Source organism: Pangasianodon hypophthalmus, chromosome 30, assembly GCF_027358585.1.
Source record: "Pangasianodon hypophthalmus isolate fPanHyp1 chromosome 30, fPanHyp1.pri, whole genome shotgun sequence".
In the NCBI taxonomy this organism is placed as follows: domain Eukaryota; kingdom Metazoa; phylum Chordata; class Actinopteri; order Siluriformes; family Pangasiidae; genus Pangasianodon; species Pangasianodon hypophthalmus.
The window spans coordinates 11,569,742-11,641,830 of record NC_069739.1 but is presented as its reverse complement, the minus strand read 5'-3'; the positions used below and the strand labels follow the sequence as shown (position 1 = coordinate 11,641,830).

The following is a 72,089-nucleotide window of genomic DNA, read 5'->3' as shown; positions in this document are numbered from 1 at the left end:
GTATAAAAAGGGAAGAAATTGCGGCATTTGATCATATATTTTACCGGGGTCTCTGAGACACCAAGGATAAAATGTGTGTCATTTTTTTGTAGAGGACTTATGAAACATTAATGACAAGTTGATATCCTATTTTTCCAACAGTTTTCATGTAATTTGGAAAAGTCAAAAAGGACTTTTTTTTCTCCTTTTTTTTGGACCATTTTCAGCCCACATTTTGGTGACATCCTTAATAAATACATTTACTAGATGTTGAATGATGTTAATATATACTATATACATGTTAAATGTTAAATATATACTATATACAATTTGGATTTTTTCACCGTCTCTGCCGCCTGACAGAATACTTCGCCTAATCATGGAGGACATTCCCCACCCTAGCCGCTGGCAGCAGCTCGAATAAACTGGTGCTCAAAGCAGCGTAACGGCAGGGCTTAAATTAGAATATTCTCACAGAAATTGCATGCTGTGATGATCAAACCTCACTAGACTCCCTCATCAACCTTTCCATCTGCCTTGACCACCTGTTGAAGAGCCAGAGGGGAAAATCCCAAATAACTCCCATCACAGAAGTCCAAGCAAGTCTGAGCCTATGCAGGTAGGACAAGCCAAGTTGAACGATGTGGAACAGGTAGCATCAGAAACAGAAACTGTGATTTTACTGCCCCAGTCCCCAACATCAACTAGCAATGTGCCCAGTCCATCCTAAGCCCAGGCCCTCACGGTCCACCTCTGAGCAAGTTGCCTTCTCGCTTCAACACAGTGAGTGTTCCTAAGATTATCTCCCACCAAAGTTTTTCCATACCAGTGCAGATAGGACTCAGAAAGTCTTTCTACTGTTTCAGACCTGATCAACTCCCGAGTGGCTGGTGACTTTGTTTACAGCTCCCTCATCTCGAGAATCTGCCTATCCAGCTACTCCACAACCCCCTGCACATCCAAGCCTTGGATGGTGGACCTATCAGAGAGGGGGTTGTCATTGCACAGTGTCCATGCTCCTCCAAATCAGCGCTCTCCATCAGGAGCAAATCTCTCTACTAGCAACCTCCACTGGTTACCTCTACTAGCAACCTCCACTGCCTTAACCACTGTCCCTTCCCTCCTTGCAGTGTCAAATTCAGTTGAGAGCCGTGAAGCCAGCTCTAACATGGAAACATCCCCAGAGTATCGGGCCCTCAAGGAAGTTTTCAGCAAAACCAAGGCTAACGGCCTTCCTCCTCACCGGCCGTATGGCTGCGCAATTGAGATCATGGCCGGCACCATGCCTCCTCATAACCGAATCTACCCCCTCTCAGCTAAGGAAAATCAAGCCATGGATGACTACATTATGGAAGCCCTGAAACAAGGGTACATTTGTCCCTCCACCTGCTGCATCTGCTGGGATCTTCTTTATCAAAAAGAAAGGAGGGGATCTCGGACCATGCATCGATTATTGTGGATTAAACCAAGTAACTGTCAAGTACCATTATCCTCTGCCCTGGTACCCACTGCCCTGGAACAACTCAGAGAGGCTAAATTCTTTACTAAGCTCAACCTGCGCAGTATCTAAAATATCATCCGTATCCATGAGGACGATGAGTGGTAAAACGGCCTCTAGCTCCATCTAGCCACTTCGAGTACTGCATCATGCCATATGGGTTTTCTTGCACTCCAGCTGTGTTCCAATGCCTCATCAACAATGTCCTCCGGGACATGCTAGGCAAGTGCGTCATTGCAATTGATGATATTCTCATTTACTCTCAATCCAAGGAAATACATGTAAACCAGAAAGGTTCTAACACACCTTCTTGAAAACAGATTCTTTATCAAAGGAAAGAAATGTGAGTTCCACCTGACCACTATCTCGTTCCTTGGCTATGCCATCAATATGAAGGAGTTCTCATGGACCAGGACAAGGTCCAAACTGTAACAAACTGTAACAAACTAGCCTATCCCCACCACGGTTACAAGAGCTACAGAGGGTCCTGGGGTTTGCCAATTTTTACCCAAGGTTTATCTTAGGGTTCAGCTCCATTGAGCCTTGCTCAAGAAAGGGCCAAAGAAGCTTCAGTGGAACCCTTCTGCTGACCAAGTATTCCAACACCTACAACACCGTTTACATCGACCCCCATCTTGAAGCACCCAGATCCATTCAGGCCCTTCGTAGTGGAAGTGGATGCTTCGAAGACATGTGTGGGGGCAGTGCTGTCACAGATGTTTGGCAAAAAAAACAAGCTTCATCTAGTGGCTTTCTTTTCTAAGAAATTATCCCTGGCTGAGCGGAAGACAACAGAGAACACCTTGGAGTGAAACTGGCCTTGGAGGAATCACTGCCATTATTGGAGGGGGCCAACAAGCATTCATGATATACTTGGACCACAAGAATCTAGAGTAGAACAAGATTGTTAAAAGGCTCTACTCAGATCAGGCAAGGTGGTCATTGTTCTTCTCACGATTTGAATTCACCTTCTCCTATAATCCAGGATTGAAGAACACCAAAGCAGACTCTCCACAGGACATATGGGCACCCGCAAGACCCATCAGCTTATTCAAGGCAAATACTGGTGGCCGCATATGCTCTCTGACATCCACAAGTTGATCTCTTCCTGTACTTCTTGTGCTTAAGCCAAGGTACCTAGGACCCTACCTGCAGGTAAACTCCTCCCACTGCCCATGCCAACGTCCATGGTCCAACATTACCATAGACTTTTTCACAGATCTTCCTCTATCCCTAGCTAACACAGTCTTTATGGTGGTCTTCAACCTGTTCTCAATGTCCCTCTGCCTAATCCCTCTACTCGGTCTCCTCTTGGCCTTTGAACCTCCAAGCTCATCTTCACTCACATATTCAGATACTTTGGCATTCCTGAGGACATAGTAAGTGACTGGGGAGTCCAGTTCACATCTTGAAAGTGGGAGAGCTTTATGGAGAAGTTGGGACTCTCTGTCAGCCTCACGTCAAGGTATCACCCCCAAGCCAACGGGCAGATCGAGAGGGTTAACCAAAAAGTGCGCTGTGGGACATACTGCAGCGATTGGTAAGGTTATAGCTGCAAATGTGAGCCCCTCATTGAGAGCGACACCAGCAAAAGCCTGTCCAGAGCACAAATGTTTAATTAGACATTACATTTATTATTTATTACATTACAACTGTTGCATGTGGCTGTACGTGCGTAAAGGCCCCAGATAGGGTAATCACCTAAACTATTTTAATAATGTAGTATTTTTATACACATTTGTATAGTCTATATTTAATTTATTTTTGTTTGGTTCTGTTTAAAGCAAAAAATATCTTCTTATTGTAATAATTATTGCAATTTCTTTGTTCTTTATTGCAACAATCATTTTAAATGGATTCCATAGTTATACTAGACAGTAAATTAATACATTTTATATGCATTTAGTTGTTGTTTTCAAATATTGTTTTATACTATGTTCTCTGGGACGAATCAGGACACATACATGGTGCTGCACTTGCTCTATCTACATCTTGGCATTTAATGCTGTCAAAGCCAAAATATAACACCATAGTTCGTAAATAATTAACTTGTAAATTAATAAGTGTACTGTTTCCTATTCAGCCATAAATAGTGTACAATGTAGAGCAATATCAAAATAAGATGACCAAAATAAAATAGAATGCAGCATATTCCAGACGTCCTGATCTTTTACAGACATCTTCCAGATGTATTTGTGCTTACTGGGTCTGATCAGCCAGAGAAAATGCATCTGATGCTGAAAGACCAAACACCAGTGTTGAAATTTCTCAAGTTTCTCAAGCAAAGAACAATTGAGAAATGAATTGCTAATTTACGATATTTATTGTAGTGAACAATTTACATGTTACAAAAGGCTGACGTTAATGCAGCAGTCAGATTGCATTTAACACTGTGAGGGTTGACTTCGTTCTTTTATCTGGCTCAATATTAATTACCATAGATGTCAGTTATTAGAAGTTCAAATAGTGCTATATGCTATGATACTATGCTTAAGTGCTGTGCCTACCGGTGGAAAGTTTTAGGCGTGTGCATGTGGAGATGGTTTCTGTTTCCACCGTAGCCCAATGATAGCCTTGACACTATTGTCCCTGTTGCAATTGTGTTGGTACAAGTTGTCTTAAGGAGGAAGCATTAGGTCAGTGTTCTGCTGATTTAAGTTTTCTGCTGATAAGAAGGAAGGAGAGACTTAGAGACAACAGTAGACTGGCGCCTATAAGGATAATAAGAGTGAGAACATGTAATAACAAAAAAGATGTAACCCCTTTGCCACTGCCAATAAAATAAGAGTTATTTGTCTTTTGTACCAATAAGTAATTAGAGTGTAAATTGTGTGATAAGAACTAACTGCTGAATTTAGAAGAATGGAAGATTTATGGATTTGCTTCCCCAGCTGTGAATAAAGAAGAACCTTAACTCAGAGATTGTTTCTTTGCCTCTCTTTTATTTTTTTGTCTAAGATTGCCATGACAAAACACAGCAGCAGTTAAAAGAAAATGAGAGACAAAGAATGGGTAATGCTTTCAAAATTGTGCAGTTACAAGGTTAAGAGGAGATGAGAGGACTTGTTAAACCAGCCTACTTACTAGCAGAAACTGAACCGGCTAATTCAGGCAGCTGAATTTAGCCATCTGGGGAAATATATGAAAAAAAAAATGGAGTGCCTATTTTTCAAACGGTTTAAAACAGACATACCAAACTATGGACCTATGGGTGTGTCAGAAATAAACCAAGCTTATGGAATAGATCGACAAGTCTGTGTCATGTTCACCATGGACAATTCCTCCCCCCCAGACCACGAGAGGGCACACTTACTCATATTTTTTTATTTCTTCCTTTGTTGTCTGCCCCACTTCCTTCCTTGTTTGTGCACACCTGTTTTTTGCTCCCCTAATTAGTTACCCTGTTTAAGTTCTGTGTTTTCCCTCCTTAGTTGCCAAGCATTATATGCTGTTGTATGGTAAATATGTTGTCATATTTGCAAAGTGAGTAGTTTTTGTTTTCATGTTGAATTTCCCTTGCCTTGCTCTGTCTTGCTGTGGTCTAGTCCTTTGTTTCAGTTGTTCTAGTTTTATGGTTCTTTTCCTGTCTTTGTTTGTTTATTAGTTGTTTAACCATTAAAGACACTCTACACTTGTACCCGACTCCCTGGAATTGTGACAGAATGCTCCTCAAGCAGCACCAGCAGCAGCTCAAAAAACTGTCTGCTTTGTGTTTCATTATGCCTCGAGGGTTGCTATACATAGCTGCCGCTGTCTTTAGGCTTTCCAAGCAAGAACATCCAAATCCTTCATTAGGGAGACCATGTGGTACCATTCACAGCAATCTCACTGCGAACTTTAGGCTATCCATGTGGGGCCATCCTTAGCAGCAGTGAGTGATTCTCCAGTGAAGGAGGCTCCAAGCAGAGCATCAGGATGGATCAGGCAGGTGTGGAGGGCAGGCATCTCATCAGACATCAGGAGTAACATGTATAGCTTCACAGGGGGGAGACAGAGCAAACACAGATTATTAGGTAAGATAACATTAGCATGAGGGCAGCCTGGGACATAAAGCAGTCAGACACTCCATTGTCAACACTCCATCTCAAATTGCATAATGCAAGGACAGGCATTCCAAAACAAAGTCCTACCCTTTGGCTTCTGTCTAGCACCACAGGTGCTCATGAGATGCACATAGGTGGCTCTGCCACCATAAATGGCCATAGGTAGAAGGACACTGTCATACCTGGACGACTGGCTTGCATGTGTAAGGTTCTTAACCTAACCTAAAACTATAATCACCTCATCAACCATGCCCATTTATTTCAGTTCAATTCAATTTTATTTGTATAGTGCATTTAATGGACATTGTCACAACACAGCTTTACAGAAATATACAAATGTCAGATATAAATTTAACCCAATGAGCAAGCCAGCGACAGTGGCAAGGAAATGCTCCCTGAGACGACATGAGGAAGAAATCTTGAGAAGTATCAGGCACAAAAGGGAACCCATCTTCATCTGGGTGACACCGGAAAGTGCAATTATAAAAATAATTATAAATAAATAAATCAATAAATAAATTCCCTTCTATAATTGTATACTGCATAGTCAAAAAAGTGCAATTGTTTAATCAGGAACTTACAAGCTTATGAGCAATTTGTGAATATGAGAATCAGAGTCATTTCAGAATTGATTATAGTGTTAATTTAAAGTCTATTTTGTTGAAGTTATCAACTGTTCAATGATGGAGGCTTGAGTACAAAACTATTCATAGCATTGCAGTCATAAAGCTCTCCAAGGAAGAACAATCACAGCCATGTTTATGGTTTCTATCTGGTACCATCCACATTAATCACATGGTGATCTTTAGGCTGTCCATGTGGGGCCATCCTTAGCAGCAGTGAGTCATTTTGAGGTGATGAGAACTCCTACCAGGGGCAAGGCATCAGGATGAATCAGGCAGGTCCAGACAGCAGAAGGGGTCAGGATCACTGATATCTCTGGTAGCATTTATCATCAAATAACTCCTATAAAACGCATTTATCGTAAGGAAATATATTGGGGGTGATATCAAGGTCAACCGAACTTAAAAATGCCAGATCACTACTCCCAAAAATAATTTGTGGATGTGTAACTTAAAATCTAAGTTTGGGTCCTATCCCGTTCACTAACATGGGAATGGGCGTGGTTAAAAACTGTACTGCAGTCAGCCACTAGTGGGCCTCAGAGACATTTTGGCTTCACTTTTGAATCCTGCTTATGATGTCCACCCATATATAGTCATTAGTTTGTGTGAGCTACTGTCATGAGTATGTCAGTGTACATTTCTGACTATTTTCTTTTTTGTTGTGTGACCAGAATCTCCAAAAAAAAAAAAAACGCACCCCTCTCAGCCAAGCTGAACAAACTCTTCACTAGTGTCCTTTATAAATGCCCCTCAGTGTGTAACTCACTTTGCTAGACGGGGTACAAGAACATGATGAGGAAATCTGCTCCAGACTCCACCATAGTAGGTGCCAAGCTAAATCTTTTTCCCAAACTGTCATGATGATGGCAATAATACAACAGACTGGAAAGAACTAAAAAACGAAGAAGAGCTCACTCTGCTAAGCCTCATTTGCTCTGTTCGTTTTGTCCATTGTGATCCGTCATCTAAAAACTTGACAAGAGACAATGAGACAGCAAATACCTGCCATGACTGTGTTTATTTGATTCCCACGTTAGTGTAAAATGAATATTATAGTGTACAAACATTTTGTCGAGCAGTTACAAGTTGCACAATCATGATATCTTTGTAGATTTTGATTTTAAATAAAGAGTACAGCTTATAGAAAGTGAGGTTTTGTGATTTCACTGGGTTTGTATGGAGTCTATGCTTCACTCACGCACATGGAGCATAAAACAAAGGAGTATGCATGATGTGATGCTACATGCCATCTATAGGGGGCATTAACACCAGCCCAGACCCGAAACCCTACTACTCCCTAAGATACTACAACCAGCAATTTAACACATCTGAGTATCTGGTCTCGGTCTTGACATGGACTCGGCCATGTGTGGCATTGATCTCATCTTGATCTTGCCCCGGTATCACGCTTGGTTTTGACTCGGACTTCATTGGCTATGGTCTTGGTCTTGATTCAGTCTTGGTTAAGGTGGTCTTGAACTCAACACTAGTACATACACTTAAATAGATTCTGTTAGCTGTTCTTTTCCCTAGAAACGTCACATTCTAATTTCAGAATAGGTTAAAAAAAATAAAACATTGTTATATTACAGTGCTTTGGGATCTCACAGAAAAGCTGATGCCCCCCCAAGTAACTTAGTCAGACAATGTGATAACTAACTATGGAGAAAACAATATAGGCTAATCGTCAGCGCAATTAGAATCTTTTACTCCAATCTAACAGACTGACCTAATTTTGCAAATTTTCTGCTCAAAATCATCAGCTTGTGTACTACAGTTTCCTCTGAAAGTATTGGAACAGCAAGGCCAGTTCTTTTGTTTTTGCTATACATTAAAGACATTTGAGTTTGAGATCAAAAGATGAATAAGAGACGAGAGATCAGAATTTCAGCTTTCATTTCCTGATATTTACATCTAGACGTGTTAAATAACTTAGAACATGGCGCCTTTGGTGGCGGACCACCCCACTCTAAGTTGAGCAAAAATATAGGAACAGATAGTCTTAAAGTAAATTAAAGTAAATAACACCAATATAATATAAACTAAATAACTAATATTTTGGTTGCATATCTCTTGCTTGCCATAGCTGCATGAAGCCGGTGACCCACTAACATCACAGAACTGTAGCATTCTTCTTTTGTGATGCTTTTCCAGGTTTGTAGCTTAATTCAATCGGTTTGTTTTGGGGAGTTTCTCCCTTCAGTCCCTTTTCAGTCGAGGGTACAGCTCACAGTAAGGTCACAGAAAGTCTGATATGGCGTGTTCCCCTGGAAGAAGTTGTTTAATCTTTCACTCCTTTTGTCATTACCTTACATTAACAATGTCACCTTACATTAACAATGCTGTTAGGATTATTATTATTATTATTATATAATATTAGGTGTTGGACTGTATAATGACAGTTTTGCAACAATAACACCTCACAATGGTACACCACCCATTTCCTTCCATAGTGAAGTCCCAGCAGGACTGCTTGCAGGTTCATGAGGCGAAGTGTCCTGCCTCAGCAGGAACTAAGAACTTAGTTACTGGAGTTACGAAGGACTGCTTTTTTTAAACAAGAAAAACAACCTTCCGTCAAACTGTCAGGATTTCAGGACATTAAAACTGTAATAAGTGGATTTAGTGTAAAGTGATATTTACATTAACACAGCAAAATGAAATTTCTGAAATTAAATTAATTGAATTCTCAGTTTAAATTATTTGAATTCTATAGTTTACATAATATAATAGGGTATACTGGGACATCAGGTAAATTACTACACTATAACTTAAATTTTACTTTTTTTTAAGGCCTTGCAGTGGGACTGTTTGATAGAATTAACATTTTATAAATCATTTGACATCATATGACAAAGTAATGAACATTAGACAAAAAAAATCACAGTATTAATTTAATATCAAAAAAATTGATAAATAACTATGTAGAAAACAATATAACCAAATCAGTAGCGTGATTAGAATTTTTTTACTCCAATTCAACAAACAAACTAATTTAATTTCCTTTTCTAAACCATGTGTAAACTTTAGAGTATTCAGTATTCAGTATTACACTGAAAAAAAGTTCATTGAATTTACTTAATTAAACTGTGTACATCAGTTCCACATGAATTAACTGAGTTGTGATAATACAGTATGTTTTCATACAGCCATCATGATTTAATTATGTATTTTCAAAAGCCCTGGAATAAAATCAAACCCATCGCTGTGACCAGAGCGCAGGATCAAAACGAGGACCCTGGCATTGTGAGGCAGTGACATTACCCACTGCCCGACTCTACCACACACAAGCTGACTGATTTTTATTACTACATTATTACATTTCTGCATGAATCGATCACACTCACTCTGCATAATTCAAACTAGTATAAATTAAATGTACTGTAAGCTATAAAATGATGTTATGCTGAGAAACTTAATATTTTTATGTAAACTATGCATAATATTTTCTCTTAAATCTGACTGACCACATTATCCTTTTCTACAGTGTAGATCCGTTACTTTCACATTTCCTCAAACAGATATTCCCAGAAGAAACTGAACTTTTATTAAAAAATAATCAACTCCTCAGTATTATATATTTAACAAAATCCTTTCAACTAGCAGTTATCTAAGCACTGATTTAAAAAAACTATCTCTATCCTCGTCAGCTGTCTAACTCTACACTGTGAAATATGTCCTTGTAATTTATGGTGAAATACTGTTAATAGAAACAGTGAAAAAAAACTGCAAATGGAAACATCAAAACATTGTAAGTAGTAAAACTAATCCAGTTATTTTTTCTGTAAGAATTTGTAAACCTAAACCAATTTTGCTGTATAAAATACTGTCCACCTTCGAAAGTGAAATACCATCATGTGTTAAACAAACTTTTATCTTCAATTGTACATGTCCAGACTTTACTTTACTTGTAAATCTGTGGACTTTTTTATGAATAAATACCATACAATATAAAAACAACTATATAAAGATTTCTTCAAAAAGAGAGATTTGTTAGTTAAATATATAGATATTTTTGTGTAGTTTTTTCACATGCCATAGTTTTAAAAGAAATTAAAACCTCAATTCTAATGTCTGTTGTACGAGTTTCTTTTTAATAGGGGTGTGTTAGTTAAATTTGGAAAATTGTTTACAATAGTAATAGTGTAAAAACCTGTGTTTTGAATATATATAATGCCACTATAGTAGTTTGTTGGTTTTTAATTGCCGTTTATTTATAGGCAATACTTTTACAGGTTTTGCAGCTGCCAGTATTTCACAATAAAATGGCTGTAGTTATGGAAAACCATTTTTTATACAGTACATCTCTGGCAACCACAGCTGGCTGAATTTTACCATAAAATACACAGAAAACTTCTGTGTAATGGACAGCAATATCACATATTTAACAGTAATATTATAAAAGCAAACACAAGGTTTGGCTGTTAATTTGACAGCAAAAATCTGATCTTCAGTGTACGGTAGTGTCTTTCTTTTGAGTGTTCGTTACTGTAAATAAACAACAGTCTTTTTTAATATAAAATATACAGGCAGGGAAATATTTGATTGCATTGCAATAAACATTCCTACCATATTTTATAGTAAAGTTCTGGAAATCACAGCTGCAATTTTATTTAACGTAAATTTAAAAGAATCTTGTAGGTTGTAGTTAGGCATCTGAGAACAACATGGTCCTAACTGTAATTTTTACATCCTGTCCTTAAATCAACCTGCCAGATCTGTGAGTTATGGTTCTTAATTCACTATTTGCTATTGCTTTTTGAACACTGTTTACCGCCAACCAGAAATGTCCTAGGAACAGCGACGCCATTTCCTGCGCTCATGAGTGTATGTATAGTGTGTATACCAGAATACTGTTAAGACAAATGTGAGGCCATCCGTCCACCATCTTAAGCTGGGCTGAAATTGGGTCATTCAGTGGGACATTGAAGCCAAACAGACCAGCAAATTAACATCTGAATGACTAAAGTAATAAAAAAAAATGCAAGGTTTTGGAAAGTCCGAGTCCAGACCTCAACCCCACTTACATGACGTGGCAGGATAATAAGAGAGCTGCGCACAAACAAATGCCCTCAAACATCAATGAACTGAAGCAATGTTGTAAAGAAGAGTGGGCCAGAATTTCACCAGGATGATGTGAGAGACTGATAAACTCCTACAGAAAATATTTACTGTAAGTTATTGTTTCTAAAGGTGGTTCTACATGTCACTGAATAATAGGGTGTACTTACTTTATCCCTCCTGGTTTCTGAATGTTGGTTTACTTTTGAAAAAAAAAAAAAAGACTACATATTGTAATCTGTTGTTTTTTGTTGTCACCTGGGGTTATGTGTTTGTGTATAGACGTTTGTGAGGACCACACAATTGTTATCTAGGTGCTGATAAATAAAGACATAGGAAAGAAGGTGGGTATACTTTTTTATTCCCATGAGTGTACATTAAATAACTTTTTTTTTCTTTATATTTTTCGTAGACATGTAGCCCACTCAAAATTAATGACCAATTCATTGGCCAACTCATTAAATAACATCCGGCTTAAACAGCAATCCTGCCTCACTCCATGTTCCTGAGGAAAGAATTTAATCCTTTTATTGCTATTTATTTCTGCATGTTATTTATGTACATGGATTTGATTTGATCATATGTTTTACTCCCTACACCACCTTGGAGAATTTAAAAAAAAACCTTTGTGCCAAACTTCCAAATACTTTTTTTTTCCACTATAAAATGTGTGAATATTTTGTTTTTATTTAGGTTAGCGTGCAGGCCAATTAGGATGTGTAGGGTGCAAATATGGTCACTGGTGTTGTGATGTGGTATGAATCCAATTTGACTTTTACTCAAGACACTGTGAATCTCAAATTAATGATGCTGCATAAAACCTTAAACCCAGGGTTACTGTTCACATACATGCCTTGGTAATTATTAGGGTCAAATTTATCTCCACTTTTAAAAATAGTTGTTATAAGACCATGAGTCTAGATGTTAGAGAAATAAATTCTGGTCTTTTATGATTAACCATGCCTACTTTGATCAAAAGGTGCAGGCTCTTCTCCTGTCAGTCTCTTCTGAAAAGGAGGAGAAATGCTGCTGAATTGGGTTAAGGTCTGGCGATAGACTTGGCCAGTCAAAAAAAAATGTACAGTAAAAACAAAAGAACTGGCCTTGCTGTTCCAATACTTTCAGAGGGGACTGTACAACATCCATAGTGTTCATATATTCTAAATATTTTTCAGTATTGTCCTTTGGATTCATCAGTGCTTTACAAACGTCTGACATTCCATCCCAAATCCAATTCCTCTGAACCATTACAGCATCAGGTTGGCCTTCTGCTCCAGCCAGAGCACTGCGGAAAAGAACCAGCAGCATCATCTGGATTGATTAATAACTTCCTTAATACTCATCCTTACTCTCTAGTATCCCTACATACTTTTACCATGGCTACACTAAGTGTCACTTCCACTGGAAATTCTCTGTAAGTAATTTGCCTCAACGCTGTACTTCCCCACTTCATTCATTTACACTCACTCAGAGCAGAGAGGGACGAGAGGGGAGAGAGAAAGAAAGGAGAGAAAGGAGGAGGGGGAGAGGAATCACGGAATCACTGCGATAGCAGAGAATGGAAGGAAAAAACAGACCAAAATGTTAAACACTTTTGTTTGCTTCAGTATAATATCTCCCAATAGGGGTATATATATATATATATATAATGTGTGTGTGCTCACGGTTAACATTTAGTAATTCACATATACATTATGTAACAGTGAATACGTTTACTTATATATATATATACATATAAAATGTGTGTGTGTGTGTGTGTGTGTTTGTTTGTGTGTATGTGTGCTCACGTTTAACATTTAGTAATTCACATATACTTTACATAACAGTGAATACTTTTACTTATATATATATATATATATATATATATATATATATATATATATATATATATATATACATATATATATAAAATGTGTGTGTATATGTGTGTGCTCACTTTTAGTATTTAGTAATTTTATATATATATATATATGTGTGTGTGTGTGTGTGTGTGTGTGTGTGTGTTCACTTATAGCATTTAGTAATTCACATATACATTATATAACAGTGAATACTTTTACTTATATATATATATGTGTGTGTGTGTGTGTGTGTGTGTGTGTGTGTGTGTGTGTGCTCACTTTTAGTATTTAGTAATTCACATATACTTTATATAACAGTGAATACTTTTACTTATATATGTGTGTGTGTGTGTGTGTGTGTGTGTGTGTGTGTGTTTTACTTTTACTCTGTCAGTTTTGTTCATTTCGTCCTTTTCCATGCCCATGAGTACACACTTTTTGTCTGTATTTCTCAGTAGAAGTTAAAAGAGTGAGTGTGTGTGTGTGTGTGTGTGTGTGTGTGAATGTGAGGTGGATATATGATCTCTGGATATATTGATATATTCAGTAACAGCTGCCACATACTGTAAGCTCTTCAGGGGCGGGGTGTCTTGGGGTCTCTGTTACAAGTTCTTTGCGTTCATGTTTATTTCTGGATTCACTTGTTCTGGAGTCACAGCAGCTCTCCAGACTCAGTCACTTCTGTATGTTGCAGCTGATAGTGAGATGAATGTAGTGTGATGTTGTGATGTTGTGTAGCTGCTGCATGGAGAGAAGAAGCGCGCGACGGACCGGGAGCAGCGCCAGCAAAAAACCGACTTCCCCCCAGTTCCTCAGACCTCACAGCTGCTATAAAGGCAGCACAAGAAACATCGAAGCTGGAGTAACAAGTCCTACTGTTGGTCAGAAACGGCAGGAAAAGAAAAAGAAAAAAAGCTCCAGGCTCTGTTTACCTACAGGACAGCACTGCTCCACTGCTCCACAGGGATGAAGGCTTTTCTAGGAGTGGTCATGGCGCTTGTACTTGTGAGAGCGCAGGGCACGAAGCCGAACCACGGCAACTGCGCGGAGCAGTACTGCATTACTGTACACACAGAGCTGGTGGATTTTAATTCAGCACAAAAGTCCTGTAAGGATAAAGGAGGCCATTTAATGACTGTACGAACAATAGCAGTAAGCAACGTCATTGCAGATCTGCTAACTGGACACACTGGAAACTTCTGGATTGGTTTAAGGTACATGAGTGAGTCCTGCGCAGGATCAAGCCTTGATCTGAAAGGATACACATGGATAACTGGAGATGAAGCAACCAATTTCACAAACTGGAAGAACCATGAAAGCATCTGCTCTCAGAGATGTGTGTCACTATCTAGAGATGATCCAGAATGGACCGAAAGACACTGTAATCATGTGATTGAAGGATATTTGTGTGAGTACAATAACACTAATAAGTGCCCGCGACTTACATCCGAGTCGTCATTTCTGTACGAAACTCCTTTTGGATTTGCCGGAGAGGATCTACAAGAAGTGCCCAATGCCAGCAATGCAACACACCAACATCTGGGAACAAAATACATCTGTTTTGATGGCTATTGGCGTAAAGCACCTTGGAATTGTGAAGTTTATAAAGGAGGTTGTGAGCACGACTGCCACAGGTGGAATGATACGTTTATTTGCACCTGCCTTCCAGGCTATAAGCTTGAAAGTAATGCGGTCCGCTGTAGCAAGGTACACAGTGACCCATGTCTGCAGGCAAATTGTTCTCAAGAATGTGTAGTGAAGGGAAATAATCATGTTTGTCAGTGTCATAATGGATATGAACTTGCGGAGGACGGAAAGACCTGCAAGGATATTGACAACTGTGATGATAAAAGTCTGTGTCCAGGAGAAAATTCCTACTGCGTCAACACTGCTGGTGGCTTCAAGTGCCACTGTAAGAACGGCTTTACGAAGGAAAAGGACACATGTGAAGATGATGACGAATGTTTTTTTGGACCGTGTGAACACACGTGCAATAACACCATAGGTAGTTATCAGTGTGAATGCTCCGAGGGATACAGAGTGTCCTCAGAGGACAGACACAAATGTACACTTTATTGTCCACAGTGGGAATGTCCGGCTGTAGCCTGTGACATTAACAAACCTTTTCAGTGCTCCTGCCCAGTGGGCTTCGTTCTAGAAGAACGGCAAAGTGATTATTTTTGCATTGATATAGACGAGTGTGAAGCATCAAGTTGTGACCAAAATTGCACAAATACTCCTGGGAGTTATATCTGTTCTTGTTATGAAGGATTTCATCTCAGTGGTAATACCAAATGTATTAAGACAGAAGGATTAAGCACAACAGAATCTGTTAGCATCTCTACACCTACAAGCAGGTCTCCCCCAATCGATACAGCGTCGTTCTTCTCAGCTGGAGGACTTCTTGGAATAATTGTGTCCCTTGTCGTGGTAATTCTGCTGATGGTCTGTGTCATTCATCACAGTATGAAGCGCTGTGGGAAAATTACTACAGACAAAGGCCGCAGCAAAGATGTGCATGCTTTGGAGCAAGTCACTACAGAAAAATATGTCAAAAAACGATCTATCACAAACGTTAATTACAGTTAAATTTAAAATGAGGAATTATATGCTTTATACGAATAAGTTTTATACGAATAAGTTTTATACAAATAAGTTTTATACGAATACTTATAGAGTTAGAGTTAGCCACAGTTAGGAATTTCAGAAATATACTAGGACTTTCTTAAATATTTTTTAAGACAAAAATAAATGGAAAAGGGAATCTGCAGAAATTAATAGACAAAGCCCTGAATGTAGTATCTGCTCAGTCATTAACACACACACACACACACACACACACACACACACACATGTACACACAGAAGCATTTAAAGACTCTAATTGTTTTGTTTATTTATTATAAGTAAGCTATGCAAATATTCAGCTGTGACTTGTGATGCAAACATTTATATTTTAAAATGCTTATACATATGAATATGGAATACACACAGAGCAAAGACTAGAGGGATAGTTATGTAATATTTATTTATAAATACAGACTTTTAAGGAAATACTCATTAAAAAATGTAATAAACTTTTGTTTTATATCCATCCTAAGCTAAAGCTGTTGGTTCATTCTTATGTTTGTGGGAGATTATTATTAAGGCATTTGCATTAACAGGGAAATAAAGATGCCATTTTGTTGAATAAAAGAAGATGCATGTTGAATTAAAGAAGAGCACGTGGAAGGTAAAAGAGAGCATAAAAACGATGAGAATCTAATTACCATTCTAAAATAGAGATAATGCCAATCAGTGACTTCTAGTCATTTTAATACTAATGTTGGAAGTAAATTGTGATAGTTGGCCTATTAATTAGATCTAAGCTCAGGCTTGTACCCTTTTTAATTTATAATTTAGTGTGGCCTCCACTCTACCCTCCCCTATCCACTTCACTGTTCATCCTCTCTTTTTGAGCCATCATATCTGCTCAGCTCTCTGACACACATTGCCCTTTACCTAAGGAAGGAACTCTCTTCTGTGAATACAGTCTCAACAACACTCTACTTGATTTATCAGATTTGTACGATCAGAATGTATACCTGAAACCCTGACCCATTCGATCAGCAAGCTCAGTTTCTGGTATGTAAACTGAAAATATTAAGTATGATGTCTTGTTAAATTATTGTTAATAAATTAACACAAGGAGAACATGACCTCAGAATTGAACCCTGAACCCAGGACCCTGGAGCCGTGAGGCAGCAACACTAATAACTTGGAGGCCCTACATTAATTGTGCAGGCAAGCGCTTTTAAAGCTGCAGTTCTTTTAAACCATTTGATATTAAAACATTTTGTGAATAGACTTTAATAATTTACCTACATTTGTAAAAGATCGTTCACATTTTCTACAAAAAAACAATACATTCATTACAGTCTTGAATCTAAATATTATACACAGTCCTCCCCTGTAAAGATGGAGAAAAAAGCTTAAATCATTCACAGTGAATGACTAAAGATTAGACAGAGTCTCACTAGTTATCAAAACCAGAGTGAGCCATTTACTGCATTAGATAAAATATAATAAAATATACAAGAGCACAGTCTAGTCATATATACTAGAGAGATTTATAGGTTATACAGTAAATGGTCAATGAGATATATATTTTGGAAATCCTATTTGAAGTACCATGTTCAAGAGGTGTTAATTAATTAAATTAAAGTTTCAGAAAAGAATCAGTGAGACGCACAAGTTGAAAACACTGATTCTCTCTTTCTCATGTGCACACAAACAGACACTCCTAACTCACTTAAGGTCAAAGGTCATCAGGATAATATGTTGCAGAATTCCCGCTTAGTGATATATCCTGTTCAGCAGTTGTCCTGCCACTGAAACAATTAGACAAGCACATTTAAAAAACACAAGCACACTGTTCAAGCAACCTCAGGAGTTGGATCCCTAAGTGTTTACGACACACACACACACACACACACACACACACACACACACACACACACACACACACACACACACACACACACACAGAAGAGTGCACACATGCACATTCCTGGGGTGGGATTCCCTATAAAACATTAGTGCTCCCAGAACTTGACATGCTGACAAGAAATTACAAGATCCATCTGTGACCTTTAAAGAACTTACAGCCAAGTCCGTAAGTATTTGGACAATGACACAATTTTTTGTAATTGTGCCTCTGTACACCACCACAATGGATTTGAAATTAAACAGTCAAAATGTTTTTGAAGTGTAGATGTTCAGCTTTAATTCTAGGGGTTTAACGAAAATATTGCATTAACCGTTTAGGAATTACAGGCATTTTTAATTTTTTATTTATTTATTTTTTTTGCAGAGTTCCCTCATTTTCAAAGGCTCAAAAATAATTGGACAAACTAACATAATCATAATCCACAGACATCACCAAATGCTGAGTTTCCTCCCTTCAGACACTTTGCCAGGCCTTTTTATTGCAGCTGCCTTCAGTTGCTGCTTGTTTGTGTGTCTTTCTGCCTTCAGTTTTGTCTTCAGTAAGTGAAAAGCATCTTAATTGGGTTGAAGTCATCAGACATTTAAGGACATTTAATTTCTTTTCCTTTAGAAGCTCCAGTGTTAGTGTTTTATTTGTAACATTAGTAAGGACACTGTTGGGTTTCTGTGTATAGAGTATTGTGACTCTGTGTTTAGCTGCTGGTGAGCAGGGCGAAGGGAAAGGCAAGGAGTCCCTCTCCACAGTAACACTGGTACACAAATAAAACAGACAGCACAACTAAAGCTGCCATAATAAATTTATAACATTTAAACCTAGTATTCTAGGTTAAAAAAAAGACATGCTTATGAAAAACTGCAAATCCTTAAAGCCCTGAGTGTCTATTTTCATATGAGCCATTATCCACTACTGTGGAGTGTGACAACAGAAATAAATTCAATGCTGAACATGGACAACCCCAAAACAGGCTCACATTCCATTTTCTGGCCTCTGGGAAAAAGAGTTAAGGACGAGAAAGTGGATGAGAAATACCTACTCTATTATGTTGAAGCTAGACAGGAAACAGGGATGCATATAGCTTTATAAATTTATATGTTGCATGATTTTCATAGAAATGAGTACAAGAGGACGGTTGCATCAGTGCTTTTTTCTAGAAGTTTTGCCTAATAAATTACATTATTACAAGTCTCATTCATTATACAGTTGATAAATTCACCTGGATATTATTTAATTAAACTCAAACTCTTCTGAAATCCACAAGGACCCTGATGTTTGTACTATTTTTAAAAATGCTGTAAATTTTACAGTAATTTACTGGCAACTTGGACTTTTGAGTCTTTTGAGTCTTTTGAGATTTTTGAGTCTGGTTCCTCTCAAGGTTTCTTCCTCATGCTGTCTCAGGGAGTTTTTCCTTGCAACCTCCACAAAGCGTAGTCGTTAAAAGATACAATGAATGTCAGGGGGGGGAAAAATAAAAAAAGAAAGAAAGAAAGAAAGAAAGAAAAAACAATAATAATAGAATTTAAAAAATAAAAATGAAAAATTGTTAATCCTCTTCTGCATTTTCAACTGACAGATCAATAGTATCAATATAGTTTAACAACAGTTTCCATGTTCTGTGAAAGCTTTTTAAAGACCCTTTTAAAGAGAAACGAATTTTTTCCAGCTTTAAGCATGATTTCCTATATTTTATAGAAGATGGATGTGGCCTTATAAACACGACTGAGAGCGCTTATTTCAGTTCTATTAAGTTAAAGAACACACAAGGAGAAATAATACATAATAATAACAATAAGTAAATTTTACACTTCCTTTTATTTTCAATTAACAAAACATGAATATAAGTATGTCCTTCAACAACATGGGGGAATAAAACATTTATAAATTACATTTGATTACATTTCATTAAGGACTAATAGGTGTTAAGGTGATCTCACACAAAATGACACATCTATAAAAATAAAAAAAAAAAAACATTGATTTTAAAAAGAGTCACTGTGTAAATTCAAAAAGAAAAATACTGTTTTTGTCCAATTTAGCTTTGTGAATGTGTTGATTTTTTAATTTGTGACATTTTATATTTCCGTTCTAGTATATTCTGTTGATTGATTAAATGAATAAATTATAACTGAGAAGCTAAATGCACAGGAATGACTATTTCTTCTTTTAGGGAAAAAAAATGGTAAAAATATTTACAGTAGCACAGCATAAATGAAGACTTTTGAGAAAATAGTAGTGAGCTGACAGTTGTGAAGGAAATCCACAAATAAGGTTTATTTCCATGACGTATTATCACAAATAGTGCTCTAGCAAAATCACATCTTTTGAGCACTATGCCTATGTAGCCTACATAGCAGTGAAAGGATTAATAATTTACTGATTAAATTGATGTATGCTATTGTTCATTTTATAATATTGCACTATGAAGAAATGTTATAAAGAAAGACATAGGAAAAGCATGTGCTGATCATTGTGATCAGTGTCAATCATTCACCATATGCCAATTATTAGGCAGGCTTTCTAGCCTTTTTTGCCTGTAACTCTAAACAGTCTTGACCATCTAAGCTGTTGAACCTGACCAGCTACAGTCTGAAAGTATTGGAACAGCAAAGCTAATTCTTTTGTTTTTGCTGTACACTGAACACATTTAGGTTTGGGATCAAAAGATGAATATGAGATGACAGATCAGTGTTTTAGATCAGCGTTAGTGTTTTGTGTACCAGAAGTTGTGTTATCTCTTGATGCCAAGAAGGCATTTGACAGAGTAGAGTGGAGATATCTCTTCCTTGTAATGGAAAAAATGTGGCTTCTGTGATGATTTTATTTCCTGGATCAAGTTACTATATGTTGCTCCAATGGCATGAGTGCAAACTTCCCTTTCCCACTTCATCCAGGCACCAGGCAAGGCTGCCCCCTCTCGCCCTTACTCTTTGCCATCGCAGTTGAGCCTTCGAGAGGACCTGGACTTTAAAGCTATTACTCGCTTAGCTTCGACTTACAAACTGTCCCTTTATGCAGACAATCTACTTCTCTATATCTCTAACCCAGATTCCTCCGTCCCTGTCATCATGAACCAATTTGGTAAAATCTCAGGGTACAAGCTCAATTTTCAGCAGTGAGCTGCTCCCCATGAATTCCTTGACTGACAACCTCCTACATTCACTTTTCCCCTTTAGATGGACAGTGAAAGGAGTCCACGTAGGACTCGTTAAGATGACCAGTCTCTCTAGGTTTCTATACCTTTTCCAGCAATAAAAAGCTTTTACGGATCTGGATAAACATATTTCTTCTTTCCTATGGGGGAACAGACCTATCCGACTCAGGAAGACAATTCTACAGCTCCCAAAAAACAAGGGATGTTTTGCTCTCCCAATTTTTTTTTTTACAGTATTACTGGGCATGCAATATACAAAAAAATTTTGTACTGGATGAATAATTCAGATTCTGAGTCTCCCTGCTGAGTTCATGCGGACCAATCATCAGCACTCTTCTCTCTACACTGTCATTTGTTCCCAGCTGCAATTGCTTACGAATATTAGCTCAAACCCGGTGGTCAGGCAATCAATTAAGATATGGACTTAATCTCCAGTCTTAAACAACCATCTTTATGCACCATCAGTCACAGACACAGCGTTTCAAATGTGGTTTAATAGAGGCGTAAAGACCAACTCTAACCCTAACCCTAGCTCAACTCCCATAATTTTGTCCAGAAACAGTTTCTTCATTTCCCCAGTCTCCCTCCCGAATCTCCAATAGACAGTTTCTTTAAGACTTGATCCTGATTTAAAACACTGCGTTTCTACTATCTATTAGCTGATTGATACTACAAACCTGGGTCTTCCTGCTCAGGTTAAAAACGCTTGGAAGGAGGACTTGGGCATCGAGCTGTGTGAAGAAAAATGGGGGCACATTCTTGAACTTGTTCACTCATCGTCAGTATGTGCAAGGCACGGCTTGTTTCAGTGCAAGATTTAACACTGAATTTATTATACTAATGCCAAACTTGCTAAGATACACTCCAGTGTTAGTGGCGCATCCAGTCGATGCAAACAGTCACTGACTGATCTCATGCATATGCTGTGGGCATGTCTGAAACTACTGGTTACTGGGCTAAAATATTTAAAACGTTGACGCCTTCAGTATAACCAGGAAAGCTGAAAGCTGAAATTGTGATCTATCGTCTCATATTCATCTTTTGATCTCAAACCCAAATGTTTTCAGTGTATAGCAAAAATAAATGAATTAGCCTTGCTGTTCCAATACTTTTGGAGGAAACTGTGAATCCAGCCTGAAATGCAATGGACTAAAATTTCATTGACGTGTAGCAGCTGATTTTTTGACAGCCCTGTCATATAGGTGTTTGAGTAAATTAAGAATCAGAATCAGAAATAGATTAAAGCAGAAAAAGATATAAAAAAAGAGAATAAAGTAGAACAGTATAAAAATAATACAGATCAATATAACCAATACACAGTATTGCATATGTCCAACACAATATCATGCAAAAAACAATATTGGATTCGATATCGTTTACAAATCTCAACATGTTTTTTGATAATTATTGTGGTTTAGGCTTTGATGAGTGATGACACCAATTTTCTGATGATGTGGCAAAAATCCTAGGAGTTGTTCCCAAAAGTAGGTCTACACTTGGTCTTCTTGGCGGTGCAAATTGGTCCAAAAGCCAAATTTTTAATGATTTAAGAAACAGATCATGAGGGAAAAAAGATGTTTCACTGTACAGCTTATGTTACAAGACTTCTGCTTGTTAATAAGTGTAAAAATACGAATAGCACCCCAGAAGCCAAGTCGAGTCACATTGCACTGATTAATAGTGAGTCCCTACAGAGATAAGACACTCAGGTTTCATAATGATATCTCAATGTTTATCCTGTCAAATATGGCTAAATGTTTCAAAAGGGATTTTTTATGGCTTGAATGAATGAATTAATCAGGCCAACAACACCTTATTTCATATGTGCAAGTTGGATTTGATCTGATTTAATCCTTAGAAACAGTTATTTAAACTTAACTCCTCCCCTATGGGTGACCATGCCCCAGTCTTTGCAGACATGCAGACAAAACTTTGCACTAAACATCCTTCAAGTTTTGTTCAAATCCATCCAAGCAGTCCAGAATTACAGCTGTTCGAGTAATTCAAGCTCCACCCCACTAGGATTGATTGGCATGTGGCAGCCATGTTGTTATTAAATCGCAGACTCCCACGAGTATTTTGACACCCTTTGTGTCCCAGAGGCCTAGATTACTTCACTTGTTCATCAGATATGGGCTAAAATGTAAACCATTTCATTTTTCTGAGTAGCAGCTGAAATACTGCATCTGCCTATAAAATTTCATGTCAAATGGCTTTACAGTTTTGGCTGCACAAAAAATAATAATGAGAAGAAAAAATTTTTTTACCAAAAGCAATAGGGTTCCTGCTCCCTCGGTGCTTGAACCCCTAAAAATAGCCACAAGCGGCAATCTGTGGGGGACAATCACCCTTTGAAAATAGTGCCTAGTTGCTAGTTCTTGCTAGTTGCACATTGCACAGAACACTAAAGCAACCATAGATGAATATACTGTTGAGGTTTAGTGCTAACACTATGAATTTCATGATGAAATCTGATTGGCTGATGGCCAGAAATCCATTTACAGATTATCACAACAATGCATTATACCAAATTTTAGCTCAATCATGCTTACAATTCCTGAGATACTTGAAGTCCATCCCCTATGCATGACCACAACCCAACCTTAGCTGTTAGCCCTGAACAAGCCTCATGTTTTCTGAAATCCATGTCATATGTCACGTGTTATAGCTGTTTACGTGAATGAAGCTCCGTCATGCAATGATTGAAAAGGTCCATTTTTAATGGTGTAAACCACAAACACCTTATTTTACAAGCGATACGCATAGTATGATATGCATAGCGAAGTCCATAGCATCCCCCAGTGGCCGATTTGCATGAGGTTGCATCACTTCTAATCAGATCCATAGAGGGACCTACTATTCAAGTTTCATGGCAATAGCTCAAAAATGAATTTTGAGTAAATCGTGCTGTGCCATGCAGTGACTGATTGGCATGCGGCGGCCATATTGTTTACAAATACGCTTGTTGTTAAGTGTAAAATTTTTTTTTTAAAAAATAGCACAATGCCCAATTTGAGTGAGTTTGCATCAGTTTCTAGCAGCTCCCAAGAGAAACCTACCATTCAAGTAGGTCAGTGTTAACCTTGTCAAATGCCTGCTGAAATCTGATTGTCTGATTGTCTGATGGCGGCCATGTTTTTTTTTTAAGTAACAGGTCATCATCAAGACTCATCTTACAGATTAGCACACCAAGGCTGTATATCTAATTTCAGATTCACTGCCTATGGATGATCTCAGGATCTTGTCCTGTACAGGACTTTCATGTTTGTTCCAATCCATTCAAGCAATCCTGAGTTACAACTCTATGAGTACATGATGCTCTGTCCCACTAGAATGGATTGATGGATGGATGCGGTGGCCATATTGTTTACAAACGGCCACAAGTTATTGATAATTATTGAGGATCAGAATCTGCTTAGTGATTTATCCTCAGTTTTTGTCATGACCGAGCAAAAATCCTTGAACTAGTTCTCAAAAGTGTATTTTGCATATTATGCTCAAAGTCTAAGAACTTGGAGCTAAATCACTCTTGAAGCTTTTTTGTTTGAAAGACCCCAAGGAATCAGTGGAAAATTCACTTTTCATTGTATGACTTACAGTTCACAAGATACGCTTCAGAACTATAAAACACTTTTTTCTATAGCACCACCATTAGGCTTATCTTTCTTGCCTGAGTAGCAGGAAGGGGTACGACCTACTGACCAAGTTTCATGTCTGTACCACCCACAGTCTAGTCTGCATGATCAGATTTAGCAGAGAAAAAGAAAACACTATTACAATAGAGTGATATTATGCTTGGCCCCTAATTAATATAGCTGAAAGCTTTGTTTAATCTTGAATCCTGGTCTGTAAGTCACCTAAAAATTTAGTGTAAATACGTCACACTGTAGCTGAGTGATGCCTTCATTTCCTGTTTGGTGAATTCGCCAAAGATTCCTTCATTTCCTGTTTGGTGAATTCGCCAAAGATTCCTTCATTTCCTGTTTGGTGAATTCGCCATCAAACTGTTTTGCACTTTTTTGGACAAACTGTCCCACATACAAACCTACTATCTATACCTATAATCATACATTAAAGCTATTAAAGCAAACTTTGGTAAATCATAACCAGCTTACATTTTACTCACTTTAGTCACATATGGACAGTGTCATTTATTTGACCAGAATGATAAAGTTTTATCCAGAGCATACGCTGAAAATGAAAATTGTGTACCCCTTCCTGATGATTCTGAAACAGACCTCTCTAAATACAGATAATTTAACGAACCATGCCTAATGCCTCCATCTGTAGTTACCCATGTCAGCACGTGGTCATATTTTTCTCTGCAGTAGCTTAAGCATTTTAGCCACTTTTAATATTTTTTGTATTTGTTCCAGTTGCAGAAGTGTTTGACTTGGTAGTCAAAGACACTGGCTCTCATTTATCAAGCCGTAAACCAGTCATGCAAGAATTTACACATGAAATTTGGTATTCATGAAAATCCAGTAAATTCAGGAAAACATTTGTATCCTACTTGTGCTCCTGAGTTTGTGCAAATTTATGCATAAAATGACTAATGTGTACCATGATTGATCAGCTTCAAATCATATAGGAGTTACTAAATTTATATATACAGATTATGCTTAAGTTTAAATCGCTTATTTATTTCAATTGCACACACAAATTAAATATTTTTTTAATCCCGTCGTCAGGTCATATCAACGCCATTAAAGAAATATTACATATTAAAAATAAAGACTCTGGTCATTCAATTAAGAAGAAACGCCGCTGTGTAAAAGGAGAGTGAGCTGGTCTGTGCAGACGGCAGCCGTAAGCCGAAGCGGTGCAAATGGCAGAAGTGATATCACAGGAAGAGTCAGCACATGTTGCACAAATGAGGGAACGGATATTTAGAGACAGGAATGATTTTTGTTTTTGGAGGATGAAACATGGCTTATTAACTCGCTTCTGTTTGCCAGGGCATCATGTTTTACTGCTAGGCGACACTTGAGATCCAGCACTAATTCAGACAGGAAAAAGATCTTGTGTCATCTCTGTGCATGTCCAGGTTTAGTCCGTGCTTGGATTTCTTGCTACTGGCATGTTTCAAAAAGAGATAAGTGACCAATCAGGTATGTCTCAATGTACTCCAGAGTGTGCTGCATGCCATCATCCGGCGTGGTTTCAAATACACCAGAGGGCATTCTTCCTCCAGCACTGAACGAAAACCTTAGGGACGCCGTGCTTACGACTCATCAGCGCCTCATCACGCGTTTGTAAAGCAAAGATTTCTGGCATGAATGGGAGAAATTCAGATATCCATTTAATTTACATAGCAAGCTTTATTTTTTTTTATTGCCATATTTGCTTTGATGATGACTTTGAATTAATTTCTGTTAGAGTTGCTGCAAAAATTTTCAGCTGCTGTGACTCTGCTGATTACGCTGCAAAATAATATATTTTTATTCTTGTAGAAGAGTCAAAAGTAGGTTACTTCCACTTCTGCCTCTGAGAAGTTCTTCTTTTTCAGCCGTTTAGTAGTCATTTTGCACTTTCTGCTCTGTGGGCTTTGCCTTTTATGGAGTTTTATGGGTGTCACTGATGGCAAATCAGAATACGCAAGTGAATAAGAAGAAAATCAGCCTTCTGAAACTTGTAACTCCAGTGGAAATGTGTAGCTCCGTTTGGCTTACACAAACATTTACACAGAACGTTACTAAACGATTGATAAATGAGGCCCAATGTGCCACAGCAGCCCAGAGGTGAAAAGTAAACAACTAATTAACAGCAAGAAATAATCTGGGGAGGAAAAAGACTTTTATTACACCAAATGCCAAATAAATCCCAAAGCTGCTGTATACATGCACTGCAGATTTATCAGCTAAGTTAAGATTAGTCATGAAAAGTATTTACACAATACACTCATACTGTGTCAATGGTTCTGTGAATTGGACACATTTGACGGTAGCTAATGTTAGCGCAGTATAGGCACAAAATAGCACACAAGGGTTTCAAAAAGAGCTGAAGTTCTCAAAAGGTCCAAGGGTCTGAAAAGGTTTCACAGGGTTGTATGGAATGGATGTATGATTCTGAACAAGAAACATTTTCTTCAAAGAAATAATCACAATCTTGGTCAGGTCTGATGCTGTCAAAATTATTGTCAGTAGTAAGAGCCAGAATCACACCACTCAGGTTATATCCTACAAATCCTGATACACTGATACAAGTACACACGCTGCACTCTGGTGGACTGCTGAAGCTGCCCTTTAACGCTAATCTAATCAATTTTATGGACTATTCATTCACCTTCAATAACTGCATTATTATATTTTGGATCACAGTGGATTCAGAGCCTATCCCGGGGGGCGTGGCAGGGACACACCCTGAATGAGACGCCAGTCTTACAGACTATTATGAGAGTTAATTTGATATATGGCCATACAAAAAGCTGTGTGTGCAACCCTGCCTTCTAAAGTGAGTGAGTCTGGACAAAATATATACAAAAACATGACCATGGATTTATATCTAATTAAAGGTCAAACTGACAACAGTGCGAAAAGATTGTTCGGATCTATCTTCCTGAGACAGCACAAGTTTGGAAAAATGTTATTCAGAACTAGACCATTCTAAACACATGCCCATCATCTATCCATATGGCCTGTGACACTTTCCTTTGCTTTTTTTCATCTCATCCAGGCTCCACGGTTCATGCTTGCCACTGGTGGCATGACAGGTGGCATGGGTACTTGCGGCTGACCTGGAGGGACAGGTGGAGGCGGATACCCGGCAGGTAAAGCCATGCCCGGGGGTGGCATGCGCGGTGGTGGAGGTGGTGGGTAGCTGTGGTTGTAGCCTGGTGGTGGGTAGGCTGGAGTGGGTGGAGGAAGATTGGGAGGAGGGTAAGATGCGGGTGGTGGTGGGCCTGGCGGAGGGGCACTGGGAGGCGGGTAAACATGTGGGTGGTAAGGCATCCCGTAAGAAGGTGGCAAATGAGGGTAGGATGGTGCATCTGTCTTCATCATAGACTGCAGGCTCTGATAGCCCTCACTGGACATGTAGGAGCTGGTTGTGGACATGCCCATTATGTAGCTAGAGGGTGGAGGAGGAGGCGGACGGTGAGGCAGAGGGGGCGGAGCTCCGTGGGGTGGAGGTGGAGCCTTTGGTAAGTCTGAATCAGCAGAGGCTGCTGGGTCTACTTCTGTGGGAGGGGCAGGGGCTGAGGGTGGGGGTTTGCGATCTAAAATCAGTGGGAAGGGGAGAGGGAGAGAGAGAGAGAGAGAGAGAGAGAGAGAGAGAGAATGTTTGTTTTAATGATAATATCAAAAAATCCTTACACACACACACACACACACACACACACACACACACGAGTCAAGACTTCCGTAACAGACTCTTACCAGGAGGCTGGTTAACGGGCAGCGGAGGCATTGGGCTCTCCAGTCTTGGTATTTTAGAACCAACTTGCTCTAGAGGAACAAACAGAGCCTTTAATATTTTCAAACACATACTGTATGTCTGCACATATCTACAGATTGCCCGTCCTTACCTGTGGCAACTTTTGGCTCTTCTTTTGGAGAAGGCTAAAAAATAAAAACACATTAAAACATTACAAATGTGCTGTATTGATGTTTATGTGGTAAATTTTAAAGTAGTTTTTTTCATCCAATATAAATGGCTTTCCATCTCTGCTTCACAAATAGTAAACTCTCAATAGGGATTAGGAATGTGATCTGATGCCATAGCAGGAAATCCGCCAAACTGTTTTGCTGACAAACATTTAAAGTAAAATATTACCCTATGATTAAGAAGGGAATGAAGAATATGTGAATATTTTAAGGGTAGATTTTTAAAGCTATTTATTTTTAAAGCTAAAAAAGTAATTTTTATAATGTATGAACTAAAACACAGCATTGTTATACTGTGGAATAAACCTTCTTTAACCTTCTTGTTGGCAACTGTGTTAGAATAAAAGGTAGGATTCTGCTCATTTTTAACTCAGGCATGACAACTTCTGCTGTTGACTCATGTCTGCTTAAATAAAGACCTGAGAACTCTTTCTCCTAAGTTTCGTCATTTCATCTTCAAAGAGCCCTTTCCCCAATCCAACACTATGGTATCCCATGTGATGGCTAGTTAGTTGATATGATATTCCAAGTGGTTAACTGGTGTTAATTGGTTGCTATAGTGTTCCAGGGAGTGGTTAAGGTTAATAAGTGTTAATGAGTGGAGCAATGCACTTTTAATCATCTGTAGAATATCTGAAATAACACTTCTAAGCATGAGCAACAAACCACTCCTTCACTCCTACCCCTATTCCATCACTACATGTTCAGTCTTCCCCTCCTCTTTCTACGTCACATTTTTCTCCTTTATTAACAGAAGAGATCCTACAGACGCTCTTGTCCTGCAATCCCAGCACCTGCCCACTGGATCCCATCCCTTCCACCATCTCACAAGACCTCTTCCCTTTCATCTCTTCCATCATTAATGATGCCATCTGGTCATTTACCACCCACATTCAAGTCAGCAAGGGTTATTCCCATGCAGAAGAAACCCACTCTGGATACCTCAGACATCAGCAACTACCAACTGTCTCTATATTTCTCCCAAAACAGCCTTCAAGAGCCTAACCAATCTGGCTTCAAAGCGGCACACTCCACAGAAACTGCTCTTGTGGCTGTTACTGAGAAGCTTCATACTACTAGATCAGCCAAACTGTCATCAGCTCTCATCCTCCTCAGACTTTCAGCAGCCTTCAACACACAAGTCAATTACTCTCTTCATGACACAGCATGGCAATTCTTACCTGGAGGAATAGTCATATCAGGTGACATACATACATACATACATACATCATCCATACAGACTCTCCACTGGTGTTCCACAAGTCTCAATGCTGAGTCCTCTTCTGTTCTCCCTCTATACCCACTCTTCTGATGAGGACATATCCTCACATGGGTTTTCATACCACTGCTATGCTGATGACACTCAACTCATCCTCTCCTAACCCCTAAGACACTCATGTTTCTGCTCAATTCTCAGCATGTCTGGCAGACATCTCTTCATGGATGGTAGCTCATCAGCTGAAACTAATTCTAGCAAAACTGAGCTGCTGTACATCCCTGGAGATGCACCCCATGTCAAGATCTCATGATCTCCATGTGAAGATCTCCCTCAACTCTGAGATCTCACCGTCTGTCACTGCACACAGCCTTGGGGTAACCATGGACAACCAACTGTCTACACAGCCACATCGCTAAACTGATTCGCTCATGCAGGTTTCTCGTGTACAACATTAGGATGATCTGGATGATATCCACAGAGGCCACTCAGATGCTCGTTCAGTCCCTTCTCATTTCGAGACTGGACTACTATAAGTCACTCCTGGCAGGTTTGCCGCTACGCACCATCTGACCTCTGCAAATACTCCACAACGCAGCTGCACAACTTGTTTTCAACCTCCCCAAGTTCTCCCACACTACTCATTGTTATGCTTCCTCCACTGGCTGAACACAGCAGATTTAAAACACTGATGCTTGCCTACAAAGCCAAAAATGATTAAACAAATGTGTGGAGATTTTAACCAGTGTTTCAGCACTATTATTTTTTTGCGTGGTGTCAAATGAAACGAGACAGCAGGCTGTTTTGACCACAACCTTTCATCCAAATCAAAAAAATCCTGTTGTTAAGCATTTAAAGCTGTGCACAGGGCACATAAAATGAGAATTTCCATTTCATGTACTTTTAGGCACTTTTGAACAAAAAAACGCCAATTTTCCAGGTATTCCACACCTTAAATTTCTAACGCTTTTAAGCACTTTAAGGATGTGTGTGAACCCTGTGGTATCCGTCTAGCAAAGACACCATCACCTGCAATCTAACAGATAAAAAGACCAAATGAGGCGCCTCACGTGTTGCCGTTTTAGTTGCCGTGGCGGGCTGGCCTGAGGAGAGTTCTTCTTGGATGGTGGCAGTGCTGCAGAGTTTCCTCCTGGTTGACTGAGCAGGCCTGTAGGAGAAGGCTGTGGCTTGTCTTTCTCCTGCATTTGGGGCTGCTGTGGAATGGGCTGCTTGCCCTGAGAGTACAAGTCCAGGATTTGGTGGCAGATGTCTGAGGGAAAAAAAAAAAAGCGATAACAAGATCAGGGAAGATCATGACCCTGCCTTTCGCAATGATAAGATCGATTTAGCTGATGTAAAATTAGAAGGTCTCAGGGGCAATAAGTGATGTAACAACCCTTTGTCTTTTAAGAATGCATCAGTAGTCTCAGACACGCCTCATAAAATTTTGTGAGAACATTTGCTGGTCAGTTTTTCTGAACATCTTGAAGACTCTGGCACAGTTCTTCTGGAAAATGTGTACTTGCCTTTGTTTTTGCAGGCAGCATTCAATTACTTTGGTCTGGAAAGTGGTCTGTTGTTACCTGATTTACTGACATACATTTACTGTAACATGTAATTTATATATTTACGTGTGTGTGTGTGTGTGTGTGTGTGTATATGTGTACATATGTGCGTATATATATATACACACACACACACACACACACACACACACACACACACACAAAGGTTGTAACCGAATACTAACACATTCTTCGGATTGAACAATGTGTCCTAAACAAATATGAATATAGATCCAAAAAACAGACAGAGTATTTTTGTTTTTATTTTTTAAAGCTTGCCAGCCTCAGAGACTAGGATCCTGCCAAATGAAATCACGCAAGCTTTCAATGTTGGACTAATAAAAAACAGCTTGCTGATGGTTGTAGAGAGGGTTGCCAGGATTCAGCAAAATTCCCACCTCAACTAAAACACCGCACAAAAAGACCTGAAACTAGTCCAAGACGCTCGGGAATAGGAAAAGGTGGACATACTCTTTATATTTCTCAGTCTTTTCAGTGGACAAGAGTTAGAGGTTTACTGATTTGCAGTATATATTTGCAATATGTGGAGGTTACGGTGGAACCTGGCAACCCTGCAGACAGAAGTTTAAAAAAAGAGCATGATGTATTCTGCACAGAGCTGCGCCTCTCTCTGCATAGCTCTCTTTAATTACTTTTAAAAATATTGTGAAACCTGTACAATCTTTGCAAGCATTTTTCATTTTTAATGTTTTTAATGAGATTGTTCTCCAACATTATTAAAAGAAATTGTCATAAAATTGGACAGGCATTATACTGGAATGCAGTTTAAAGGATCCCACTCTGACTCACAGCAGTCTGATAGTGTGTCCACTCAACATTTCTGAACTTTCAGGAATGTTACAAACCAAAAAACTGAAGTAAATCTGATAATTTGTTATATTTCATGGCCGTTGTTGTAGACGAACTAACAGTTTCTTGATTTGGGAAAGACGCTGTCCTGAAACCCAGTAACACAGCTTGCTTACTCAGTCACATTAGACAGAAGAGAGAAAGATTTCCAGAAAGTTCTGCAGGTTCAGGTTCAGGAGCTGAATAAAATTATGTTCTGTAAACTGTTATTTTGTTCCCGCAGCCCTGTTTGTTCACTGTTTTCCGGTGGCACTACACTTACTCTGGGCTGTCACTCACACGTCTGTGTGTTACCATAGCAACAAGCAAAAATCCAGATGTGGCTTGTTTGGGAACTATTTCCATCAAAAGAACAAAAATAAACAAAATATTTGCCCATATTTTGTCCGAAATGAGAGTTACGCAATATTAATTTCTTGTTTATAGAACTGTCGTATACAAGCAACATCACAGTCGCAATCGTGCTGTTGTACCGAATATTACCTTCGTCCTGGGCCAAGAACAGCAGTCTTGCTCATGCAATAATGCTTAAATATAATATTTATAGACTTTATATATAGAAATAGAGTTTTAAAAATTATGGAACAGCTCTGTGAATCATAAACCGTATACAAGACCACTTAGCCAGATTTCAGATTTTATACTGTCTATGATTTAACTGCACCAAGGCAGAACAATTGCTCCTGAATATTGTTTCCTCCCAACAGGACTACAAAAGCACAACTCTTGCCCAATAGAACTGAAGCTTAAATTATCTTGATTAATCAGACATACAGCAAGTTTATCCAAAACTATGCTGCCATAGCAACGCAGCTGGGCTTAATTTTGGCTTCTTTTGTGGAAACCAAATTGAAGGAAATTAGCTGCGGTTGTTGAAATAAGCCTGGCTTAGCATGCTTCATGGAATATACCTCTGGTGACCAGTTATAAAACAGTAAACACAATAGACACACGGGTCCTAATAACCAAAAATGTTGGGTTCAATGTAATTTTATTGTTCCTACCTTCCAACAGCTCCACAGGGACGTCTTGTACAAACTGCTCCCACCAACGGCGAGACGACTGTTTGGACGTCCACTCCTGGATATCAAACTTACACAGGCGACCAGCCAAGTACATGACTGCGACAGCTATGATCTCTGGCTCCCACTGGAGCGAAAGCATGGTGCAGAGGCTGAGGAGACAAACGTTACAGGTTAAAATTAGTACTTGCTAACATCTAATACCACGATATGTACCTGATTATAACTCTGCAGTGTTGTAAATCCTCAGAAGCAGGAATTGTGGAACATTGCCATTGCTTGCTCTGTGTTTGCATTTTTTTTTGGAAACACAAATTTATTTCGATGTTATCCACATGTGCTATTAAGCATTCACGAGTCTCTTTTGGTCAATTATTCCTGCAGTGTTATCAGTCCTTTTCCCCCTCACATCCTTCCTTACACTTCTTAATGGAAAATCTACCCTGAACAATACATGGCAGGAAATGGCATCCAATATATATTTTTTTATAATTAAATTCTGAGTTGATGTTTTGTTTTAAGCTTCTTTCATCAACATGTTGGTCTATTTTCACTTTTGGTTAAAGGTTTCCTACATTACTCACAATGCCAATACAATCACAATTCAAACATGTATTACTGTGGGCATAACAGGACAGAAACACACATTTTTCTCCCCTTTTTTCTTCTTTTTTTTTTTTCAATAAAATCTGTCGAATTGACATAACACTAAAGAGAGGAAACAGCATTAATGCTCACCTATCATTCACAAACGTCCAGGCCATCTGCACCAACTTCTGCACTTTATTTTTATCGCCTGAAAGATACAAAAGTGCATGGGACTCACAAACCGCAAAACACACCCGAAACTATTTTAAATGACATTTAAAAAAAACCAAAAACAAAACAGTGACCTCACCTTTCAGTTGTTTGGCATAACGCAGAAGAAACTGATATGGATGCTCCACTTGCAAATCAAACTTGATTGTCTGGAGCAATATTCTCTCCAACACCATAACTTCTTCCTGTTCATAAATATCAATAACCAAATTCATCACAAATATTATCCATAGAGCAGTTTGGAAGTATTTGGACATTTGACAATGTTTAAATAACGTCATTAAATCACAGGTTCTCAGGATAGTCTGACGGAAAGTAGAGACGTATTGAGATCTTTTAATACGCTGTTCTCCTGTTTTAGGAAACAGCTGAATGCTGAATTATTTCTTAACAACAGCTGTGTCTAGAGGTAAATCTAGATGTGAAACTCAAAACCCACACTGATGCTGCAAACAGGAATAAATGGTAAATGTCACAAATGAATACAAACTTAAGGACCAAATAAATATTAAAGATAAAAAGATCTTTAGAATAAAAATATCAGAATAAAGCCAAGGCTACTGAGAAAGGAGGAGTCAAAGTCAACTATTTGAAGTTAACTGTAAAGAAATAACGACACTTCTGTGAAATAGTAAAAGACCTGGGAGACCATGGAAGTCGATCGAGTCGAGAGTTCAGACCCCTTCTTTTCCCCACATTTTGTTACAGTACAGCCTTACTCTTAAAAATAAAAAGATATCAATATTTTTAGATCAATCTGGAATCTGTAACACACACTCCATATCAGGAAATCATTAACTTATGTGATTCAGAACTTCCATGATGGAGGTCACTGTGTTCGTTAGGACCTTAATAACTGCAGACCGATTTCTGTACCATTCCCCAGATCTGTGAAACATCTCAAAAATGATTAAAGGAAACGGGATCACTTTTAATTAGTAATAGTCGTTCATACTCAAAGCGTGTTCGGTCACAATTCTGTATGAATATAATCACACGTCACCCTGGATATGCCAAACTTCACCATGTCCTTAAGCAAAGAAAAAGAGTCACACTACCGGCAAGAGCTGGCAGATAATCAGGGGACTGAGATACAGTCTAAGACCAGATGCGGAAGCAGCAAAACCGCTTTGTGCCATGATGCAGTGTGTAGTGGCGTCTCAGTGGTTAAGGCTCTGGGTTACTGATCAGAAGGTTGTGAGTTCAAGCTCCAGCGCTGCCAAGCTGCCACTGTTGGGCCCTTGAGCAAGGCCCTTAACCCTCTCTGCTCCAGGGAGCTGTATCTGACCCTGACCCTGACCCTGCGCTCTGACTCCAACTTCCTAACAAGCTGGATATGCAAAGAAAAGAATTTCACTGTGCTGTAACATATCTGTGACAAATAAAGCCTTCTTCTTCTTCTTTATCTAAGCCACAGTTTCCGGAATGAGAGCGCTGCCCCGGAGGCACACACTGCTGGGATTTGACGTCTTTATGCTGCTCTCAAAGTTCACTCACATTCAGCTCTGACCCAGTTCACGCTTTTCAAAGTGCAACCAATAAAACAAGCTTCAGTCTTCTCAAAAAATGATGAGCAAAGACATAGAAAGAGTGCAGAATGGGCTGCAAGGTTTTCAATCGCATCTTGATGAACTCTTCAATCTCGCAGACCTTCACCTTCAAAACGCTGGTCATCTGTATGTGGATTTAATACAACAATAAACCCAACGGGGGAACAAGAGAATGAATTACTTCAGTATAATACTAGCAATTCATCTTTTGTCTTGATGAACAGATCAGGCATTTATTTATTGGTTGTTAAATTAGATGGCTAGTTAGTGACTTTGCTTCTAAAGTTCACCCGCATTTCAACCCGCACCTTATTTCACAGCGTCCTTCTGTTTCAAGCTCTCTCATCGTTTGGTCTGTCTACCACGATCTCCCCCGCATAACACTGAACCACAGAGGAAATGAAGTCGAGCCAAAATACTTTCACGCTGTTCACCTCTCATAAGTAACAGAGAGTAATTCAGTGGATTTTTCTCTCCCTCTGTATATTTTTCACTGCCATTTTTACCAGCTGCTCTGTTTTCTAGCTAGTGTGTCATCACTATGTGGCTAGGACCAAATGTTTTTTTGGGTTTTTTTTTACATTACAGCACAATAACCCTTTCCCCTTCAATCAGAGCACAGAGCTTCTATTTTATCTAGGATTAGAGTTAGATCTCGAGTTTGCATCAGGCTGGTGAAAGAGTCACAGAGTCAGTCCAAGTGCTAATGCTAGCTAAAAGACGAGTCTTATTGAAAATAGCAGATTATCCTCTTTTTTTAATACCTAGCATTCAGTAACTAACAGTTACACAGTCTCAGAACTAAGGGCAGAAGATGCAGAAGTAGTGTTTGGTACCTTTAATTCTGAGAGTGGTGCGAGTTACACATTAAAGTTTATTCTCGTAATCCTCCTGTAATACTGAAGAAACTATAACAGCAGCAGTTACACCCTCAGAGCTGCAAATATTTGGCCCGAGTCCCAAAATGCTCAGTATCATAGTAACAGCACATACTAATAGCATCATTACTGTTTAGATAATGTTATGTGCAGCATCTTTATTATTACGAACTATAAAAATGTAAAATCGCAAAACAAATCTGAAAGAACTGATGATAAAGAAGTTGGAGTGGGTGATTACAGATTCCATAAGATCCATCGGAGTATCATCCCAGCGCCGGGTCACGTCTACGGGTTAAGGACTGAAACTGATTGGCAACTAAACATGACAGGTTTATTTAAGACTCTTAATTTGCCTGTTAATCTGGTTCAGTCAGCATGGCTGTAAATACCCTTGTATTAAATCTGACATTATTACAGAACCATTTGAAATCTATTAGCTGGAATAAAAAGGCACGAACACTTCAGCTGGATGAATATCTAAATATTTACACACTGCATGTCATTCTCTTCACACTGCGGACCCTCTGCTCACCTTCGGATCATCCCCAAACTGGGCAAACTGCACGTCGTTAAGCAGGCTGCGAGCTGTTTTGATTATGTCTTTACACTTCTTTGGAGTCTCTTCAACCTTTCCAGCCAAAAACAGACAGCAGGCTCCTGTCACCTGAAACGTAAAAAAGCAACACTGATGTAGTCGCTTCACATTTCCTGAGCTCTCTACAGAATTCAGCACTACGGTATAGACATGCTGGGATTAAGCAGGTCACGAGTGACCACGGTTACCAAACTCCAGGAACTTTAATCTCTATGGCGACAGTAAATAATGACAGTATTGTACACATTTAGAAAATGAGCCTAAAATTTGACTATTTGAATAAATGTTCATTAGAAACCTGAGCTGAGGAGGTCAGGTGTTATTTTTACAGTTAAAATGTTAATTTTGTATGATCACAAAATGTGTGTTCTTTCTGTAACTAATTTCTGTTCTGTTTTATTGCTTGAATAAATAAACACACACACACCCCCACACACACACACACACCATTCAGTCACATCGCTGCTAATCTGGCCTCACTGATAAATAGGACTGCGTATTATCTGCTTTGAAGCCGAACCCGACGTCACTTTTGTGAATTGTGAACATGAGCTAGTGCTAATACCACACACACACACACACACACACACACACACACACTCACAGCTGCTTTAAGACAGCATTTCTCAGCTGATTCAGTCCGGATAAAGAAAACAACGCAGCAGTTGGGAAGTTCATAGCTGCAAATATTCACAAATGCAGAATTCAAAAACACGTCTACAGAGTGATACAGCAGAATGGGAAATTTAATAAATAAATAAATAAATAAATAAATAAATAAAATGCTTCAGCTCCTCAGTACTTTTATAATCTAAACCAGAAAAGAGAGTAAAATTAATAACCTGACAAACACAAAGAAAAGGTGTACTTACATATCTTGGAAATTGTTTAAAAGAATGAAACATGTAGAACCGGTGGAAGTATATAATCCCAGTAGCCAAGGTATCATAATGTCTAATAAAGGAGAAAACGTCAAGGAACAAAACATGCAACATTTCTAAATAAATAAATGAATAATTAAATAATGTACAAAGCACAGTTTACACAAACATACGCTAAAGATATTCAATCTCAGTTTTTCAGAATCTCAGATTTCACGTCACCATACGTCACTTCTGGAAAGTCAATAAAGGCGTCTACTTTGTTCACATAAGAGGAAATTTAAAAACGATCTCTTACACACAGATGTATTTCAGCTTTAATTCACTTTATCAGAATTCGAGTAGGTCACAGGTTTACATTACACCAAGTTTACTGTCTCTTTAAACAGTCTGGAAGATCTCAGAAGTTGATGTAATGACTTTTAAAAGCTTCTGATTGGCCGATTGTCATAATTAGGAGTTAAAAAGAGCCTACTTTTAGAGCCAGTGCCTTTTTGTCCACGATACCATCAGACAATCCAATGCTACCATCATACTGTGGGAGTGTTTTGTTGGAAAAGATACTTGCTGATTAAGAAACTTAATCCGAAAAACACCATCAAAGCTATGAAGCATGGTGGCGGAAGCATCGTGCTGTGGGAGTGTTTTGTTGGAAAAGGTACTGGTGCAGTTGAGGAAGGAGGATTATCTAGAAATACTGAAGGAACATCTCAAGACATCTTGTTAGCAACTGGGTCTTCCAGCAGAACAAACAAACCTCCAAAGTCGTAACAAAAGACAACACAGTGTAAGTACTGGAGTGACCATCACAAAGCCCTGACCTGAACCCCACAGAAACTGTGGACTGAACTGATAAAGTGCGTCTGAATGAGGAGGCACACAAACCTGCTGGAGATACACCGGTTCTGTCAGGAGGAAGGAGCAAAAAATTCAGCAAAGTACTGCGAGAAGCTCATGGAAGTTTACAAAACACACAGGGGATTCAAGATAAACGGGTTTAAAAGGAAATCACACCAAATACTAACAGCTTTAAACTTCTGACTGAATGAAAATCTGATTTAGTAAATAAAAGCTGAAATGCGTCTCTTTCTCAGCTATTCTTCTGAAATGAGCTTTAATGGAAATAAAGTAGGAAGTGTGTGAGAAACTGAGTGAGAACGTCTCTGTCCTGTGTGTTTGTACAGCTGTGAGTGGAGCAGCGACCGTGGAAGGATACAGCCCGAGTCGAGTTCCTACGTCAAAGATGAAGCGGGCTCCCTCTCGGCGGTACCCGGGCCTCCGTGGCCGGGTCCAGGCCCTCGGACTGGGACGGAGTGTGTGCCAGGTCCTTCTTGTCCCAGTACCAGCATGGCTTAATGTGGTCCAGATTGGTGACGTGAACAGCAGGAGTGGTGTTCTCCTTATTTTCCTTCATTTGCCAAAAGTGAATCTCAGTTGTGGATTACGCAGCAGCAGCAATCCCTACACCAGTGAAGACACACACACACACACACACACACACACACACACACACACACATTATTAATATGACAACCCCATGACGTCATCAACACACCTGAAAACATCCAGGTATGTAAACAGACACCTGATTAACACTCAGCTACGACATGATCTAAAACTCTAACTCATCTATCACGTGCTATGGTTTCGGAAGAGTCCAGTGCCTGACAGTGCAGCCGAACCGGAACCGGAACCGACCCCCGGAACTGTTAGCTTAGCTAGCTAACTCAACACACAGCTAAATGCTAAGCGTTAAATGTTAAGCTAATGGTCCTAATAAACAGATTTATTTATATTTCTCAAACTAATGACTTTATTCAGCTGTATAAACACGCAGCAGTAGGACAGACAGCAGAGCTGCAGTGTACCAGGCTAAAGCTAATGCTAAAGCTAACCGGCTACACACACTAGCACAGCTACCTGAAGAACTTTCCACATCTCCAACTGAACCGATCACCTAAACTGGACTTTAAGCTTTATATTAATAAGAAGGCATTTACCTGTAACAGAGTGTAAAGTGCTACTACATAAAATCTACATGAAGCAGCAGTTCGGTTGCTTTATTCAGACCGAATCCACACAACACCACGTTTTTCTTCTGCTTTGTAAAGGTGGCTTCGTGTGATGATCATTACTGCCACCTAATGGAAGGGCGGAGAGTCACATGCAGCGCTGGACCAGGACTCGGAGTCTCCAGCTCAGAGACTTTATCGCTAGATTTGGCGACTTTTTAAACCCCTTTAGCGACTTTAATAAAAGAAAAAAGAGCCGAGCGAGAAATCTAGCGACTTTCTGAACAGAAGTTAGTGATTGTCCTGAGCTCCATACTGCTCTCCAGCTCACATCACAGCTGCTGAGAGAGCAGGTACACCTGCAACCAATCACTGATCACCACTGATCCCAATGACCAATCACTGATCACCACTGTTCCCAATGACCAATCACTGATCACCACTGATCCCAATGACCAATCACTGATCACCACTGATCCCAATGACCAATCACTGATCACCACTGTTCCCAATGACCAATCACCGATCACCACTGTTCCCAATGACCAATCACTGATCACCACTGATCCCAATGACCAATCACTGATCACCACTGATCCCAATGACCAATCACCGATCACCACTGTTCCCAATGACCAATCACTGATCACCACTGTTCCCAATAACCAATCACTGATCACCACTGTTCCAAACAGTTTAGTTTGTGGTGCCATGACCAAAGTTGTCTTCTTTCTGTAAGAAATAAATTATTTAAGAAATAATAGAAATGATAATCTTTTAATTTCTATTCTGAAAGATATTCATTATACTCTAAATGAGACTCTTCCTTCTTCACGAACCCTAATTTGTAATTTGATATGCCAATGATCATGATGAAACAAATAATATGCAAATTAGTGTATGACATCATCTAGTGACCTCTAGTGACTTTTAGAGTGTGCTTTTGCAACACTGCTAGGAGCTGTGCGTCATCAGCACTGCGGTTTGGCTGCTCAGTGACATACTCTCTCTCTCCCTCTCTCTCTCTCTCTCTCTCCCTCCCCCTCTCTTTCCCCTCTCCATCCCTCTCCTCTCTCTCCCTCTTTCCCCTCTCTCTCTCCTTCTCTCTCTCCCCCTCTCTTTCCCCTCTTTCCCCTCTCCATTCCTCTCTCTCTCTCTCCCTCCCTCTCTCTCTTTCCCCTCTCTATCCCTCTCTCTCTCTCCTTCTCTCTCCCCCTCCCTCCCCCTCCTTCTCTCTCTCTCTCCCCCTCCCTCCCTCTCTCTCTCTCTCAGCTCTGTAAAGACTCTTACTGTTTAAGTTACCTGAAATATACTATATTATTCTTCGAGTATGAAATACTGTATACTCAGCACTGTTTTATTTAGGCTTCTAATAAATAACAAATGTAACAAGTTTGAAACTTTTCTCTGGTTTCCATTTAATAAGGACGCCTTTTTATTATTTAACAAACTTAACATTTTTAATGTCACTATCCCCTATTAATTACCACTAGTATTAAAACAAGATAAAACAAGCTTTATTTACTGTCACTGAATACGCACAGACCCAATTCAGTTCTCTTCTGGCAGAAATCTTTGGAGTACAAGAATCATCACTTCTGCATCATTTACCTGCTCTTTCAGGAACCAGAATCCTCAACAATGTGCTAAAACATTCATGCAAATAAAAGTTTATTCAGGCATCATACAATCAACCATGTAAACCTTAGATCAGACATATGCTACCTGGATTGTGCTCATGAAGCAGAACCAGGCATCTACTCCAACTATTGTCAGTGAAATGACATTCTTCTGTAAGTTTGTCAAACAGATCAAGCTAACACTGAAGAACCTCTTTTCTTCGTGTAAGTCATCACTGATTGGCTGCCTGCACTTGGTACTTGGATCAGCTTTCTTGTGCCACTCGCTCACCTTCAGAAAAGTGCAGGAATTTCAGCAACATGGACGTTTTCGGGGCCGTGAGAGAATATCCATCAAAGCACCCGTGTACTGCTTGCCGTCTGGTTTTAACATTATATCCGTCTATGTTCCAGACAAGGGGCCTCATTTATCAATCTTTCAGTAAAAGTGTTTGTAAATGTTTGCGGAAGACAAACTGAACTAAACATTTCACGTGAAAGCAGAATGAATCCCAGGGAAAGTAAATAAAAAGGGGGTAAAAGGAGAAGAGTGACACGACGTGAAGATAGTTAGAGCAAATACTACATCAGTATGACTGTTAGTGTGTGGAAGGTCTTGGCACACGTGTGTATAACACTAAAGGACATCCGGGTGTTAAACACTGCCTCTGGTTAAATAAACTGGAACAAACAAACAAACAAAAAAAAAATCTGTGGTTGTGTCACAGTTCCTTGGAATACGACGTTCTTTTTCATTTCGCCAAACACAAAATGACTTCTTTTCCAAAAACGAAAACAATCAACTGATAGCAGTTTCAGCAGGGCAAAGGACAGTCCAGCGGGTTTATCTTTTGCAATCCCTGTTTTTTACTTAAAATAATTGCATCATGTAAGTAACGACACACAGAACGGGGTGCTTGTGTAGAAGGTCAGAACTGTAGGTGGAAAACATCACTATCCTGCAGGTTGTTAGGGGAACTTTATAGTTAGATTTTTAGATTCAGATTTAAAACTTTATTTATAATTAAAAGTGAACAAAGTCTCCATTCAGAACAAATTCTTATTTCATATAAACAGTATGCTGAAAGAAATGAATGAATCATGAATCAAGCAGCTTTGGCATATTTTAGTGTCATGAATGTAATAACCTCAAAAAAAAAAAAAAAAAACATGCTATGACACACATGCGTTTTTAAATAGCCTACCTGTCCCAGATGTTGCATCTATGCTTTTCTGTTAATAAATTAAATGAGCTGATAAACACGTCTACATGACTCATATTTTACAATTTCCACGCTAAACCTCGTTGCCTGTATTTTAAGGTTCCTGCGTGTTAACTGTTATTTGAATGATGACTCGTGCTACTCTACTTGCTTTAATAATGAATGATATTATTATTCACTGCAATGTATTTTAAGATTAAAAACACGAAAACCAAGAATGCTGAGCAATACTGGAAATTACTTTTATTATCAAAAAATATAAACCAGCTGTTCCCACGATCTCCCTTTATTACAAAGCCCTTGCGTAGAGTAAATAGTGTGTTATCTTGGTACTCATCCCTTACATGCATGTTGCTAACCTCCAGTGGCTTCTAACAGGTAACTCACTACTTATTTTTATTTTTTTTCAAACTGGTATAAACTAAAGTGGTCATAAGAAGTACTATGCTCCTGACGTTGTGCGTGTGAAACTAACTACTACAACAATGAAAAAGTAAAGTGGCGATAAGGCTTCATCCAGCAGGACTCTCTAATCTCACAGATTCACTGTAGAGTTGATTCGTTTATTCGTTTGGCGCTGAAGATTTTTCAGCGACCGAGCACAGTGGCGAGAAGCGCCATCCGGATATACATCCCGTTCTCAGCCTGACGGAAGTAAGCGGCACGAGGATCTGTGTCCACTTCCACACTGCACGAAAAAAAAAAAAAAAAAAAAAAAAAGATGGTTAATGAGGTGGAGAGAAAAGGTCAAATGAAAGAAATGGGACATAACCTCATGATTAATTGTATATGCATGTATATATATATATATATATATATATATATATATATATATATATATATATATATATATATATAAATTATACATTCATTTTTTCCCCCAAACACAGTAAGTAGTGTGATGTTCTTCTACAGTTGAAAGGTTTTGTTATGGCCCTATTTGTGCTTAATGATATTTTTAAACTGAATAAACTTTTGATTATATCCGTCACCATTTTTGTTCTGGTCAACAACCATCTGTCTTTCTGTATTGAAAGTGTCGTGCTGTTTATTTCTCACGGTAACGGAAGAGAAAGGGATTTTACAGCTGTGCAGCCTAGCCTCATTTATATCGTGGACATACGGTTAAAAGCAACTACAGAGTTCCTGGGGATTTCGTTTGCATTTATTTTAAACATTCCTCAATAATTCTGGCACATATTTTATTCTTTTACTTGTTCAAGTAGCATACGAGTTTCTCATACATGTTTTAATATCCGTTTTTATTTTATTTTATATAATCTTTCCTCATTTTTCTGAAGGGCGTGGTAAATAAGCACCTAAAATAAACCAACACTTAAAAAAGGATTATGTGTTGTAGTGTGTGTATGTGAATATATATTACATGTGATATGATGGATCGTATATGATGAATGCGATGTGATGAATGTGATGCATGATGCACAGAAATACAACACAACACAACACAACATTCAGCATACCTAATCTCGTTAACTCTTGGAAGCGGATGCATGACGACCATTTTTCTCTTGGCTCCTGTCATTATGTGAGGGGTCAAGATAAACTTCCCGAAGCACTATAAAAGGGAAAAAAAAAAAGTTTCAAAATACATGCCCATACAATAAAAGAGCAAATGCACACAAGTGCATCAAGTGCGATGCCTTACTGCTTTGTACTCCTCCTCGGAGGCGAAACGCTCTTTCTGAATCCGTGTAATGTAAAGCACATCAGTATCAGGAAGAGCCTCTTCAATACTGCTGAACTCCTCCTGATGAAATCAGCACGTCAGCCACAAAACACACACACATCTAGTTCCATAATCCAAACGCTTTAGATGGTCAGACACACGCACCTGCTTTATGCCTTTGGACGCAACAAAGTCAACGATCTCGTGGGGCATGCTGAGGTTTTTTGGGGACACGTAGCGCAGCGTGATGCGATACTGAGTGAGCAGTCTGGCTAAAGAATGCACAGTCCTGCCGTGCTTCAGATCGCCCACCATAGTGATCTGTATTAAAAAAAAAAAAAATCAAGTGTTACACAAGTCTAAAACCTCTTACAGTGTGTTTCCAAAAGTAAAAAAAAAAACAGACATATTTACTGGTTTGTCAAGGAGACTCAGCTTGTGTACTTGCACTACTTTTATTATAACAAATCCATTGACTAAGTATTACAAGAAAAAACGGACTACCTAAGCCACTAGAGGTTTTTTTTTTTGGGAAAATATAAAGTGGAGGTTTTCCTGTAGACTTACAGTCATGCCATTGACGGTGCCAAGCTCTTCTCGGATGGTAAAGATATCTAGCAGGGCCTGAGTGGGATGCTCCCCAACGCCATCGCCAGCATTGATCACTGGCCTTCGACAATGCTTTGCAGCTTTCTGTAACGAAGAAAATCAAAAGCATACTTGTCCATTTAGTTCTGCTGTCCAGTCTCAACTCCAGAAAGTCTATTTAAAAAAAAAAAATCCTAAAGACATCCAGATAAACAATTCGAATGCGACAGGGACACTTCTTGTTACAAATCTGTATATGCTTGATCTACCCTTACAATAGACTTCAAACAGTTAAAGAAGCTATTAAAGGAAAACTAGTTCAGATATTTGACTTTACTCTGAACAATCAGTTTATCTGCTCTTTACAATCATAATACCATTTAAATCCTACAAACAGTCCACCACTAGTTCTTGAGATATTGTGCTTATGAGAATCTCAGATTAACGCAATAAAAAGTGTATAAAAAGTAAAGACAAGAAAGGATAAAAGGGTAATAATGCACCCCACCTCTACAGCTCCAGGCACCGGATGGCGCAGCACAATCACATCAGCGTAGCAGCTCATGGTCTGCACCGAGTCGGCCAGGGACTCGCCCTTCTGCGTGGACGAAGTGGATTCACTGAAGTGCACAACAGAGCCGCCGAGCCGCTGCATCGCAGCTGCAAAAGAGCTGCTGGTCCGAGTGCTCACCTCATAGAACATAGAGGCCATGACCTTACCCTGGCGAGAAAAAAACACAACATTATTGAGCCAGTAACTCGTAAAATGATGAACGTGCATGCCAAATGTTTTTTTATCTAACCGTCATTTCTGCATTTAGTCATTTTTCCTTCTGGGAGTTTATTAAATCCAAACGAAAGAATCTGTCTCACCATAGTAAGTGACCAAAAACTCAATTCCAAACAGTGTTACTTTATATTCTCCAGACTTGCAAAACAGTGCATCATGCAATATCCTTAAAAAAAGAACAAAGTGCTTAAAAAAGCAAATCCACAGAGCTTAGGTCAGGGGACTGGAATGACCGTGTTTGATTCTGTGGTCAGTGAATTGTGTGTGTGTGTGTGTGTGTAACCCAGCTTTAGTCTGTAAGACACTAAGAATGTTACTGAGTAAGAGGTCTTAATATCTAAACATTAAAGACAATATTCCTGGTATGAATCATCAAAAGATCTAAGCTACTAAAGAAGCCTGGTGATGTGACTATCGCTTAGGAAATAAAATGCAACACCTTCTCCACCAACAGTGGTGCGCGTTTATGAGTTACAGTACTCATCTGCAATACGTGGATCTGATGCATGAACCTGGCAACCTGCTCATAGAGTAAAGGTCAAGATACACTACGTGTCTTTTGTTTCATCAATGGCCCGACCTCAACACCATATTTCTACGATATTTCTGTGCAAACACTAAAAATGCTTTTATTTATGGATCCTCTGTTCCATAAAGCCTAATGCGAGTGCACGCTGTGCACACAGAGCTCTCCGCAAAATAATAACCGAATTCATTTTAAACATATAAACTTCACTGCACACGTTTTTTGCTGTTCCTAAATGATCGCTTTCCATAATTAGTGGAAGAAAATCTTCCCAGAAATTCAGTCATTATAATGATGCGCCGCTTAAAGGGTCTCAGAAGCAATCCAAGAGAGAAGAAGATTCTGATCGAGTGTCCAGTGAACTTTTCTGACCTTCATAGAATATAACAAACCCAAAAAAACTAAAACAAATCTTAAATGTCAGATGCTGGAGTAGCCCTGATGATGCACATAACTACATGTCAGGCTCCAGTAGCTCGCTCTTGTGAAGAACTTTCCACTAAATGTGAGTTGGAGGATCTGCAAGTTGCTTTGCATCTATGAAGTGCTCAGTATTTGGAATAAAGTACAAGTTTTAATACCAAAAACAAGTTTCAGTTGCTTTTCCTTCTTTTGAGACCATCAGTGAACATATTTCTAAGCAGGATTCTGTGTTTTTGTAACAGTATGATTAGTTTCTCGACAAGCATCGAGAGCTTACCTTCAAGATGTCCAGACTCCTCTCTTTCTGAACCATTAAACGAAGTGTGTGAGCCACATTGAACAAGTGGGACATCTGAAATCACAAGCAGGACCAGTTATTAGATATCTCCAAGTTTTTTTTTTTTTTTTAACCTCTATGAAAGCTGATTGGCTGATGGCAGTCATGTGTTTTTTAATACTGAGATCATCCATTAAATATCTACCTATAGATTAGCACATACACTCACCGTTCACTTTAATAGGAACACCTGTACACCTGCTCATTTATGCAGGTATCTAATCAGCCAATCACGCATCAGCAGCACAAAGCATACAATCATGCAGATACCGTTCAAGAGCTTCAGTTAATGTTCACATCAAACATTGTGGCATGGTCGCTGGTGCCAGATGGGCTGGTTTGAGTATTTCAGAAACTTCTGATCTCCTGGATTTTCACACACAACAGTCTGAAGAGTTTAGATCCGAGGTAGTTTTCATTTTTATTTGTAATTCGTTTAAAAATATTACCTTGCACATTCGTTGCGTGCGTTTCTCATCGTTCTTAAAATGATCATTCTGCATCATTATTAAAAAAAATCTTCCTGGAAAATTATACGTGCATTACAATAAAATGCTGTTTAAAAGGAACCCATTCTCAACTCGACTCAAATCAGCACGCGAGTGTTTGCTCCTTTCCTCCTGATTTTAACATCCTCCATGTCTTCACAGTAATTCTAGACCTGACTATATGTCACTATACAGTGAATGTAAAAAGTTTACACACCCCTGTTAAAATGGCAGGTTTTTGTGATGTAAAAAATATGAAACTAGGATAAATCATATCAGAACCTTTTCTACTTTTATTGTGAACCTGTAAACTGCAATGCACAGGAGATGCCCTTCCAATTTACGAGAGTTAAAATGCTTTTGCAAGGAACAACGGCAAAATATTACTAAGTTAAGACGTGCCAGACTGATTCTTACTGACTCTTACCCAAAATGATTGAATGCCGTGATAAAATCTGAAGCTGCTTTACATTACTATGCATTAGTTTAGGGGCGTGCACACACACTTATGCCATTAGGTTATTGTACATTTTTCTTTTTCTTTCCCAAAATGATTCTTACCATTTTTCACTTTAATTTATAGGTTGCAAACATGACAGCTTAAGGGAACTCTGAGGAATGCCGCAATGCTGCAGCGAATATGCCATAAGAAATGTAAAAATGCGTGCACCTGCTCCTTGGTGAACTGGCGCGCAGAAAGGATGTGTTGACCCACTAACGGGTGAAGCAGAGGCGAGGTCTGGATGTGAGACACGGCCGGAGCCTGGCTCGTCTGAGGTGACAGAATTCGGGCTAGTGGAGGAGGGTGTGTGCACGACTCTGCAACAGGAGCCAATTCTGAGAACGAGAAGAAACAATTACATGTCTAAAAATACCCTTGAAAATGTAACGTAAATTAAAATCTATAAATTGTTTAATGTTTTAAACTTTTAAAAACTATTAAAAATGGCCCTGAAGCATCTCTACACCTTTTTAGGGATGTCAAAAATAAACGCTTGAATGTTGGAATCCCATGTTTTACTGTAAATATACAGCAGCGGGGGCGTGGTCGAGCGTCAGCGGTGGACGGAGAGGAGGCGGGTCAAACCGACAGGTAAAGTGTGATGATTCTCACCTGTGTCTTATTACCGCCAGTCTACTTATGCGTGTCTCTTTGTGTGTTCAGTAACCAGAGAGAGTGAGTGCGATATAGTTGGCGGCGCTTGCGAGACATGCATGAATGCGCACACACGCGCACACACACACACACACACACACACACACACACAAACATGCCGCAAAAGGCGTGAACTGGATGGAGCGAAAGCAACGATATTATAGGGAAATTAAACCAATGAAGCCCAAATCAGTACCTGGTGGCAGACCAGGATCAGAAGTGTGATGGACTCGAGGAGGGAGCATGAACCGGTCCCCGGCTGCTCTGCGTGGACTCGCAGCTCGAGCACGCAGAGATTCACTGGGAGTCGCTTGTCGAGGATGCTCGGGAGTCTGTGTAACACACACAAATGCGTTAGTGAAAAAAATTTAAAAAATGAAAAAATATCCTCCTGAACAAAAAGGGAGAAAATGCAGGCGGCGTTCTCACAATGGAGAAGCATCACACGGGAACTTTAGTGTTACCTTTTGGACATCTTTGGGTATTTCAGGGACTGATGACTGATTTGGAACGGATGACCACGTCTTCACATCCTCACCGTAACCAGGAGGTACCAGTACCTGAAAGGATTATACAAGACAAAGGTGGTTAAACTAATTATATAGAAAATTATCTGTAACCATCATGCACCTAAGAATTTCCCATGAAACCCAAGTTCACCTGTCCGTCAATGTAGGCCACCTCCCCTCTCAGCACGACTCGCATCACTTTACCCTTCACCCTCATGCCCTCGAAAGGAGTCCACTTGGACTTCGTGAACTGCATGTGCTTCGGGATGATCCACTCTTGCTCCAAATCCACCTAGGAAATATACTTTGTTATGACCAATAGACAAACCTGGCCATATTTAGTTTTAATTCAATTAAACATAATATTTGAAATAAAGATAATAATAATAAAAAAACAAATCTACCTGAACCGTCTTTTCTAACAGTTTAAAAAGCAATTTTTACAAAACAAATCTTACAACTAATTCTCCTACTCCTCAACACTTCACCTTTTGCTCTGCTTTGTATGTTTATATGTGTGACATTTGTTTTATGTCTTTATAATTAGCATCTCTGTGAACTGAAAAGTGCTTTATAAGAAAACCATAACATTTTTTTTCCATGCTATATTACCTACAATTTTTACTCATCATGTAAGATGAATTTTAAACTTTTTAGTGATCTTGATTCACTAAACCTGTCACAACCAACCATTCCGGGAGTCAGATACTGTCATTTTTAACCACAGACCTCCACGTAGGTGTTCTCTTGAGGAGGAAGAGAGAAGATTCGAGCTGGGTTCTCGTAGAGCCGTTTGATGATGTCGTCAATGGTGAGACGGCCTTCGCTGACGGCGGTGAGCAGCAGAGGCAGCATGGTCTCCAGGCCTGGGTAGCCTGGTGGAGGCTTTTCGGAGTCCTTCTCATCCACTGAGTGAGGAGCTGCAGTTGGATACATCACATAATACGCATACTTGCTATAAAGTGTCGTTTTGACTGAATTAGGCATTGAAACTTGTCCAATATTATTTTAGGGTAACAGATTTTATTCAGTGCAACCCAATCCTTACCATGATCAGTGGCAAAACAGTCAATGATATCCAGATTTTCCCACAGAGCCTCCATGTCCTCTCGGGTGCCCAGCATGGGCCGCACCTGAGCCCTGCCGTCCCCTAGAACAGACACGTTGTCTTCACACAGGAAGAGGTGATGAGGAGCCACCTCACACGTCACCTGGATGCCCTTCTGCTTTGCAGCTCGGATGATCAGGATCTAGCGAGAAAAAAAAAAGAATCACCACAAGGAATTTCAGGTTGTCTGATCAAAACTAAAAGTTATATGCTGTAGCCTGAAGAGGCTTGGCGTCTTACCTCCTCTTTTTTGGCAATATGGCAAATGTGAACAGGTCTCTGGTAGAGCTGAGCGACCATCAAAATGGCAGCCACGGTCTGCTTCTCCGCATGGGCCACTATGGGTAAATGCTTTGGCCACTTTTCGAAATGCTGCATAGAAAAGGATCATTACTCCCTGTAGTCCTAGTGATACACACCCATTATATTATTTATAAACTCCGTTACTTGGTACAGACTGACAGTATTAATTCACTATGGCTTTTCACTACTGTTAAATCATGGCTGCCCGTATCCAGGTTTACTAGCTAACTCCTTACCTCCATCCACAAGGAAACATTGTCCATTTTTAACGTTGAGAAAGTATCGTTCAGGTACATCTTCAGACCAGCCGTGGCGTTTGCAATGGATGGCAGAATAGTGGCGTTGTCGGAAACCGCTCCCACGTACAGAGCGTAGTCACAGCGGCATCCTGCCTTCGCCAGCTACACAGACAGAAGGAGAAATATGACGTGAAACACCGGACTGCATTCAGAAGCAAGGGAAATGTAAAAACATATCTAATATATTGGAGATTCTTGTTTGAGGAATATATGACATTACCTTCTGGACCAGGGCTAGAGAGCTGGGGTCGATTACAGCAGGGTTGGTGTTTGGCATGGCACACACCATGGTGATGCCTCCCGCCAGCGCGGCGGCTGTGCCCGAGGAGAAATCCTCCTTGTAGGTGGCACCAGGCTCTCGCAGGTGGACATGGACATCGATCAGGCCTAGAGGAACAGAATCCAGGTTAAATGGTACACAATAATAAAAGCAGCTAGTGATATCAGAATATATTTGAATCACACTTTATACATGATGGAAGATGTGATAGAACAGAACTGCTGGAAGTTACCAGGTAAACGAATCAGTTTCTGGGAGGTCATGCTGTCGATGTGAGTCTTGATGGGAGGAGCTTGACCAATCTGTCTCAGCGCCTGCCAAAACAACGTGTACAGAGTTTCAGTTTGCACCACAGCATTGAAATTTAATTCCTACATCAGCACACCATTCAAACAGTTAGCAGAGAACAACTAAGAGGATTTGAAAGGAGCAGATTCTCACCTGGACAAAGAGCTTGGTGCACTTGATATCGATGATTAGAGGTACAGAGTAGTCCACGGCCATGCGACGGGTACGGTATCCTTTAGTGACAAAGGAGGACAAACGCCGACCACCTGCATTCCTCATGGACAGGTTAATCACCATGTCAAAGTGGTTCTCCTCCAAGTAGTCCATGATGTTTCTCTGCTTGTCCTTGTTGGGGTAGTCACTTTCCTCTTCAAAAGGCCAGTCTACAGCCATTACCTAGGGATAAGAGTCAAGTGAATGTAAGATCATCGATTCTGTAATATTATTATGGTCAACTAAAATGCTAATCCTTAATATAGATAGATAAATCAAATCAGGCTAAATAAGTCCCTTAGCTATCCGACAATGTTACGTTCTATGCTTCTACATCTACACCTGGCTTTATGGGCAATAATAAAAAGCAGATCAGATAAAAACTCTGGGGCAACACACAATATTTTGACATATTTGGATATTAGGACACTATTTGAGAAGTCGTGCACGTGTTCGCCATACTTTGACGCCATGTTCGGTGTAGAAGTCAGCGGTGCCCAAGCTGGCATACAGATTGTACCCAAGACTCTCCAAAGCCCGAATTGTAGGCAGCAGCTCGCTTTTATTCTGAAAACAGAAAGACAGTAAAAATAATACATGAAACGTTTAGCACAAAAACAGGAACCAGTCAATATTTCACCAACGAAGAAAAAAAAAAACCTATGAATTACTGTAAAGTGATTCGGATACCTTGTAGCTGCCAATGGAGAGGAGAATGTTTTTCTTAGGGATTTTGAAGCCCGTGCTGAGCATGGCTTTCAGGTACGCCTCATAGCGGTTCTCACCAAAGCAGGCCACCTCCCCGGTGCTCGTCATTTCCACTCCCAGCACTACGTCCGCCCCGGCCAGCCGAGAGAAAGAGAACTGTGGAACCTTTGAGACACACGATCACACACATTCAGCTGAGGCTTCATCCTGATATTAGAGAGCAAGCAAAAGCAAAGCCCACGAACGACCACTTAGAGCTAAGCGAGGCAGACCATGCTGACCGCACACAGCTACAGTGCCCAGAATTATTGGCACTCTCCATGAAAATGTGCACAATTTGAATATATAAAAAGAATAACACTGACAAGCAAGAAGTCAGTTTTGAGCTCAAACTTTCACTGACATTGTTTAGTTATATTTGAATACATTTTTTACAAACTCAAAAGGATTAGCAAGATTTTCCTACAAAACATTGGTTTCAAAATGATCAGCAGCGTTAAAATTATTAAATTTGTGACGTCTTGCCCCGGAGAGTACAAGAGCATGAATCTATTTTTGTAATGTGCTTTAAGGTTAAAGACGCTTGTACATTGTAAGCTTCCTTATATTCCCTGGTTTGTGTAGATTGACTTATCTCTTTAATCTGGACCACAGGTTTTCTTCAGGATTCAAAACCACTCACTGAGATGGTCATTGCTAATTTTGTGCAATTTTGTGGTTTTTTTTAACCATTTCTGTGCAAATTTAAAGCCATTAAACTGTTTCAAATCATCCACCACCATATTTTACAGTGGGGTATCTGGTGCATTTCCTTGTATGGAGACCACTTTTGCACCAAACATGGTTTGCATGTCCAAATCTAACTACAACATGCAGCTGTAGTTTAAATAACGCTTCAGGCACTGCGTTTTGTGAGATCCTCTCAGCTTGCTGTTATTAAAAAGTGCCGTTTTAACAGCTGAATTCACTAAACTGGGCATTTCTACTGTGATCCTTTGGCTCTTTTTTCCCTCCTCACTTTCCTATTTGCCCGATTGTTTCAGTAAAACTTTGTTATGCCACTATTTGCTATAATCATGTGTATTTTTTATATCCATTTCCTGATTTGTGCAGTTCAGCAACCACCTGTCTCTTTTATATTTGTTCCCATTAGGCCTGACGCTGCTGCTCGTCCACAGTGGCTCTTTACCTTTACTCCCACAATGCCAATCCCCGTCATGAGTCCCACAGCTTCCACCTCCTGTCCCATGATGACCTGCGTTGCCAAAGCCACAAGATCTACGCCCAGTGTTTTGGAGACGAAAGGGAAGGAGCGCGAGACTCGTACATTGCACTCAATCACTTTCAGCTGGTCATCCTGAATTAACACACACAAACGCAGAAATAAAACAAAAATAAGACAGAAAAACTGTCATTAGAACTGTCATGCAAATTTGAACTAAATGGAATAAGTTGTATTAGAATGTGTGTCTCCGCAATCTGTAGAAAAAACGACTGGAAAACAAGCAGCTCACTTCTACTCCCAGAAGAAACAAGATCATAAGCATGACCTAAACCAAAGTCAGCTTAGCTGTACATCCTGTAGTAGATCATCTCACCTTGGCGATGAGTTGCAAGTTAAATGGTCCTGTGACTTGTAGCTCCTGACCGATGGCATGCACAATCAGTTTAATGCGCTCCATGGTCTTCTGGTTGATGTCCTGTGGTGGTGTAACCAGCGTAGCATCCCCAGAATGCACTCCGGCGTTCTCGACATGCTCGGAGACAGCGATGGCAATGACCACGCCGTCACACGCTACAGCATCCACGTCAATCTCCTGCAGCACAGAGCGAGACAAATTCACCAAAACTTCACACAAAATTTTAGTTCTTAATCATGTAAAACTGTAATCTTTAACAGTTTTACAGTTCTTCAGAGCACAAAATGACTACAAGAAATACCAATCCTTCTGGCATCTCAGAACATTGTATTACAACAATACCGCGGCAATTGAAAACATTTTAACTTATTTTTGCCACATAGTGTTTGTTAATCTCCACTTATTCCCACTGCTAATTCTTAGAATTACTTTGAAACTACTGGTAAATGCATGTGACTCCCAGAAAGTAACTGACCTTGGCCTCCTGGATAAATTTGGAGATAACAACAGGGTGCTCTTTAGACACAGCAACAGCGCTGCTCAGGTACTTCTCCAGGTCACTGTGAGAGTAGGCCACATTCATGGCAGCTCCGCTGAGCACGTAGGACGGCCTCACTAGGCACGGGTAGCCCACCGCCTCGCAAAACTGCATGGCTGACTATACACGGAAGGAGAAGGAAGAACTACTATGACCACTAAATATGAGTATTGCTTGTCTATTTCGGAAAAAGCTCACAAGCAGGAATCCAAAAAAAAAGTCATATGAACTAGAGAGGGGAATTAAAGTCTTAAAGGCCAGCAGGAATAAAATGAACTCAAGCAAGTTAGCAAGAAGACTAGAAGATAGAATGGTATGTTTTTAAGTACCTCTGTATCAGACAGCTCTTTCCAGCGTGGTTGACTGATTCCAATGGTGTCCAGCATCCGAGAAAATTTAAAACGGTTCTCGGCTGAGTCAATAAACTCGGGCGAGGTGCCCAGGATGCGGCACTGCTGCCTGTGCAAGGACATGGCAATGTTGTTGGGGAGCTGGCCTCCCATGGAAAGAATCACTCCCTCTGGGTTCTCCACCTCGTATATATCCATCACCACCTAAGATTCAAGTCACAGTGTTGAGAACTAAGTAATGATCAAATAGCAAACGCCAACTTACCTTCCTTATCTATAACTAACCAAACATACGGCTTATGTAGACAATAACAAAACAGGAAAATGATGTGAATAAAATGTGTGAACACCAGGCTGGTCATTCTCCTCTGATCTCTCTCATCAACGAGGTGTTTCAGCCTGCAGACCCTCCGCTCACAGGATGTTTTTCTCATCATTCTGTGTAAACTCTAGAGCCTGCTGTGTGTGAAAATCACAGGAGATCAGCAGTTTCTGAAATCCTCAAACCAGCCCATCTGATACCAACAACCATGCCACGGTTAAAGTCACAGAGATCAGACTTTTTCTTCGTTCTGATGTTTGATGTGAACATTAACTGAAGCTCTTGACCTGCATAGGTGTACAGGTGTTCCTAATAAAGTGGACGATGAGAACAGTGTGATTTTTTTTTTTTCCCGGAGGATGAAAGCTAGCTTATAAGAGAGCTCCGTTTCCCCTGACATCTTGTCAAATTTAAAAAAAGCTTCATCATGGCCACGGCTTGGTATCACTTATACTGCACTGGATGGACGACACCGAATTCACCTCCGTAATTTCTCTCCATATTTTGGTCTATTTCAGGTGCTGTGACGCCACTGAATATGTTGCGAAATAATATTTTTTTATTCTCATACACGTGAGTCAAATGTACTTCCACATTATTCTTTTTTCAGCCATTTTGTGTTCTGTGAAAGTAGCCTTTTACAGAGTTTTGAATTCTGCAAATGCAAATCAGCCACGTCGTGCAACACACCCGGTTATTTACAGGTGATTGCTTTTTAATCAACATACACACACAAGATGTGTACTGATTGCCCTCAATCAGTAAAGCCTACAAAGTAATGTTTTATTAAGCAAACGGCTCATTTGGCAAATAAGTTTTCCCCCGATTCCTGCTCTTGTTTCTTTTTCCTGCATCCGTTCCTCGCATCCTAAGGTGCAGGTTTGAGGAAGTGATGAAGTGAGGAAAGAAAACACTGAAAGGTAACAACTGGCCATCTAAGATGCGCTGTCTTGCTAAGGAGAGAATTTCTTATTGGCCTAGCACCTCTAACACACACTAAAGTTTAGACAACTCATCTTTAATACTGAGAGACCAGGGAGAAAATAAACATGGCTAAATACGTGAGTACATCAGCGTGTTACTGATATTTAGGCATCGATTTAATGTTTAGAATGAAAGCCTTATTATTATTATTATTCTAACTGACTGTGTTTTACTCTCCAAACCAACACTCACCTCAAAAGAGATCTCATCAAAATAGAGTCTGTTGCACATATCATAGTCTGTGCTAACCGTTTCGGGATTGTAGTTCACCATTATTGTCTTGTAGCCCATCTGAAAAAAGAAAAAAAAAGAATCATAATTATAAATGAATCATTTTCAGAGTTTTTTTGGCGTATTTCTGCTTTGCTTTAGCAGGTTAAACCTAGCAGAGTTGTGTTGGAGTTTAGTAAACATCATCTAGAATCAAATCGCAAGGTTAATGAGAATCTAAATCAGCATACGTGTTAACTAGGAGTGTAACGATACACTACATTCCAATCTGATATGATTTATGATACATTTTCAATACAGCAAAGATAAGTATTGCCTGAACATGTGACTTATTTTCAATTATAAAAGTACAATAACTGAAACCTAATAATGAAACACTGTTTGTGTGATTCATCCAAAGCAACGAAATTAAACACTAGTGTGCAGTGTTGCCAGGTCTCAGAAAAACATCCACCCCAACTACATCGCCAAAACCGCACAAAATGACCTGAAACTAACCCGCAAAAATAAGGCATTGAGAACAGGGAATAGTAGTAAATGTAGAAGACTCACCTTCCTAAGCTCCTTAATGCAACCCACGGCACACCAGTCGAATTCCACGCTGCTGCCAATGCGGTAGACCCCAGAGCCGATCACCATGACATGAGGCTCCTCGAAGACTACGTCACTCTCCGTGCCATGGTAAGTCAGGTAGAGGTAGTTGGTGTGTGCGGGCCACTCAGCAGCCACCGTGTCAATCTGCTTCACCATAGGCAAAATCTTCCAGTCATGCCTCAGCTTCCTTACGGCCAGCTCGGTGCTGAAGACAGTGAAAGAAATCGACAGGAACATTAAACATCTGCATGATAGTAATGACCTCGCAGAAGAAAATGCCAAAGAAGTAGAACATACCTCTGCACAGACAGAGCAATCTGCTTATCTGAGAAGCCCAGCTGCTTTGCCCTTCTCATCACCTCAGGTGGCATTGCACTTTCATCCTGATTATATGTTTCCAGGAGCTTCTCGTGATCTATGATGTTCTTCATCTTGTACAGGAACCAGCGGTCAATTTTGGTCAGCTCATACAGACGATCTATGCTGTAGTCGGCGTACAGGGCTGCAGCCAGCACAAATATCCGCTTGTCTGTAGGAATCTGAAGCTCCTGATGAGCAAAAGAGAGAAGATTTTGAGCTTCTAATTTGAACAAGTATATAAACCACGATTTACAATAATCATCATCATCATCATCTTCTAATCTAATCGTTAGGACTAACCTGTTCAGAAACTGGTTTGATGGTATGGTCAAAGCCAACACAGTTCTCATCTACCATCCTGAGAGCTTTTTGGAAAGCCTCCTCAAAGCTGCGCCCAATGGCCATCACTTCCCCTGGGAAATAAACAATTTTATAGTCTTTGTCCAAATTTTATGACCGTGATCACGCATTAACACAGATCCATCCATCCAGCTAATAAGATCCTTAGTTTTTTTTTTTTATCTTGGGTATAACTGCACACTCAAAATTTGACAAAGCCAGCATACACACAATTTATTATGTTTTGCTCATCAGTGACAAGCTACCTACAATTTTTTTTTTTTTTACAAGCAATTAAAAAGAAATTTAAAATCGCTTGAACGCCACCCTTAACGGAAATGTTCCAGTGTTTAAGAAAGTTTTTCTCTCCTCATTCTTTCCACATAAAGCATCACACATCACTCAATATAGGCAGATATTTCTGGGGTATTGTATTGATTTACCCTTATGGCTATACACATACACACACACACACACACACACACATACAAGATATGCAATACACTATTAACTTCTCGCTCTGGAAATGGGAAAACACGAGGGATGCGTTAAAATTGTAAGCAAAACGAATTTATAAATGTATTATAATCACTGGATTATTAAATGAAAAGATTAAGTTCTGGCCTCTTGTGGTGGCATCATCAGGATTCAAACTCAATCTCCCAATGCGAGGGCAACGGCTTTTCCTCGTGCGCCCAGCGCAAAATAAAAATCTTAACTGTCAAATACGAAGACCTAATTTGAAAACTGTAACCTTTTAATGGCACGAAGAATAACGTATGTGGCCTTACCGACACTCTTCATGGAGCTGCCAATTTTGGTGCTAACCCTAAGGAACTTGCTCAAGTCCCAGCGAGGAACCTTCACCACACAGTAGTCAAGACTGGGCTCAAAGTTGGCAGTAGTGGAGTTGGTCACAGAGTTTCTGGACAAAGAAAAAGTATAAGGAAAAGGTGCCGAAGTGAAAGGTTATGGTAAATTCTGCTGCTTCTCTGTCGTATCACTTACTTGAGGACAGGGAGGGGGATTCCTAGGCCAAGCTTAGCTGCGACGTAGGCCAGCGGGTATCCTGTGGCCTTACTAGCCAGAGCTGAGCTCCGGGAGAGACGCGCATTCACCTCAATGATGTAGTACTGGGAGACAAACAGTATTTTTTGAGTTCACAAATCAAGGTATCAGATATTTGTGTTTCACGTGCTATAAATGGGAATTGGGAAAGGTGGTCCTGAGTGAGCAATTCTATACAATCTGACTTTAATGAAAAAGAAATTAGGGCGAGGTTGAAGTATTTCCTCATAAGGGAGAGTATGGAATGCTGCACTGCAAATGCTAAAATGGAGGAAAATCTATAATGAGGAACAGCACATTTGAGAGACAGAGTGACAGAAATAAAACTGAGAGTTTCGAAGAACAGCTCTATGTTTCATGCATTTATAAATGTATCAGTAGGAAAAGGAGATGATGCTTCCACCTAAATATTCAGACCTAAATCTATCTAATCTTCACATGAGCACGTGTTTGTTACCTGCTCAGACTCTGGGTTGACAGCGTATTGAATGTTGCACTCGCCAACAATCCCCAGGTGCCGGATGACCTTGATGGAGGTGCTCCTCAGCATGTTGTACTCATAATCATTCAGCGTCTGACTAGGAGCCACGACTATAGACTCGCCTGTGTGAATTCCAAGAGGGTCTATGTTCTCCATGTTACAAACCTAGAAATATGAAGTTGCTGTTAAACTGAACAAACGCTATTAACACGATCTTCGCTGCACAGATCATAAGTATGATTGGGATGTTTATTACCGTGATGCAGTTGTCGTAAGCATCTCGTACGATTTCATACTCAATTTCCTTCCAGCCCTTGAGGGACTTGTCCACCAGGACTTGGGATGTGTGGGCGAAAGCTTGCATGACCAGCGTGATCAGCTCTTCTTTGTTGTTAGCAAAACCGGAGCCCAGTCCACCCAGCGCAAAGGCCGAGCGGATCAGCACCGGATAGCCAAGCCTCTCAGCAGCAGCTACAGCCTGCACATACAGAGATTCTGCACTGAAAATGCTAATTTATACAAATCTTTTCATCTGTGGAAACATTGGGGAAAAAAAATTCCTTTGCAAAGTGAGACTGATTGCTATACAATGATCACATGAGGGATGAGCTGACCTGGTCCACAGACATGGCTGCCTCGCTTGGCGCAACATGCTCGTTGATCTCCTCCATTTTCTCCACAAAGATCTTCCTGTCCTCAGTCATCTCAATAGAGGCCACTGGAGTTCCCAAAACTCTGACGTTATACTTCTCCAGTATGCCCTGCTTAGTCAGTTCCACTCCACAGTTCAGAGCCGTCTGACCCCCGAACGCCAGCAGCACGCCATCAGGACGCTCATTCTTGATCACCTGGTTTATAGACGGGACCAAAAATCAAACCATTTCACACTCTGTTGTCCTCAATAACAGAGTTCCCATTGAACTCATTGCTATGGCTTTTTTCTTTTTTTTTTGCTGTCAGCTGCAATTTGCTCAGCATTGGAAAAATGTATGGGGTAAACGTTTGCCAAAATTTTTGAGAAAATGTAGAATTCTGGAGTTGACTGCAATCCGTTGGAGACTACAGGGAGCTGAACATGCAAGTAAAAACCTTGAGCACATTTATCAGCAAAATGCCTTCGGTTTTTCTTTTCACTCAAAACTGCCACATCTGTGTCAAAAACACACACATGCCTTTATTATTTCTGCTCTGTAAATTATAAGTATCAGCGTTATAAGTCTGCTTGATGTAAAACATGCACCGATGTTGTGAAAAAGCTAATGAGATACTCCAAGTGTGCACTCCAGGTCCAAGCAATCGTAACACTTCCTGTTCCTGAGGTGGATGTGTTGGATTGGTCCATCAAGACATTCAGAAGCCTTGTGTTTTCGATTACGACATTGAGTTCTACATTAACTTTCCTAATACCATCCACTCTGTTCTGCATTGTGGTGTGTGGTGTTCCCTTCCTCCCCTTCAGAAGCTTGTATCCAGAAGCTGACAATCATGATTAATATTATCTCCAGTAAGTAGGCAGATGCGGTACATCAACCACTACTCGGAAAAACAAAGTCACCATATTGTGCCTCTTGGTGGCAGTATAGTGCAATGGTTTACTTTTTTGGCCAATAAGTTATACAGAAAAATGTTAGAATTACATTACATTTATTTATTTAGCAGACGCTTTTATTCAAAGTGACTCACAAATGAGGAAATACAAGCAAAACGTCCCTTAGTTTCCTCTTATTCCTTGGGTTCATGCCATAAATCCCAAATTCATTCACATTATTAATTTCCACTATAAACTTATGCTAAACTTACTTTTGCAAATGAGTCCAAGGATTTTCGGTCTATCTTCACTAAAGTGGAGCCTGTTCCCTTAATAACTACCCAAAGCATGTTGAGATTTGGAAACAAGATGGCCGCCAGAGACTAATCAATCCTAGTGAGGCGGAAGTTGGTTTTACTCGAACTGCTGCAACTCAGGACAATTTATGGGGCTCCAATTTTGGAGTTAGGTTTAGATAACAGTTTCTAAGGAAGTGTAAGTCTGATCCAGCTGAAACTGCATGTAGATATTTGACAATGACCTGATCATTAAAAAAAAAAAAGAAACATGGCCGCCATCAGCAGGTTTCAGCAGGCATTTGCAGGGTTAACACCAAGCTGTCAGCATGAAACTTGAAAATCTGGTCCCTGTAGGAACATGCAAGTAACTGGTGCAGTCTCACTCAAACTGGCCAAAGACAGGCTCTGTTCATGCTTTTGCACTTACAAACAAGCATAGCTCTCGGTTTTATTTCCACACTCCAGTTAAACAGTTGACAGTAAACTGTAAAATAAAACTGATGTACAATCAGATCAAGTTCATGGAAATGAGGCAGATCAACAAATACATATGAATCTGTACAGGTTCATGTGACAAGGAATGCTGGGTAATTAGGAAATAAAGGGTGTGTTACAGGGCTTCTCTAGAAATTCAGTGTTACTTGATACTCTCAGTATTAGTACACACTTCACTGGCTATTCTGTAAAACTCAAAGGTCTTTAAGGAAACCTATTATCTGTGTATCCAGATAGATCCGAGGGTCTCTGAATAGTGTCTATTATGAATGCCATAGAGTTCTGGGTCAGTGATATCATCCGCATGAAGCAATAGTTTGTGTTCTTTCTCTCCTCCATTAACTCCCTTAATACTTGTCTATTCGAAAAGTGGAAGCTAATGATTCCAACACTGTGTAAAGAAACACTGGCTTAGCGGACATCCCTGTGTTCCTCTAATTACATCAACGAAAGGATGCTGCTCTGGGATGTGCATATAACATTTCAATTCATTTAGTTATATTAAGGCCAAAACCAAATCTGTGTAAAGCACAGAAAATGAGTTGGGGGCGTGGTCACACACAGGGAACAGATTAGTAAATCAGACTGAGCTGAAATGTAGTACACTGCATCTTTCTTCTAATATGCAAGTGGAGTTTTGTAAAGTGATGACCTGATTATCTAAAAAAACATGGCCACCATTGGCCAATCATCTTTCAGCACGTTTCACAGGTTACACGTTGATCCATCATCACAAAACTTCAATGTTAGGATCTCGCAGTGACACAGCAGTAGCCTATGCAACGGCGGGGCGCTAATAATATTTCCACACTTAAAATCGTTTGGAAAATATGACATACAGTGAAACTTCTTGATCATGTGGGATTTTTTCCCTTAATGAAATAGTCAAATGAGCCAATCACATATGAATCTGAAATGATTGACAGCTGGGCAGGTGTTCTGAGCTCTCCGCTTATAAGGTGAGCTGAGACGGCGTCCTCGCGTTAATGTCATGGTCAGGGGAAAAAGTTTGAACACGTCTGCTTTAAGGCATGTAACTTGTAGAAAGACTGAAAAAAATCATTCAGTTTTAAAATTAGCAATTAAAGAATAGTTGAAAGCCACAGCTGAGTCAGTCCTGAAAAGCCTCGGTATTAACTTGACTACCGTGTTGATCTGTATAATTGGTCAGTGATATTGATTTTATTTATTTATTTATTTATTACCTGTGTGACATATTCTGGCGTGATGGGAAGGAAGTATACTTTGTCAGCGAGGCCTTTGGAGGTCTGCACTGTGGCAATGTTAGGGTTGATGAGAATAGTCTGGATGTTCTCTTCTTTGAGCGCTTTAATTGCCTGAAAGAAAAAAAAACACCAGAAAGATGGTGAATGTATGGGATCCCTTTTCATACATGGATGCGAGTATCACCGAGAAACCCGATGAGCCAATCACTGAGCTACTCTAATTATCCTTTATTCACTCTAGAATAACAATATCTGCTGAACTGACACTTAAGCCCTGCTTTTCTAGGACTTATTTTAGATAGATTTATACAGAATTTATATAGTATATAGATTTACCTGAGAGCCAGAATAATCAAACTCTCCAGCTTGTCCAATAGAGAGACCTCCAGAACCCAGGATGAGCACTTTGCGTGGCCGAACAAAGTCCTCTGGCTTTGGAGATCCAGGGAAGGTAAGATGCTCCGTCAGCCTCTCCTTCACTATACAAATGAGAGAAAGTCCATTCGAAATTACATCATTTTAATTGCAATCTTATGGCTCATGTTTCATAGATATAAATTAACAGGAGTTTAGAGCACAATAAATTGTGCACTTCATGGGGAAAAAAAAGCTCATTTTCAAATTCAAATTCAGTAGACTGTTTTTTTTTTTTTTTTTTAAACTGTTTGATTAACCCGTCTACAGAAAGCTCACCTGACTTGCCAGCTTTGGCCTCTTTGGCATCTCGGACGACATCCAAAAACACATCGAAAAGGCTCACCAAGTCGGCGGGTCCAGCCATGTGCTCAGGATGGAACTGTACGCTGCAGAAACCATAAACATACACTGACAACACTGTAACCATACAACACATGTGATTACTCTTAGGGTTAAGTACCTGAAAAAAGGTTTATAGCTGTGCACAATGCCCTCATTTGTGTGATCATTGGCGTTGGTGAAGAGAACATCCCAGTCATCCGGAAGGGTCTGAGGATCCACTGCAAATCCATGGTTCTGAGATGTGATGAAGCAGCGCTCTGTACCCTTATGGATGCAAGGCTGGTTATGGCCACGATTCCCGTATCTAGACCACGCAGAAGACAATACATAAGGGACGTAACACAGTGCTACTATCTGTACTATTCGTATTTTTGTTCGGATTTAAAACTGAAGTAGGCTTGAGTTCCTAACCTGGAAGAACTGTAATTGTATTAAACATGAATGCTACCACTATGCCCTGAGAAGCACTGGAGAAAATTATACTAATTGAGCTATAGTAATGTTAAGGAAAGGTCATTTCGAGCCTTTAGTTTGTTAATCATATTTGATTAATTATCAGCTGCTATGGTGAGAAACAGAGTTGACCAATCAGATTCATGCATTTTCCCCCACCAGACAGCTGGCTGCATTCTGAGCGTAAGGATAACGAGGTTACAGGTAACGAACTACTGCACGTTAGCTTTGTAAGATAAAATGTCTTTTGCAAAATGTCGACTCCTGCAGGATGAAATGCTCTGTCTAATACAGTAATATAGGAAAGTAAAAAAAAAAAAAAAAAAAAAAAAGAATGAATTTGTTTTCAGTTGCTTCATAGTGCATGTTTTAATTTTAATAATGTTCCATAATGCTTAAGATCAATAATGATATACTTAAATACAAGTTACTTGACAATCTGCTACTACTGTACAATCTAATATTATATTAGACAAAGCAAGCTGTTCGTCTGTAAACAACAAGCGCAGGTTTCTGGTCACGCTGACACGCAGCTACACTGGCACAATTTCCACTGAAAGGGGAAGACTGGCATCTGAACTGGCCTTGAGCACGGGCCAGGAGGAGAACAACACAGCGATCTGTCCCAGACTCTCACCAGAGCGGTATCTAGATAAAACTGCAGCGCTCAGCACAAAAGGCAATTTCAACAACACGCTGCTCCCAAGGGAACACGGACAAAGCCTGGGAAATCCTGAGGTGTAAGAAAGCTATGCGGCCTGTTTTGTACTCCTGCCAAAAGCCTCTATTGACCTTGTGATGTAATTATGATAGTAGTTATTTATCCAAATGTAAGCAATGCTCATTAACAACTCATTATCTGGTTCTGCTTAGGCAATAAACATGGATGATCTATTTATCAAACGTGTAATGAAGAAGCCGAATTGCATAAGCTGGTAGTTACACTTTTACACATGTCTATGAACAAACCACTTACATTAATTTCTACACAAAATGGGATTTAACCGCGAATTCCACCAACAGTTTTGGTCGTTAGCAAAAGCAAAGCGAAGAATATGAACTTACTTCATTTTGTACGTCTTCGCACCAATAACCAACGACAGCAACTGATGACCCAAGCAAATTCCAAACACAGGTTTGGGTTTTTCCACACACACGATCTTCTTCAGGTTTTCTATAGTCTCCTTGCAATAGTTGGGATCACCAGGACCGTTACTAATAAACAGTCCATCGAAGTCTGGAGAAACAGAAAGACACAGCAGTCAATGACTGGTCAAGTAAAAACCTCTCTGTGCTGAATATCCTGTTTTTAATAATAAAAAAACCCTTAAACATTCAAGGCAATCATAAAGCTTTATAAAGTATAGTAAAGGCATAAACACTGGTTGGAATTAAAAGCATGGCTCAAGTAAATGCTAGGAATACATAAATAATACATCAATAAATTTATTCCATGGCTCACCATCGGCATTCAGAGGATGATCCCAAGGCACTACAGTGACCTGAGCACCTCTCTCACACAAGCAGCGGATCTGATTGTACTTAATACCACAGTCCACTGCAACGATCCTTACACTGCCTTCCATATTGAAAACCCTGGGTTCCTACAGAAATCAAACAAACGTGCATTAAAGTAAAAAGCCTAGAGAGAGAGAGAGAGAGAGAGAGAGAGAGAGAGAGAGAGAGAGAGAACTCCCATTTAAACTACACAGTATATGGCAAGTCGTAAATCAAAACTTACTCTCAAAGACACATCTTTCACCAAGTTCCGAGTATCAGGATTGTCAAAAGGTATGCTGTCTGCTGAGGTCCCTTCCACCACCAGCTTCCCGAGCATGGTGCCCTTTTCCCGGATCTTTTTGGTCAAAGCGCGCGTGTCAACTCCTGTTTTTCACATAAACGATGTGCTTTTAAACGTGCAGGCGTAACTCTAAAGCGAACATCACACTAATACAGAAAAAAAGATCTGGCAAAGATGTCGTATCATATCATATCATATATGATTTTTTCAGACAGGATCACAATCCACGACATGATCATGATTTTTCATCCTGGTTTTTAAGACTATTTTGCAAATTGTTGTACAGAACAACCAAACTCATTCCCCTACTGATGAAAATATAGCTCTAAAAGACTAACAACCTTAAAGAAAAACAATAACAGAGACATCTTAGACCAAAGTAACTTCTTAAACAAATTTTAATTAAAAAAAAAATATTGTATTGTATTGTATTTCCAACAAAACATGTTTTTTTTCTAAAATGAAAATCAAGCATGTATTTGTGTATTTAAAAATGATTAAAAATGTACATCACTTCTACTAACGTCTTCAGTATTTAAATATGCAGTAAATGGAAAGGTGATTGGCAGAAGAGTGAATATTTATATATGTTTAAATACTGAATACATTAGCTGATTCGGTATAACATTATAATTTAATAATTTTTTAAAATAAGCTATCACAGGGCTTGCTGTAAGGAGCGATCACGGCATCATTTTAACAGCAGAGCATTAGTTGTAGTGCATTACTTTTGGGATTTATTCATACACACCAATTGTTTTAAGGAAGTAACAGCATCTTACCCTGCAGCCCGGGGATGCCATGCTCTTTGAGCCACGTATCTAGAGACTTGTTTGAGCTCCAGTGGCTGGGATTCTGAGAAACTTCCCCGACTATAAGAGCAGCAGCATGGATCCTGGCCGATTCAAACCACTGAAATTGCACGTGGGAGTGATGGCAGAGCAACATGAATCAATCGACACAAGTGACACCAGGAGGTATGTGATATAGTGAAAATAAGCACCGTCGTTATGTACCTTGCTAAGTCCAAATTCACCATTGACATCATTGGGTACACCATAGTTCCCAATCAGGGGGTAGGTTAAAGTCAGTATCTGAGCTTTATAAGAGGGGTCAGTGAGGGCCTCTGGATATCCCACCATTCCTGTCTGGAAAACTGAAAATAAAGAAAATTATGTGAGAAATATAATATAATATAATATGGCATATTAGCAGACTGTGTGTAGCCTTTTGGATTTGTTTAAAGACACAACAATGACATCTTTCTCTAATATAACTTCTATATATCATTAAGTAAAACCACCAGCTTTCCTATGATCACTGGATATTTCATATACAATTCCTGCATGTAGCTGTACAATCATTCTTTCAGTCTACAATTACAGTCCTAAAGCTAGGCAATGCTAACACAACTCATGGAATTTCACTGCTCACAAAGTTGCAAAACCAGCATCAGTACTCCATAACAGAATTGCATAACAGTGGCCAGGAGAAATACCACTGATGCTTTATTTTGAAGATAACAAAAGCCACATCACATCACATTTCACGCATGTGTAGAAAATCTTGCTTACTTCACCAATTTTGCTTATTAGACCTTTGCCTACTGTGTTGTAATGAGACAAAAGATAGTGAAGAAAGCAGCGAAGTTTGACATTGATTAGTGCCACTCACTGAATGCAACAGAACCTTTGACCTGCTTTTCTGCAAACTTTACGAAATCTTGGGTTATCAAGATCACACGTGAGTTTACAGATAATTGGTTTTATAGATCAACAAAAGCATGGCTATATTCAGTTTTAAAGCTAAACCTTTTCTTACTCAAATAGGTGTATATAAGGGAGTTTACAGCATGTATAGGTATCTTTAAACGATCCGTATTCAGTCCTGAATATGTATAAAGCGGACCTGCAAGGGAACCAGCTGCAAATGACACTCAGTGCTTTCGGTATTCACAACACTCAAAGTGGACTAAAGGGAGCTCAGGTCTCTTCCTGGACATTCTTTCCATTGATGAACTCTCAAGGTGTTGTTCACACCAAAACTCCTTTACAACTCAGATTCCAGTTGTGTAACACTCAATTGTGGATAACATCCCTCACAACTGGTTATTTTAAATGAGGCTTTCATTCAACAGTAGATGAAAAATATAGCAAAAAATAGAACTGATGTGAAAAATCAGAAGCATCTGAGAGGGAAAAAAGAGGGAATTTGGCAAAAACAACAAAACCAACTCATGATTCGGGGCATAGACACATTTGTGATTCTCACAGAAGTGGTTGGAATCGAAAAAATACACACACTCACTACATACTGTATATTACAACACTAATAAACAGTAACTATTGTTTATGTCACTGACACATTATGTTTATTATTATATTATTGCTGCCCAACTACTCAAGTTCAATAACATTATTGTTAATGCAATAATGCTGTATAAGCCTGCGGTATAGCGCTGCTCCACCTGGCGGTGCAACTATGACGTACCGAAGAACCCATGCTGAGCTCATTCACCATTTTTTTTACCCAGGTACCACACTAGCCAAACTACAACATACAGATGAAGCCAAAGATTCGCACAGATGTCCTGACTATTTGATCCTCTGTGTCTGCTTTGGTCAAAGGGTGCAGGCTCTTTATTAGTACCTAGAATAATAAAGACTACAGCAGGGGCAGAGTGTTTTCTTACGAAGCCCCACAGTTATGGAACAGCCTTCCAGTTAGAGTCAGGACTTTCTTGAAGTCTAGTCTGAAAACCTGTGTGTTCATCCAAGCTTTTGGTTAATAGATTTTCTCTTGGGTAAAGGCGCAGGTCTAGAGAGTTCGTGGCATAGAGAGTTCCAGTAAACTGCAATGTTTAGATGCTGTCTCTGCCCCATTCTCATGCGTTCAGTCAGATTTGTTGACGGTGGAGTGGCTGGCCGCTTTATGTCCCAGGGTGCGAAATGCTTGTGTTACCTTGTGTTTGGAGCTTCTTTCACCTGAGTATCACTTCTGAGGACGGCCTCCCACATGGCTAGCCTACAGATTGCCATGGGTGGCACCACACGGATACCCAAAAATTACCCGTCTCACTTGGATAGGCTATAGATCGCACTGCGGATAGTTTAAGTCTCATTCATTATCCAGTGAATAACTATAGATTTAAAGCTAAAACTGTGGTAAGTGCATCACATTATGCATTCTAACACAACGAATCTCAGCTCATGACAAAATAATTCTTTTACGTGTACATTTTTTTACTGTGACAGCAAAATTGGCCTGAAAAATTGTGCATACATTTTATCTGCCTTGCTGCTGTCATCTTTCGTTACTCTTAACAGTCTAGGGTCTCTGAAGCGGGATTCTATGGCAAGCCATTTATCGTGTATTACTACATAATTTGTTTTTACAGTACAATTTTTACTCATGTATATTAATAAGGCTCTGAAAACTGACCTGTAGCAGGAAATCTTTTCACTGCAAATTAGAAAGCAAGTCTGACGGTGGAGGTTTTAGGGGAAAGCTTAGAAACTGAATGTGGCTGCAACAATATTGTTTCACAACCAATAAAACAAAATTAAATCTAATCCATTTCTGCAATGTAAATGCAGACAGTGTGTCTGATATGTACAGAACCATTTCTGTTGTAAGAAGCATTGCAAAGATTGGGAGAGGGGGAAGTATTGTAGATACTGCAAATCAAACAGTCCTTGTGTATACCACTGCATATTTGTTTCCTACACAAAGACTGAGAAAAAGAAAATAAATGTGCCTTCCTTTTCCAATGCGTGAACTTTCGGGTCTAGTTTCAGATGTTCTGTGCTGTTTCTGAGATCTCGGGCTGGGAATTGTGTGTAAAAGTGGCGTGTTGAGGGGGGACGGCTGAGTGAAAATAGCTGAGTTTTGACTAGTAAGGATTACATATGGCGATCTAGGATTGAAATTCTGACTAATAATAACAAAAGTGACTACACAAAAAATAATTTTCAACTAGTGCATATTGTTTAATAGAGCTCAAGAGCATTCCTAATCATAATTCCTACTAGTTGATTCGAGATATCTATAAAATGACTAGTAGTAATACAATTCTAATGCAAAAAAATATATACAGTTAGAGGTTTTTCTACAATTGGAGGTGGGATAGCTTGATGTAGTTATTCATCTTTTTTTTTTTTATTTCAGTGATGCTAATTAACATCTGGGTGGACCTTTCTGGAAAGCTAGTGGCGGATGCACTGGAGTTCATCTCACTCTGGAAAACTGTGGGTCTCAGCTATGAAGTGTGTCCTTATTGTAGTTTGTAGTTTTGTGTGACCTACAGCATGAGGAACACAGGAACACAGGACAGCTTTGTGTGTTGTGTAGAGAGATCTTGTGCTCACATGTGCACAGTAAACTGTGAGGGATCCCTCTGAGACCACCTGGAGCCCTGAGCAGGGGTACTTTAGGTCCAGGAGAGAAAGTCTAACATGAAATCTGAGAACACGTGGAACATGAGAGTTTCCCTCCAGGTAGCAACAGTGCTGCTTTGTATTCCACACATCACACACCACACACACACATGTACATTCTCAATCCCAAATGTAAACAGGCCAATAATGAGGGGGGCATTTTAGCAGCTTCACTGGTTAGCATCTTATTCCTCCAAGGAAGTTAACTCAAGACTTACCAACTTCACCAGATACTGAGATACTGGCACCGAAAAGATGGCCTTTAAACGTGCTCCCGTCCTCGAGGATCAGAGATGCCATTTTCATCGACATGTTGAAGTTCACTGCTGCAGAAGATCACTGGATTACAACGTGATCGAGATCTCCTTCCGATCAGATGAGATGAGATAAGAGGAGAGGAGAAGAGAGGAGATGACGCTTCTTCCAGGTCGAGGATGGAGCCACGTGAGAACCTCTCTCACAGCAGTAATGGCTACAGGCGAGATCTCTCCCTCTCCCTCTCTCTCACACACACACACACACACACACACACACACACACACACACGTGTTATTACACCGGACCTGGAAGCCCTGCTGGCCTGTTGCGACACTGCTGAGGAGAGTAGCGCTGTGAGTTCACGCTGATCTGCCGGAAAGCCACATGTGCAGCTCGACTGCGCGTCCAGGAAGACAGACAGTGTGCAGTGTGGGGCTCGGGGGCGGGGCTACACCCGGTGGGCGGAGTAACGCCTGTGACGTATGAAACCCGGAAATCCGGAAATGGCTAACACTAAAAATGAAGTTGAAATGATCTTGTCGTTTAGTGTGACACAATAAGCATGAAGCTCCTCTAAGCTGTACTCTGTAGCGTCACTTAGCTTGCCCTGTTTCTTATAAACTAACTCATATTATTCTATACTCATATTATCATCATATATTACATGATGGTTTTAAGGGGAAAATGGTTTATACTGAGGCATGAAATGTGCTCAGTTTGGGGGGAAAAATGAAAACATGTATAAACACTGACAGGAAAGTGGTGTAAAAGCAAATACAAAAAAATAAAAATAAAAAAAACGCTTTTTTATTCATCTTGTTGCAGCCATTTTTAATAGCCAATGGGAATTTATGACGTCATACACGTTTTCCCGCCCGCCGGTAGAGAGTCTAACAGCCAATCACAAGCCTGTGGGCGGGGTTACAGCTGTTACTGTTCCCCATGTGTAATCCTGCTCCAAAGTCCAGGGGACTTTCCAAACAAGCGGGTTTAGCGATTAACCCAGTTACGCTAACATTCCAGAAACTAAGATTAGAGTGAGTGACGATTATTTAACCCTAACCTGCATACTGACAGGTTTATTTAACCCTAACCCGGAGTTAACCTGCGTACTGACGGGTTTATTTAACCCTAACCTGCATACTGACGGGTTTATTTAACCCTAACCTGCATACTGACAGGTTTATTTAACCCTAACCCGGAGTTAACCTGCATACTGACGGGTTTATTTAACCCTAACCCAGAGTTAACCTGCATACTGACGGGTTTATTTAACCCTAACCCAGAGTTAACCCGCATACTGACAAGTTTATTTAACCCTAACCCAGAGTTAACCTGCATACTGACAGGTTTATTTAACCCTAACCCGGAGTTAACCTGCATACTGACAAGTTTATTTAACCCTAACCCAGAGTTAACCCGCATACTGACGGGTTTATTTAACCCTAACCCAGAGTTAACCTGCATACTGACGGGTTTATTTAACCCTAACCCAGAGTTAACCTGCATACTGACGGGTTTATTTAACCCTAACCCAGAGTTAACCTGCATACTGACGGGTTTATTTAACCCTAACCCAGAGTTAACCCGCATACTGACAGGTTTATTTAACCCTAACCCGGAGTTAACCTGCATACTGACGGGTTTATTTAACCCTAACCCAGAGTTAACCCGCATACT

At 39.7% G+C, this 72,089-nt stretch overlaps 3 protein-coding genes across 3 annotated transcripts; 1 reads left to right on the top strand and 2 right to left on the bottom strand.

The window, feature by feature from the left end:
* The first annotated feature begins 13,641 nt into the window (after positions 1-13,641).
* On the top strand, positions 13,642-16,147 carry thbd (thrombomodulin). The gene has a single exon (XM_026918131.3). The coding sequence runs from the start codon at positions 14,015-14,017 to the stop codon at positions 15,635-15,637; it is 1,623 nt and encodes a 540-aa protein (XP_026773932.3). The 5' UTR covers positions 13,642-14,014; the 3' UTR covers positions 15,638-16,147.
* A 10,317-nt stretch (positions 16,148-26,464) lies between these two features.
* On the bottom strand, positions 26,465-40,134 carry ccnk (cyclin K). Its single transcript, XM_026917401.3, is given in 12 exon segments — positions 26,465-27,903; positions 28,064-28,132; positions 28,213-28,246; positions 30,578-30,777; positions 32,947-33,116; positions 33,703-33,760; positions 33,863-33,968; positions 36,747-36,878; positions 37,682-37,763; positions 38,907-38,959; positions 38,961-39,151; positions 39,691-40,134. Coding segments are annotated over 11 exon segments (1,602 nt in total). The 5' UTR covers positions 39,105-39,151; positions 39,691-40,134; the 3' UTR covers positions 26,465-27,349.
* A 2,298-nt stretch (positions 40,135-42,432) lies between these two features.
* cad (carbamoyl-phosphate synthetase 2, aspartate transcarbamylase, and dihydroorotase) lies at positions 42,433-70,831 on the bottom strand. Its single transcript, XM_034302046.2, has 43 exons — positions 70,370-70,831; positions 66,732-66,871; positions 66,498-66,627; positions 65,656-65,798; positions 65,377-65,518; positions 64,980-65,151; positions 63,580-63,765; positions 63,396-63,505; positions 63,039-63,181; positions 62,682-62,813; positions 59,769-60,002; positions 59,411-59,632; positions 59,131-59,319; positions 58,614-58,738; positions 58,397-58,530; positions 57,567-57,679; positions 57,204-57,454; positions 56,865-57,111; positions 56,274-56,372; positions 54,755-54,979; positions 54,363-54,545; positions 53,846-54,064; positions 53,437-53,604; positions 52,230-52,412; positions 52,002-52,106; positions 51,480-51,722; positions 51,271-51,352; positions 50,979-51,145; positions 50,696-50,860; positions 50,397-50,528; positions 50,097-50,298; positions 49,778-49,968; positions 49,200-49,340; positions 49,004-49,099; positions 48,736-48,871; positions 48,054-48,220; positions 46,836-46,910; positions 45,328-45,540; positions 44,799-44,924; positions 44,397-44,552; positions 44,211-44,312; positions 44,026-44,120; positions 42,433-43,232 (listed from the first exon to the last, which is right to left on the bottom strand). Exons 1-43 carry the CDS (start codon positions 70,461-70,463, stop codon positions 43,133-43,135), a joined length of 6,678 nt encoding a protein of 2,225 aa, XP_034157937.1. The 5' UTR covers positions 70,464-70,831; the 3' UTR covers positions 42,433-43,132.
* Between the last annotated feature and the right edge of the window lie 1,258 nt (positions 70,832-72,089).

Excerpts from the sequence above, each read along its gene's own strand:
- thbd (XM_026918131.3), top strand. The coding sequence starts at position 14,015 with ATGAAGGCTTTTCTAGGAGTGGTCATGGCGCTTGTACTTGTGAGAGCG.
- cad (XM_034302046.2), bottom strand. The coding sequence starts at position 70,463 with ATGTCGATGAAAATGGCATCTCTGATCCTCGAGGACGGGAGCACGTTT. Across the intron at positions 65,799-66,497 it reads TGGCATCCCCGGGCTGCAGG|GAGTTGACACGCGCGCTTTG; the intron begins GTAAGATGCTGT and ends TGTGAAAAACAG. Across the intron at positions 59,320-59,410 it reads CTTACGACAACTGCATCACG|GTTTGTAACATGGAGAACAT; the intron begins GTAATAAACATC and ends TCATATTTCTAG.